The sequence below is a fragment of the Diabrotica virgifera genome, chromosome 1 (assembly GCF_917563875.1).
Source record: "Diabrotica virgifera virgifera chromosome 1, PGI_DIABVI_V3a".
Taxonomy (NCBI): Eukaryota; Metazoa; Arthropoda; class Insecta; order Coleoptera; family Chrysomelidae; genus Diabrotica; species Diabrotica virgifera.
Window position 1 is genome coordinate 225,922,712 of NC_065443.1, and position 60,948 is coordinate 225,983,659.

Below are 60,948 nucleotides of genomic sequence, written 5' to 3' on the forward strand. Positions count from 1 at the left end.
TAAAAATATGTGCCATAGTACATTCTAAGTATATAAATAGAAGGTTTATAGCACCTCCTTAGAACCTTCTAAAAAGTATGTTCTTGGTATATACTGAAAAGAAGTGCGGTAGTACATTCTAAGTATATACATAGAACGTTTAAGTACTGTAATTTAGTATATACTCAGTATCTGCTCTGCACATTCGCAATGGAAATTACGCATATTCTCAGTATAGGTATACTTTTTCTGAAAAGTATGTTGTATGAATCTGCTATTAACATGAAATTGTTATGTGGGCAGGTTTTTATGAGATATTTCAGTGCCCAAACTATTACTCTGAGCAGGGCTGCGTTTAGGTCAATTGACGCCCTAGGCAATTTCCTAGTAGCCGTCCTTCAAGCATGTACCATTTTTGGGAAAAAAATTGCAAGCAGATTTTTTATTTAAATAAGAATACACAAAATTGTCATTCCAGTTCGATCACATCAGATTTCTTTCTTTATTTTTCTTTGGAAAAATCAATCATCTATAATGTCGTCATAATTTATCGCCTTTGTTACGTCACTTTCTATGGACAAAATCGACAAATTTTTAAGACGATCTTGCGTCATACTTGATCGAAAATTATTTTTATGACTATTTTAAATTCTTGACATTTTCGAAAATGACCTTTCAGCTGACACGTTGGTTGGCAACTGGGAGGCACAAATAAATGTGTAAAGCAATATCAAAATTAGGAAAAATATCTTTCAATTCACTCTTCTTTAAATATTTAGATATGTGAATTATTGGTGATTGGTGATTTTATTGTTGTATCCAAATGAACCTTTAAGTGAATGCATTCATGTATGAATGATGTAGGTATCTATTAGTGCAGTCAGTGAGGGTATTTGGCTCCGAATTCCATCCGACTGGATGGAAAATTCAATACTTTTTGAGTTATTCGTGGTTAAAAATTTGTCATTTTCATTGAAAAATGACACTTTTCGGAGACAAACAAAATTTGGCGCCCTTTCATACGAAATATTATATACTGCAGATATAAAAAAATAGTAAAAAAATGCAAAAAATCTAAATTTCATTATAAAGAGCTATGTAACAATATATTTAATCAAAAAATTGAGCGCATTTGAAATTTAAGCAACGAAGGAGCGAGAAAAAAGATAAACATAAATGCACATTGCCAACAAACAGAAAAAAATGTATAACGTTGTACCATTGTATAACTAGACTGTGTAGATAAACAATGGTTGTACTTTTACAATACCAAAAAAATATGTTGATTGTGTGCACTGCAAGCGCACAATTTTCATTCCCAATGACTAAATTGAGGGAGTTTATTTAATTAGAATATTCTTTGCAAACACGAGCTTGTACACCTTTATTTCTTCCCTTAATGTTAGAACCGTTGTCATATACTTGGCCTCTACAATCATCTAATTTCAATTGAAAATCATTCATTGCTTTATTATATAATGAGTATGCCTATGCCTCGATACCTATATTCTTAGACTATGGAAAACAATGGAAGACCTCGAATCTCCACGAATATTAATAAAAGTAGTATAAGAACTATACAAGAAGAACAAAGTATATAGACAAGGCGAAAACGGCGGGTTCGTTGGGAAAAATATTCCCACGAGATTTTTTTTGCATAATCACATTCGTGAGACATCCCAGAATAAGGTTCAAGAAGTCGCCCACGTGAAAAGTGGTCCAAATTTTTTTTAACAATTTTTTATCAAATTGCAAAAATTAATATTTTTGATCGGGTTTTTTGGACCATTCTGGATAAAAAAGGTCTTTTATATTTTTTCTCTAAAGTTGATCGTTTTCGAGTTATAAGCAATTTAAAATTGAAAAAAACGAAAAATGGCGATTTTCAAGGCTTAATAACTCGGTTAAAAGTTATTATTATGAAAGTCAGAAAGTGACCAAATTAAAGTTTATTGCCCCCCCCCCCTACAAGATCCTGAAGAAATTTTTGTCATTATTTTATTACTAAGCTGTTATTTTTAAGTAATAATAATGAGCGCCATGCACGTGTAAATGCTGAGTGCGAGAGAGATGCCATTCCGGCAGTCCAGTTGTGCATCTTACTTGCACTCACATTTACAGCCGCGTCAATACTATCTAACCGCCCATTGTTATTCATTAAAAATAACAGCTTAGTAATAAATTTATAACACAGATCTCTTCAGGATCATGTAGTGGAGGATTTAAATTTTGATTTAGTCACTTTCTAACTTTCATAATAATAATTTTTAACCTAGTTATTAAGTCTTAAAAGGGTCATTTTCGCGTTTTTCAAATTTTACATTGCTTATAACTCGAAAAAGATCAACTTTAGGGAAAAATTATAGGAGACCTTTTTTGTCCAGAATGGTCAAAAAAACCTAAAAAAAGTATGTCTGATCCAAAAACATTGATTTTTGCAATTTGATTCAAATTTTTTTTTTAATTGAACCACTTTTGACGTGGGCGACTTCTTGAACGTTATTCTGGGATGTCTCACGAATGTTATTATGCAAAAAAAATCTCATGGGAATATTTTTCCCAACGGACCGGCCGTTTTTGCCTTGTCTACTATCAAAACAGTCAATAGAATATGCAGTCCATTTAAGATGAAACATGGACTGCTACAGGGCTGTTCCATATCCCCTATCCTATTTTAATTATTCCTGGAAAAAAACCCTGAAACCATGGAGAAGAAAGTGCGAAGGAATGGGTATACCAGTACCAAAAAATAGGCTGGAAATAGACGAAGGTAAACAAATCAAAGTAACAGACAAGTACAAGTATTTAGGTTTCATAATATCAAACAAAGGAACAACTAAAGAAGATAATATAAAACATAGACTAGGACAAACAAGAGACTGCATTATGAAAATTTTGAAAATGAATCCGGTATTGTTGGACAAGAACATCAGTATAAACACAAAAAGAAGAATATATCACACCATGACAAGAAGTATCCTGACTTATGGGTGTGAAAATTGTATAATAAATAAGAAAACCAAAAACAAAATAACAGCAACAGAGATGGAATTCCTAAGGTAAAGCTGTGAGTAACAGCTAAAGAGCAACAAAAAGAATTAGAGTAAACAACAAAGAGATTAAGAAAAGAATGGAAATGAACTCAGATAATAGACTACATAGAACAGAAGGAATTAACCTGGTACGAACAAGAAGAAAAGCAGACAAAAAACGTTGGATCAACAGAAGAACAGAGTGGAGCCCGATAGGAAGAAGAAAGAAAGGCAGACCCAAAGATCTTTCAGAGGCGAAGTGGACGAAGCAATGGAAAAAAAATCTGCAGGAAAGGGACTGGCAAAACAGAAAGAACTGGAGAGAACGGTTGAGTGAAGCAATACACTATAAAAACTGTGGAAATTATAAAGGATACAGGGTGTTTCTAAATAATTGCGAAAAAACTTTGTGGGATAATTCTACATGAAAAAATGATGACAGTTTGTTCTATAGACGTATGTCCGCAAATGTTTTCTTTCCGAGAAACGAGGTGTTATAACTCTTCTAACAAACTTACGATTTAATGATGTTTCAAATAAAAAATCATTTTGGAATTCCTCGGTCAATTTGTGACAAAAAATTTACCCTTTTTTCATACGAAGCGCCGGTTTTTATGCAAAAAGTAAAACCTCTTAACGCTTACAAAGTATTTGAAATAGGTTTCTATACATTCATATGAAGAAGAACTTGTCATTCCTAATTCATACATAACCAGATTGGTAGAAAAAAAATTTAAATGGAAAAGTAAATCACTTTACAACGAAAGAATAGGTAAATTTAATTATTAAGACAGATGAGAATAATAATTTTAAAAAATCCCTTCAAATATTCAAAATTCTCGTCGTTTACCTCATGACCTCATGTGCAATAAGTTAATATTATGATCTCCTACCATAAATTTAATTATTCATTTATTTTTTTTTATTACGTGGATAGCTACTTACCGAAATTTATGTAACGGAAAAATAATAAAAATTTATGAATACCACAACCAATAATTTACAAAACTTTTTTTATTCCACTTTAAAGCACACGCGCCAGTGTTAATGCAAATTTACAGAAAGACAAAATTATTTAATCAAAGAGATTTACGTCATAAGCGCCAGTAGGTATTTAGTATCACTGACTATTCATAATTTTGTTGATAATTTAAAATTTGATCTTCGTCCATTTTTAAAGTAGATTGTTAGCATACGTGATACCTACGTAACAAATGACCCAAAGAAATGAACAACCTTTTTAGGTCGTAAAAGAATTTGTCTGCATTAATTTTTTTTTGAGTAATAAAAACCATAACATTTCTTAGGTTGCATTATATTTATTATTAAGCTTTGGTTTTAGTCTTTTAATCTTTTTTGTTTGAGTTATGAATTCTGAGTATAGATAGAAATAGTTTTCTTATAAATAGTATTAGAATTATTCAAACAATGTCATAGGAAAAATGTTCAAAGTTAATATGTAAAATTAAAAAAATAATAATAAATGAAAAGAATGTATTTTTATATAGGCGTCCTTCAAAATTTTGCGCCCCTTAACTGGGAATACCATAAAAATTGTACATCTCACGAAAAAAAAAACTATATAAAACATTTTTGTAGTTTATGAAAAATCGGAGAGATTCATCTTTTCATAAATCTTCTAGATTTAATAAAAAGAGATGGTACCTACGCGAAAAAATATTTTTTTGGTGTATGCTCAAATCGGTGTATTCAACTTAGTTAAAATAACAGAGAAATTGTCGATTTTAGGGGTATTATGTACATCAGATTACAGTGGTCAAAAACATAATATGTAAAGTGGTATGATGTATCAAGAAAATTACATATTACGTTATTTAGGGTTCTGTCATGTCCTTTTGTTCTGTTCTACGAATACCTTTTGTAGTGCTTGAAAAGACCTTTAAAACGAAAACTGTTAAATATCGGTTACATTCAAACTAAGCGAGATATGGTGCAAAAAAACTTATGACTAATGTATTTTAAGGAAAAATGAGAAGTATATTTAACCCCTCATCCAACAGAATTTAAATGCAGCGTTTTTCTTCTGGAATATCTGCTACTATAGTGTTATTTCTATATTCAAAAAGGACGAGTTTAAAATGAATGGTTTTTGAAAAGAATAAAGTGAAATTATAGAGCTCATTTTTAAATTTTCTTAAAAATCGTAATTCGAAAGTGATAAGAGATACGTAAAAAATACCTTACACAAATGTAGGTTTTCTTTTAGATAACAATTTTATTTTTCTTTCATTACTGTATCTCATTATCATTTTCGAGTTACGTGGAGAAAAAGGAAGATTTAAAAAAAACAATTAAAAATGCTCTCTATAATTTGATCTTTTTTTTTTCAAAAACCATACCTTTTAAACCTGTCCAACTTGTTGAACATAGAAATAACACAGTAAAAGGTATTGTACAAGCAAAACGATGCATTTAAATCTGGTGGATGAGGGGTTAAAATATACATACTTCGCATTTTATCTTAAAATAAATTAGTCATTCTTTCTTGTTGCACCATATCTCGCTTAGTTTGAATGTAATCGAAATTTAACAGTGCGGTTGTTTTAAAGGTCTTTTCAGGCAGTAGGTACTTACAAAAGATATTGATAGCATTATACCCTTAAAATCGATCATTTCTTTGTTTTTAAGTTGAACACATCCATTTGAGCATGCACAAAAAAAATTTCTTTTCACCTACCATATCTCTTTTTATGTTATCACTAGAAGACTTATAAAGGAACGAATGTCTTTGATTTTTCATAACCTACAAAAATGTGTTACATCGTTTTTTTCGGTAGATGCATAATTTTTAAGGTATTCGCAAAAAACCGTCCGAAAAGGCGACATTTTTCAATGAAAATGGAAAATTTTCAACCACGTATAACCCAAAAGGATTCAGTTTAAAAAAAATATGGAACAGTACGCCCGCCGCCTTTGCGGTGCTGCCGACGGCTCAATAATCCCTAAATTTACGACTTCTGTCCTTTTTGAATGAATAGTGTTAAAAAAATGCAATTTATTTTCTAGAAATAAATGCCCACTTATATTCCATTGATGGATGTACTATGTACCTACGATGTACTTAAATGTTATTCGATTTTAATTTTTATATACAAATATTTTTTGTACAGTATTTTTGCCGTCCTCTCATAATTTGCCGGCCTAGGCAACTGCCTATATTGCCTAATGGATAAAGCAGCCCTGACTGAGATCAAATTAAATAAAACATTGTAATTATTACTAATAGATTAACAATCTTATAATTTTTATGTTTAGTGATAATGTTTAAAATTTAATGGTCTAACCTCATGTTGTAAGTTTTTAGGTATGTTTCTTTGATACAAAGCTTTTTCGTCTTAATTTCATTGTATTTACTGAGAAAATAATTATAAATTTATTTTAGACTTGACGAAACAAATAAATTTTGCGAAAGCTTGATATGTATTAACACATTCACCGACACAACTGCATATGAAGTCACTTACTCCATAACAAGATGTGGCTACATATGAAGCGTACCCTTGAATGTGTTAACAGAGTTTTTTTATCCTGCCAATTAACTTAATGACTGCAACCTCAAAATACAGATAACAGACTAAGAATTCAGCTACTTCATCCATTTATTGAAGACGTTTTGTTTACAAATCTATAAACATTATCAGTTTATCTACATTGCTGTATGCTATACCTACTAGGATGTTTAAAGATTTGTAAACGAAAACGTCTTCAGTAAATGATGAAGTAGCTGGATTATTTGCCTTTATTCTCCACCGTCTATTTATCAAATAAGGAACACTCGAAAGTTGTGGGATTTTCAATCAATAGGTAGAGAATAAAAGACGAATCCGGCTACTTCGGTCCTATCAGTAAACATCATCAGTTCATCTACAAGTGAGTTTGTTAAGAAACAAACATCCATAGAGATATAAAAATGCAACAGTTGTTACCTTAAAAAGATATCAACTAACAAGATAAGTAATGTAGCTAGTCAAATGAACCATTGAAAATGTAAGATATAAACGTTTATTAACGAAGAACAGGAACCAAGAGTCACACCTCAAAATATTTAGTAGCATTAAATTATAATTAGCATTAAATATTTGGAAGTGTGACTCTTGGTGAACACAGTTTTTTGCAATTGTTTTTTATGTACACTTGCTTTTTACCACTTGTTTTCTTACTGTTGAAATAATTTTTAAATGTCAACTGTACTTAGTTTTTGACAAACTTAGGGCCGGTTGTTCGAACGCTAATCAACAATGATCATTATCAAATAATTAATTACTGTCAATGTCAACTTTGTTTGGGTTGTTAAAAAGTCTGTGGAGTCTATAATCGATTAATATAACAATAATTATTAACATAATTAATAATAAATCTCATAATTGTAATTAATTATGTTTTCAGCAACCCAAACAAAGTTGACATTGACAGTTTTGGTGACAGTAATTAAATATTTGATAATGATCATTGTTGATTAGCGTTCGAACAACCGGCCCTTAATGTTTTATGTTTATATTTACATTTTCAATGGTTCATTTGACTAGCTATATTACTTAAATCTTGTTAGTTGATATCTTTTTAAGGTAACACCTGTTGCATTTTTATATCTCTATGGATGTTTGTTTCTTATCAAACTCATTTGTACAAGAACTGATGATATTTACTGATTAGTAAACATCATCAAATATATAAGAGAAGGTTAATGATGTGAGTTAATAGTAAAATCAAGGTAGGAAGTATATTTATATCGGCATGTCTCGCAATGACGATGAAAAAAAAACAAAGTATGTATAAGATGGAATGCAACCATAGACACATTTTTGTCGTTTGTCATGCAACGACTCATTAGTCGTCATCAGTACTGTATAGCCAAGTTTGAATAGGTGTATGTTTGCTTGGGAAAGGATCACTACAGGAGCAATGCAACCAATTTGAGGCAATAATGTTAGAAGACCCTGGCGATTCCAGAGCGACAACTAACACATCCAAGGGGGAAGCTACAGCTACCTGAGGAAAGGAATTACAAATGCTTAGAATATGTTTCAAACAATCAATGTTTAAAGTTTTCCCAACAAGGAAAGGTTAACGCAGACCTATTCTAACTTGGCATTACTGTACTGATGATAGTTAACGAGTCAGAGAGACGTGTCTCTCGTTGCATATCTTAAACATACTGTATTTTTTCCATCTTTGTTGCGAGACATGCTGATATGTACTTCCGACCTTGATTTTACTGTTAACTCGCATTAACCATGAGGAAGTGGTTCAAGCACTTCAAAAAATAAAGAAAAAAAAAAAAAGGAACCAGAGGATATTCCTGGGGAAGTGTGAAAGCCATTACGAGAGACAGGAATAAGTTGGCTAACACGTTTATTTAATAGAATTATGGAAGTTGGATAAATATAAATGCTAAACGAATGGAGAAGCAGTATATTCGTACCTGTTTAGAAAAATACAATAATGAACAAACTACAGGGTCATGAAACTACTTAGTCACATCATGAAAATAAGGGAAAGGCACAGTAAGAGTATATGTACTCAGTTCTTATTTATACTTATTAGTTTTGTATTGGATCAAGAAACTGCATAGACCTGGATCCCGCATACCAAAAAAAGTTGATTAATAGCAAGCTGAAAATTTTTTAATAGGTTAACAGTGTCTAGTCAGACTAACTTTGATGTATGGGAACACTGGAACAGGGGAAGTATTAATTGTGGAATAGGTTAAAAAATTGGAACGTCAGACTATGAAAACGTTCCATGTATTTTGTTAGACAGAACTTCCAATTGATTTGTTACCATTTCATTAAACTCTGATGCAAAAATAAGACTGGTGTTTATCACCAACTGGGAATTTTAATGAGTGGAACACGAAGAACATGGCAAATTACAGAAATCATGTTGGTTATTAATAGCAGTCTGATTTTTGCATGAGAGTTTAATGAAAGGGTAACAAATCAATTGGATGTTCTGTCCGACAAAATACATGGGACTTTGAGTAATCTACGTTCCAAATTGTGTTCCACAATTAAAAGTTCGCGTACATCAAAGTTTGTCCAACTAGACACCGTTAAGCTGTTAACAAATTTTCAGCTTGCTATTAATCAACTTTTTGGTACGCGGGATCCAGGCCTAGCAGGGTAACATTCCCTGGTACCATTGTTTATATATTCCCTATATAAACAATGCTGGTTGGTACTTACTGTATACTGATGATCTAGTGTTAGTAGGAAATAGTGAAAGCTACTTAGAACCAAAACAAGAATTCATTGTATGATATAATATTATATTGAAGTACTAAACAACTAAAAACTAAAATATCACTTAAAAATTAAACACTAAACTAATTAAACTAACAATCAAATAAAAGTCTAACACACAAACAACTTGGTTTCAAAAATAAAAACTAACATACTAATTATTAATATAATAACAATATTAAACATTTAAACATAACCTAACTAAACGGCAAGTAATTTTAGTTTAGAAAAGTTTAAAAATTACGTTTACGCGTGCGTTTACGTAAAAGATATTACATACGAAGGTAGGCAACCCGTTGGATATCGATGATACATCATACCGATTTTACGTACATGTGTTATTGGAGATTACAGCCTGTAATTCGAGTTTACCGTACGTAATCACCTTACGTAAAGATACATCATAGCCCCCATTATAAACGTTAATATAAAATACGTTTGATCGTTTTAATTCTTCTTCTTCTTCTTCTTCTTCTTATTCTTCTTTTTGTATAGACTTAACTCTGTCTGTTTTTTCAATGTGCCTCTAGTAAGTTGTCGTTCCATCGTTTTCGTGGTCTTCCCACTGATCGCCTTTCTATTGGGGAACCGTCTCTCGCTGTTCTGACTACTTTATTTGTTGTCATTCGGCTTATGTGGTTATTCCATTCTATTCTTCTGTTTCTGTTTCGTCATGCTCGTTGACTTCTTCGCAGTTGTGCTTTGTATAGGTACTTGTTGTGGATAGGGCATCTCCATAGCGTTTTTCTAGACGAGTGAACAAGGTCTGGTAACATTTTTCTTGGCCCTTAGGAATTGACCTTAATTTATGTGCAGCATCATCTCGTAAAGCAGCAGTCAAGGAAACAGCCTTTTCTTGTTCGGTCCAATGATTGGCGGCCGCAATAGCTTCAAATTGTCTAAGGTATACGAACCAAGAAGACTTCCCATCAAATGGTGGTAATTTATATCTCAAATGATGCGATGTTTCGTCTCTCGGTGTTTCATCTTTCACTACAGGATCTAAAGCTACTGGTTGCACTTTTGTATCGGTTATCATGCTCTCTAATTCTTTGGTCTTCTGTTCTACGGTTAAAACTACTGTATTAACTGATAGTAGAACTTTCGTATTGGCTACCATAGTCTCTAATTGTTTGATCTTCTCTTCTAGCATTTCTTTATTGTCGTCTACACTTTTCTGTATCTTATCAAATGTTCTAGAAACTTCTTCGAATTTCTCGTTGTTCTGTCTACAAACTTCTTCAAGTTTCTCGTTGTTCTGTCTACAAACTTCTTTAATTATTTGAGAAACAGTTTCAAATTTCTCGTCGCTTTTTCTAGAAGTTTCATCGATCTTTTGAGAAGTCTCGTCAAATTTTTGAGCAACATTTTTGAATTTCTCGTCGCTTTTTCCAGAAGTTTCATCAATCTTTTGAGAAACTATTTCAAATTTCTCATTATTTTTTGTAGGCGTTTCTTCAATTGTTCGAGAAACAATTTTTAATTTCGATAAGATTGCTTCAAGGAAACAGCCTTTTCTTGTTCGGTCCAATGATTGTGGCGGCCGCAATAGCTTCAAATTGTCTAAGGTATACGAACCAAGAAGACTTCCCATCAAATGGTGGTAATTTTTATATCTCAAATGATGCGATGTTTCGTCTCTCGGTGTTTCATCTTTCACTACAGGATCTAAAGCTACTGGTTGCACTTTTGTATCGGTTATCATGCTCTCTAATTCTTTGGTCTTCTGTTCTACGGCTAAAACTACTGTATTAACTGATGGTAAAACTTTCGTATGGGCTGCCATAGTCTCTAATTGTTTGATCTTCTCTTCTAGCATTTATTTATTGTCGTCTACATTTTTCTGTATCTTATCGAATGTTCTAGAAACTTCTTCGAATTTCTCGTTGTTCTGTCTACAAACTTCTTCAAGTTTCTCGTTGTTCTGTCTACAAACTTCTTTAATTATTTGAGAAACAGTTTCAAATTTCTCGTCGCTTTTTCTAGAAGTTTCATCGATTTTTTGAGAAGTCTCGTCAAATTTTTGAGCAACATTTTCGAATTTCTCGTCGCTTTTTCCAGAAGTTTCATCGATCTTTTGAGAAACTATTTCAAATTTCTCATTATTTTTTGTAGGCGTTTCTTCGATCGTTTGAGAAACAGTTTTTAATTTCAATAAGATTGCTTCTTTCGCTTACTGGAAGTGGAACGTCTCTGGGTCATCTGCGTTCTTCCTGAGGACACCCTCGAGTCGTGTTTGCAGGGTTTTCTTCGTCACATTGCTGTTTTCATCCCGTTCCTTTAACTGTTCCCGCAACTGTTTTACGGAAAGGTCGGCTAGCAGCATCTTTGATTGGCGCACACGTACTTTTCAACTGTCTTTTTAAAAGTATTTCCGAATACCGAACAATTAACGCACTCCGATTATTTGCCGACGAATAACGCACAAAAGTCCAAGAGTATTTTCAAAATAAAATTCAATAATTTATTTCAATTCCACACTGTAACACCAACTGTACCGAACTTACAGTTAAAAAAAAACGAACGGTTCCTATTTATACAGGTCCAGCGATATTTAAACGGATCATAGCCAATACATGTATTTCGGCTCTAGGCGGTTGGCCAACAAAATATTTTCAAATAATTATTATATTATACAAGTACAATACCTCAGTCGACTACTGGATTCTGAACTAAGCTACGTAAATGCAAAAGCCCGCCTACATTTACCATTTCAATCTGTTTTAAATCAACCGAACGAGTCTAGAGGTGGGCTAATTTACGATAGTGATATTTTATTCATTGTGATTTTTGTCTGTAACTGAATCAGTCATTGTGAAAACAATACATGTTACAATGTGTAAACTTTTAAGGAAACGTAAAAATATTTTCATTAATAGTTGGATATTCCGAGATAATACAATATTTTATACAGTGAGCACGTAAAGGTTGGAATAAATTAATTTTATCGAGAATGGACGATTTTGGTAAAATATCCCAAAACAGGTCAATTTTTATTTTCAAATTGCGACTTTTTGACATATGTATCATACTAGTGACGTCACCCATCTGTACGTGATGACGTCATCTATAATTTTTTTAAATGAGAATAGGGGTCGTGTGATAGCTTATTTGCAAGGTAATTCAATTCTCTATTCAGTAATATAAACATTAACTAATTATTTATACAGGGTGTCCAAAATTTTTTTTTGAATTAAATTTATTGACAAAAAGAAGAATTTGTGTAATATATTTAACTTAAAATATATTTTACTGCTGTCAGAAAAAACAGGAAATAATGTTTATTTGACAAATAAATATTGTTTTTTGCATAAACTCAATATTAAAGCCGCCACCCACCTTCCTCTTAACAGTTTGAACATTTGATTTAAGCGAAAAGGAATGATTATTTTCCAAATAAATATTTTTTCTGTTTTCTGAGAACAGTAAAATGTATTTTGAACTAAACAAATTACATTCATCCTTCTTTTTATGTCAATAAATTTAATTCAAATCAATTTCTTTTGGACACCCTATATAAATAATTATGTAAATGTTTATATTACTGCATAGAGAATTAAATTACCTTTCAAATGAGCTATCACACGACCCCTATTCCCATTTAAAAAAATAATCGATGACGTCATCACGCCTAGATGGGTGACGTCACTAATATGATATCTATGACAAAAAGTCGTAATTTAAAAATAAAAATTGACTTCTTTCGGGATTTTTTTCCAAAATTGTCCATCCTCGAGAAAATTAATTTATTCAAACCTTTACGTGTTATCTCTCTATAAGTACATACTCGTATTATGGGTTATAAATGAATCTTTCTGAAAGGCAAAACAAGTTTAAATGTTTATGTATATATTTATATGTAAATTTAATGGCGTTGAAAAGCGTCGTCATTTTACCCAAAATATGGTCTTATATTGTTTTCGCAATGATCGATTCAATTGTGATTTAACAGAGCAACGAAATATTCGTATATTAAACTCCTAATAAAAAGTGTTACCACTGTGGACTATCGTAAAATTCTACACGTGTTATTATTTTGTTTAGGTCACTATTACAAAATTCGGTTTGCTATTAGAACGCATACCATGCCATTAGTGCCAAACAAAAATAGAAAAATTTAGTAGTTTATGGAACGTTTTTATATAAGTGGATGATAATTATGCATCATGCAATATTTGTAAGATAAAGCTGTCTTATCAAACTTAGAGAACTTAGAAAACAAAATTTGAATACATTATTGTTTCCTATAATGCACAAAATGTTAAAGGTGGTACAAAATGATGTGAAAATGAAACATTTTGGATGCTTTGCACACACAATAAATAAACTTTATTGTGAACGATGGCTTAAAGGATGAGGAAATCAGCCAGAATTTAACTTAAAAAAAATGATTTTATTGACGTTTCAACTTCTACCTCAGATGTTGTTATCAAAAGTGATATAAGAAAATCATTAAAAATTTAACCAAAATAAAAAATACCATTAGCCACTTTAAAAAGAGTTCTACAAGCAACTGCTAAACTTTTAGATTTTGAAAAAATCCAGGAAACGGGAATCCTATCAAATTACTGCAAGATGTTTCCACATGTTGTAATTCGACATTTTATATGTTGGAAAGATTTATTCGGCTAGAAGAAATTGTTAAGGCTATTATAAGCATAACAAATATGTACGTAAACACTAGTTCAACAATGTACGAGTATTTTATTAAACTGTCGATAAACTGTCGATTTCAACTTTTCTTGGCAGAATAAGGTTTCGACTAATTCCTTTTAAGGATCCAACAAATGCGGAAATAGCACAGAAAATAGAATCGCTCTTATTGTAGAAAAACTTGGAATGGAACAAAAAGATAAAGGATTTACGACTCAAATTTTATTAGAACATGAGAAAACATCTGCAGATCCGGATGATATTATGGGATCGCAGGATCAGCCACGAGGCACTACGACAAGCAGGGCAATAATAGAAATGCAAAGATTTAGGGAATGCGATCGGTTGCCGCGAAATGAAGATTCGTTAAAATGGCGGAGAGAAAATAAATATATTTTTCCTTATCATGCACAAGTAGCTCAAGAACGAATTAGTGACATTGGAACATCAGTGCCTTGCGAACGGTTATTTCCAAACCTGGTCTAATTATTTCTGATTGAAGAACTCGAGTTAATTATAAAAAGGTTAAAAGGCTGCTATTCTGAAATTTTAATTTAAAAGTACCAAATAGTAACTAATAAGTATTTGTAGCAAATACTGGTATTTAAAGTTTACTTTGTATTTCGTTTTTAAGAGGGTAGGCGCAAAATTTCGGGACAATGCTATTTAAATGCATTTATTTCTTTCGAATCCTAAGAAAACTAGTAAGTATTTTTGAAAAGTTTAAAAGCAGAATAAAAAATTACATAATTACCGAGTGCTAAAAGTCCCTGAAAACTTCTATAATGTGTATTTTAATAAGTTACAGCGGTAAAAAGAAGAGAAAATTGAGTGTGATTTTTAATTTCAAATATCTCATTCAAATGACACTTTTTTTATTCTAATGGACTTTAGGCCCTCGATAATAATGTAATCTTTCATTCCGCGTTCATATTTTTCAAAAATACTAATTATTTTCTTAAGATTCGAAAAAAATCAATGCATTGAGAAAGCATTGGCCCGAAATTTGGCGCCTATGCTCTTGTTAGATTTTCTAATAACAATTAAGACAATGAAAAAAAGTTTAAAATACGACTATTTTGTTGCTCTGTTAAATCACAATCACAGATTAAAATTTACGATGGCTTACGGTTACATGATTGCAAATACTTCTAGCCCACCTCTAGGTCAGAATCAGGTATAAGAATTATTATACGACCGGTTTCTATTTAAGGGTCCGCCTCGCGATCGCGCCAAGGAAGGAATAAAACCGAACCGACCGGCGACCTGACTACATGCAGAAGGCGATTGCAGAATTTGCAGATCCTTCTAGCTTTTTGTGCATACGCGGTACGAATAGATTATTTTATTTTTATAAGTTTAAGTTTATGGATACGTACCTATTTAAAACCTATTTTTTCACCTAAAATATTGTCTGAAGCTATTTCTTTGTGGCGTTTATGTAATTTATTATTCTAAATACGAAATAAGCCACAATTTAACTTAAAAAATTATTTTGTTAACTTTTATTTCGAACGTCGTTGTCAAAATACAAAATATTAATAATTTAAACAAAAATGTTGTTGCTTAGTAAAAAAAATTTCTAATAATTGCCGATATGAATGAGTTAGAATAAATTATATTATTAGAAGACATTTTTTTTACTAAGCAACAACATTTTTGTTAAATTTATTAATACTGTGTATTTTGACCACGACGTCCGAAGTGGAGGTCGAAACGTTAACAAAATCATTTTTTAAGTTAAATTGTGGCTTATTTCCCATTTAGAAAAATAAATTACACAAACGCCACAAAAAATAGCTTTAGAACAATATACATAATATTATGTAGGTATAATGCCAATCATCATTATCCATAAATAGATACACATGAAATATTTAGTACTATAAATATTAAAATAAATATTTTAGGTTAAATTATGTTTTAAATACATATCCAAAAACTTATAAAAATAATAACCCATTCGTACCGCGTATCTGCAATCGCCTTGTCTGTGCATGTAGGTAGTGGGTTCGGTTCGGTTCTATTCCTTGGCGCGGTGCGGACTCGTTAAGTCCGATTATGTACTTTCGGCTCATTCGGCTGGGCTCGCTATTTTAGTAAACTCCCAAAAAGAGAGATAGAAGTACCAGAAGTAGGAGGTTCTACTTCAAAGATATTTTCTACATGCCAATGTTAATGTTGCTATGATTTCTGGTTTTAATGTCTGGAACTTTTATATTGATTGGTCCACTATCTCAAATGCAGTTCAAACACTGTGTCTTAAAAAGCTATGTTCCATATTTCTTTAATTTATACTGTATACGACTTTATTTATTTATTTATTTATACAAGTTTACTTTACAAACTCTAGCTTATAACTCTATTTACAATTGCACGTCTTCCCCACCGCTGCATCGCGTCTTATCTAGAAACATCGATGTCACTCTGTGTGTGTGGAGATGGAACCTGTTATACGAGGGTCGGTCAAAAGTAATCTTTTGTTACAATACGTTACAATTCCAAAAGTTCTGATTTTTGCTCCTATATGTTCCTAGCGTTACATATATGTAACACCAAAAATAAAAGGCATAATTTACAAAACCAGGATAACATTTCGAAAAATTTATATTTTCAATAAGAAAAGACATTGATTTAGGTTCAATTGAAAATACTACTAATAATAAGATAATAATAAAAGAATAGTAAAAATATACTTACTTAAACTTGAGATCCATTTTTACCATAAATAATAATCACCGTCACGTCAAACTCTCAACTAAATAAACAGGTTAGATCAAATCCTCAAACCAAGTCTTGCATTGTCATCTAGTTAAAATTAGAATCACTTCCCGAATTTGAACTTTCAAAAGTGATGCAACAGTGCGTCGGTAATTCGACACTGACAGTGACGTTTATACTATCAAAAACAATAATTTTTATACACATAGGCTCGAAATGTTACCAAGTCAGTGACGTTCGATTTCTTGTTATAAAAAAATCGATGTTTAGTAGTTCCAAGATTACACAAAATCTAGGCATGGGATAAAAAAGTTTATTTGAAGAAAGTGTATTTTTTTCTTTCTCAATGACGGTACAGGCTCCTTTTTTCAATATTTTATTTAGTTATAGAGCAATTTCCACATACTAACATATTTCTGAAATTGGGCTCTGTACCGCCATTCTTTATTATATTACGAATATGTGTGCCAAATATCTAGACAAAATATTCAAAATTACAGCCGCAATCTTGGAACGCGTTTATTGCTACCTGTTGATCGCTATTGTTTCCTCTTAAGATTTTAGCAGTTTATGTGTTACATAATTTTAGTCTAGGCGCTAGAAGGGTCACCGTCTTCTTTTCAATTCTGATGGACAAACTCAACGGTTTCTTATGGATTTTTGGCTGCTGATTACGAATTTCGAGGGTGTATTTCGATTCGAGTGGTCAAAAAAATTATTATAAACCCTATAATTGTTTATAAATTGTTTATAAGGCTCTGGCTCAAAAACAGAAGGGGTTAACCTGGTACGGGAATGTCAAAAAGACAAAAAACGTTCGATAAACAGAGTAACAGAGTGGAGCCCAATATGAAGAAAGAGGAGAGGTAGACCCCGAAGATCTTTCAGAGATGAAGTGTTCACAAGAAGTAATCTGACTTGTAAATATGAAAATTGGATAGTAAATAAGAAATCCAAAAACAAAATAAGAGTAACAGAGATGGAGTTCCTAAGGAAAAGATGTAGAGTAACAAGATGACATAGAATAAATAACATAGAGTTTAAGAGAAGAATGAGAACAAACCAGATATAATAGGCTACATAAAACAGAAGAGGTTAACCTGGTACGGATATGTCAGAAGAGCAGACAAAAAACGTTCGATAAACAGAGTAACAGAGTGGAGCCCAATAGGAAGAAAGAAGAGGGGCAGACGGCAGACTCCGAAAATATTTCAGAGATTAAGTAGATGAAGCAATGGAAAGAAGAAATCTACAGGAAGGGGACTTGCGAAACAGGAAGAACTGTTGAATGAAGGAATAAAGAGAATACTATGGATCTCATTTGTCCACCTGTGCTTTGGTTGCCAAGGCCTTAAACCGCTTCTGCTATTTTTAAATTGTCTTGTTTAATTATTTTCAGTAAAACATTATCTAGGTATTGTCACGAAATAATAATCAAAATTTATAGTTTTAAAACCTTGAATATATAACTATATACCTATATTTATATATAAAGATAAACAATAGACTACTACAGTTACTTTTTAATTGTATCGCTATTGTAATATAGGCAAAACTTGAGCCTCTAAAAATTTTGAGTTTAAAATGCTGCGCCAGAAATGCAAAACTGTAGTATTGTTTTATATTTTGTTGTTAAACAATAACCTCATTTATGCGGGTAAGAAAATATTAATCTTTAACTATTTTGTTCTTCTTCTTCATAACATATACCATAGCTACACCAAAGTGCGTAGGCGACTATCTCATTACTAAATTTCTGTTCTTGACGGCGTAATACAGCTCGCCTGTGTTGAGTATTCCTGTCCATTCCTTAATATTCCTTAACCAGGATATTTGTTTGAGGCCGACTTCACTCATACTTTCGATCTTACCTTGTAGGATTAACTATGGTATTTCATATTTTGCTCCTCTTAAAATGTGCCCAAGGTAACTAATCTTGCGTTTCAATTAATCTAAAGATTTATCTTTCCACGCCGGCTCTCTTAAGGACGTCATCGTTTCTAAGTGCCGGCGCAAATTGATCCTAAGCGAACACAACCTGGCACCGGCGAGGTGCGTAGAGAGTTCTGCGCATCCTAATATCAGTGAATACAGTGCCAGGTCTACACATGCGAACGTTTGTCATCGGCGGACAGTTTTCTGGTGTCGTGGGACGCGTGACTCAATTCTCAGTTGCGGTTTTGTTTTCGAGATGGACGTAGAAAAGCTAATAGAACTCGTTCGGAATTATTATTATTATAAACAACACTGATTGTGATTCGATTGTCGTTGCAAAAACTGCTTACCTATTACATATATTTATATCTTGTCTACATATTTTATTTTTAAGCATGAACGCCCGGTATGATGACACATTTTATTTGAGGGTTGTGCGATATTCACAGATATGCCTAACGGTTTTTAATGATAATGTTGTGTAGATTTAAGAAATGAATGATATTTACAAAATTTTTATACCTATAGAAAAGGAATTACGCCATCATTTGTGACATTGTATTACTAGGCCTGGATCCCGCGTACCAACAAAAAGTTGATTAATAGCAAGCTGAAAATTTGTTAATAGCTTAACGGTGTCTCGTCAGACAAACTTTGATGTACGGGAACACTGAAACAGGGGAAGTTTTAATTGTGGAACAGGTTAAAAATTTGGAACGTCAGACTACAAAAACGTTCCATATATTTTGCCGGACATACCTTCCAATTGATTTGTTACCATTTCATTAAACTCTCATGGAAAAATTAGACTGGTGTTTATCAATAACAGGGCATTTTAATGAGTGAAACAGGAAGAACATGTCAAATAACAGGAATCATGTTGGTTAGTAATAGCAGTCTGATTTTTGAATGAGAGTTTAATGATAGGGTAACAAATCGATTGGTTGTTCTGTCCGACAAAATACATGGGACGTTTTCGTAATGTGACGTTCCAGATTTTTAAACTGTTCCACTATTAAACCTTCCCCTGTTCCAGTGTTCCTGTACATCAAAGTTTGTCCGAATAGACACCGTTAAGCTACTAACAAATTTTCAGTTTGCCGGATCCAGGTCTATAAAGTATGTTTTGCTTTTAAAATAAAAGGTGTCCTTCATTTTGTGTAAGTTCGTTTAATAAAAATAAAAGTTAAGTTTCTGTAATACTTAAGAGGCGGCATTTCGAAGACTTGCATCATATTGAAAAGATGTACCGCACGGCTCTGTAGTTAGTGTGGCTTCTGCCAATAAATCAAAGTTATGCGTTTACAAGAGCATATTATTTGAAAAATAAGGAGTACCATAATGTGTCATAATTATAATCTCCTTTATACAGATCAAAAAATTGTTTAGTATGTATTTCTAAATCCACACAATCATTGGAAAATGATTCATGGTAAAAAATATCTATTAATGACACTGTTATCGACAAAGTCGATCAATTTTAAACTTGTCATCATATATTTATTAGACTTTTGTTTATCGTTAAAAATTAAATGATGGTTGTGAATTGTATTTTTTGTGTTATTTAATATTTTAGCAAAAACATAATCAGCAAAAATCTTATTTAAAACATGCGAACCGTTTTTGCAATCACAATCAATGCAGTGTTTAACTTATGCTTGTTATTATAAAGGTATGTAGAAATAGAATACTCAGTGTAAGATATCTTTTTATGCACCCCGCTTATGATCAAATTCGATGTTTTCGAAAGTCATACCGCTACGACTACTAGGGACCTGTAAGATATTTTTAAAACGTTACTAGTTACATGTACGGAACTACCGTTTTTTAGTTGCCTACTCAATTCAGTACAAGGATCAGATACATCAGTATTTTGTAATCAGTATTTGTACTCAGTACCACTGAGAACCGGTATCAATAGTAACCGTTACACGTTTGCACTTATTTTGCCCGTCTCTATTCGTTACGGCGACAGCCGACGGTCGGGTTAGCTTGTGTTTAATATGCGGCACGCTAGAAAAATAACTGCACAGGTCACCCGTCCCACCGGCGTAGGTTGTGACTCGCTTAGGTTCAATATGCGCCGGGACTAACTCTATCCACCCACGGTATGCGCATCATTCTTCTCAATGACCACATTTCAAATACTTCCAGTTTGTTGAACGATGTTCTTTTCAAAGTCCACGTTTCCATGCCATAAAGCAAGATGAACTATATTTGACCATTTCAATGGACAAGCACGCTGACCATTCTGTAGCGTATTTCGAAATTTAGGTTTTGATTACATAGGAGCGGTCTGAATTTCATAAAAGCTTGTCTTGCCATTTGTAGTCGGGTTTTTATTTCATCTTGTGGATCCCATTGGTCATTGATTGTGGTGCCAAGGTATTTAAAAGTTTTCACGCATTTTATACGATTGTCACCTATGCATATTATCGGGTCTTCTGGAGGGTTTCTGCTAATGACCCTATATTTCGTTTTCAAAATGTTTATCTTGAGGCCATAGTTTTTACCTATGCTATTCACCCTATCTAATACGAGCTGCTCATCTTCCAAACTGTCGGTTATAAACACTGAGTCGTCCGCATAGCGTAGGTTGCTTATTGGTAAGCCGTTCACCTAATGATCAATTCCGTGCTTTCTAATGCTTGCGCGAATATATTTTTCACATATAAATTAAAAAGCATCGGAGAGAGTATGCAGCCTTGGCGGACACCCTTCCGGATTTTAAATTCATTCGTAGATTGGTCTTGATCAATACTCACCTTTGCCACTTGGTTCCAGTATAGATTTTGAATAATTCTGATCTCCTTCTGGTCAATGTTGGCCTTATGTAGTAGTTTCATCATGATAATGATATAATGCTTAACATTGTCAAATGCCTTTTCGTAGTCTTTGAAGGTGAGATAGAAATCTTTTCGTTGATCTAAGCAATTTCGTATTAAGGTGTTCAAACATAAAATTGCCTCTCTTGTTCCTAGTCCCCCTTTAAAACGAAACTACGTTGTCCTGCTAAGTTTTTCTAGTATCGTGTGCATTCTTGAGTGTAATATCCTAAGGAAGAGTTTCAGCAAGTGGCTCATTAAACTGATTAAGCGGTGTTCGGTGTTGTTCCACCTGGAATAAATATAATTGTTCATTCTAATTCTACTTTTATATCTACAGTAGAGTTTCTGCTTAGTTCTTGCTCATTACTTGGATGAGCTGTGTTTTCGTGTATCTTGTACAGAGGTTCAACGTTAACGTTAACTAATATTATGGTATTTCTATTTTGTCACCATCTGTATACATTAAAAATATAAACACACCCACCGGTCACATATCGCCGGTCAGGAAAAAAAATGACGTAACTGCAAAAACCAACTTTCTCAGGAGAGCAAAAAAAAAACAATTTTTAAATGCTTGCCCATTTTCAACCCTTATTACAGTTGCGTCATTCCTGATCTTAAAATTTTTATGTACAAAAAAACTATTTTTAAATATTTAGTATACCGTTTATTCTTACAGCGATGGCTTTTATTTACATCCCTATTGGTCAGAATTTTATTATCTTAATTTAGTCCCCCCCACTTTCAACCCTATTTACAGTTGCGTCATTATTCATCTGAAACAAGGTTTAAAATGATGCGTATTTCAATAACGACGCAACTACCCTGTAGTGGCTCAGCACATAGTTACAGAGTCTGTCGCTTTTTTATCATCTGTCATAGCCACCTTTACTTTACAAGCCATGAAGAGAAAAAGGCAACGTCGCAATTGATGACGTCCGTAGTCTGACTTTCGGACTACCGCTTTCGAAACTACGATTTTAAAGTACAAATTCTGGTAAAATTTATAGTATTTTTAGAGTCGAACAAGAAAATATTATTAATTAGAAGTTTTTACAAAATAATATTAAAAGTAATTCCTTGTAAGTAACGTTTATTATAGAAGAAAAAACAAATAACAACAATATAAACGGGATTAATTTTTTTCGAATCCTAAGAAAACTAATAAGTATTTTTCAAATATTTAAACGCAGAGTGAAAGATTAAGTTAGGACCGAGGGCCCAAAGAGTCCCTGAAAACTTCTATGTTTATTTTAATAAGTTACAGGGGTGAAAAACTAAGAAAATGTAGTGTGATTTTTAGTTTCAAATATGTCATTAAAAAAACTTTTTATTCATTCTAAGGGACTTTTGGCCCTTGGTAATAAAGTAATATTTTATTCTGCGTTTAAATTTTTCAAAAATACGTATTAGTTTTCTCAGAATTCGAAAAAAAAAATATTTAAAATACAGGTGTCAAAATTTTGCATTTTGTCCCTTTCCCCTTAAAGTTTGTCGCATTTATCTAGAAACACCCTGAATTGATAAAGAACAAATCTAGTTGTTAAACATAAGCGAATTAATCAAAAAACAGAATGTTAAGAAAACCGGAGTCTATAGTTGGGTTTTAATTTCAGTATTTTATAAATGCCCGGTGCACCATAAAAATTTAACTGGTTAGCAACAATATTATTACAACGGTATTGTTAAAGAATTAGGCTATAACATATTAAAAAATCACTTAAATCTGCCAACAGGTTTAGAAAATATAAGACATTAAAAATGACAAAATTTTTAAGTGGACGGATTTCTATAGGCACGCAAGTTTATATAAAAATATATTATATTGAACTAAAATCATCTTAATAACATACCTTTTAATGTTCTTTATAATTTGGAGCACGAAATATTGTAAAATATTTTAGTTTCTCTGTAAATACAGTGAAAATTATTTAAAAACAAATGAGAACTGTCAAAATTAATCGGTCTACCAATAGATGTTGCCAAGTTTCAACTTCATGGCTTCTTAAGTAAAGGTGGCTATGTATCTGTACACAGTATTTTAAAAGTGAATTACGCAATAGACAGAAATTCACAAAATTTGAAGTTACGTCATTCTTATTTCGGACCGGCGATACAGTAACAAGTGTCTATTATCAGCCTCTTGACATTATACGAAGCACTGGTTATATTAGATCACCCCCTCCAGAGGCGCCGCACAAGTGATTCGTTTGTTACGGTCTCCCCCTTGGCATTGAAATCGCAAGAGACCCATGGCCACCAAAAGATGCAGTTTTATTCCTGGGGCGTTCTAATCTTTGTCTTGTAACAACAGGTGTTGAACCTTCAATGTCATTGAGGTTAGCATGTGTAAGCGAGGATACGTGGAACACACCAAGGGCAGTAGGGGTATACACTCCACAATACTCGTAACTCATAGGTAATACCAATACCACTCGCGTGATTCTATTAGGGTCCATCTCTCTTCGCGTAGAATTTAGCTGCCTGACTTTTCGGCCTATTACTGGGAGTGGTTGTTTTGGCCCATTCTAAATATTTCTTTGCCCTGATTAGGCGTTGTCATGCTTCGTCTTCGATGTATACCATGTTTCAGCCATGCGGTTTAGGTATGGGGTTATCTGAGGTATAAAATTTTTACAAATTCTACAACTTGGCGAATATCTCGATCAACTTGATCTAGATTTCGCAGCTCACGTCTAAAAGTAAAGTAGGCAGCGGTTTGCCCTATGGACTCATTTCATACTGACTTCATGGCACATCTAACTATTGGTAGCTTTTTAGGCCAAGTATTATGCTCAGTTCCTACGTATAGCTAGCAAGTCTCGGCTTCAAAGATCTATTCTTGCGCTCTACCATATTAGCAGAAGGGTGATAGAGTGGAGTAAAAGACTCTATTTGTAACACATAGTAACCTTGTTGCACTACATCACGCACGAACTCAAACTGCACACCATTATCGCCAATAATTCTTCTCGGTAGGCCAAATCCTAAGAATAGCCAATAAGTTTCATAGCGCATTCTTGTTCGGATACTTGAGTTAAGGCAAATAACTCCACCCGCTTAGTACAGATGTATTCGACTATTACAAACCAACGTTCACCTTTTGATCCTTCGTGCAACGGTCCCAACAAGTCGATGGCCAGTGACAGGAAGCATTGCGCATACATAGGTAGGGGTTTGTAACATTCTACCTTATCTCTGGTTAGAGGCATTATATGTTTGACAATCTCGGCATTTATTTATCAATGTAATCAGCGAGAAAACGGTGCGTGTCTGGAAAGAAGAATTTTTGAGCTATTTTTCTCAACGTACTGTAATTGTAATAATGATCAGCAGTTGGAGCATCATGATATTCTTTCATAATGGTTTCACGCTCATGTCTGGGTACTACTAACTCAGTCTCTTCTTCGTATTCTATCGACGAGTAACGGTAGAGTGATCATTGTGTGAGCAAGTATCTACGATCTGTCCATTTTACATATTCATTCGACTGTAGGGTTATTTTTGTATCTTCGATGTAACCTCTAAACTTTTCTAACCCCAAACAACAGCTAAAACTTTTCTTTCTGAGTGGAGTAGTTGCTCTCGGCAGCGGTTAGAAGTCTCCTAGCTTATTCCACGGGATGATTGTCCTCCATTATTTCCTTGTAGCAATACTGCTTCTAAGGCTACGGCTAGACAAGCGACAATTTACGGCGCCGTAAGAGCAGTAAATTAAACCGCGAAAATGGGTCCCTCGGTGAGTGTAGTGGATGGCCAGACTTAACTGTAAAATATTACGCAGCCACATCGAGCGGACCCATCTTCGGCCTGCTGGGAGTTTAATCATGAGCTTTATCAGATGTTCATAGATTTTAAACAAGCATTTGATAGACTCTGCAGGGCTAGACTGTGGATAACGATGCAGGAACTTGGCTTTCCAAAAAATCAAGTCAGGTTGATACGGATGTGTATGGAACGGTTACGATGTAAGGTGAGAGTTGGACAACAATGCTCGGAGACATTTGAAATAAACAATGGTCTAAAACAGGGAGATGCACTTTCACCACAACTCTTCAACTTAGCTTTGGAGCACATAATCAGAAGTGCAAGAATCGAAAAACCGAATACAGTATTTCATTGAGAAGAACCAAACTTACTACTGGCATTTGCAGACAATATCGATCTAATAGGAAACACACGATAAAGGATTAAGGAGACTTTCGTGAGGTTCGAGAAGGAAGCAGAGAAGATGGGGCTCCAAATCAACGAAAACAAGACGAAATATATGTATATGAGCCGCAATAATCAAAGCAGAGACAAAATCGGTCAGAACATCACCATCGATGACTTTAACTTTGAGCGCGTTAGAGAGTTCAAGTATTTTGGAACAGCAATAACTGAAGACAATAACGGATCACAAGAAATAAACAACAGGATACAGGCCGGCAACAGATGTCTTTTTGCCCTCCAAAACCTTATAAAATCGAAGCAACTAACAAGCCGTACAATAGACGTAAGATACAAGTCTATAAAACAATCATACGACCCGTTGTGATGTAAAGAAGCGAAACGTGGACGATAACAAAGGCAAACGAAGAGAGACTACGGGTTTGGGAAAGAAAAATCCTAAGAAAGACCTTTGGTCATGTGCTGGATGAAGCATCAGGACAATATAGGATAAGATCTAACAAAGAGCTCGAAGAACTTTACCCAGACGCCAACATCATAAAAGAAATAAAGTCCAGAAGACTCCAATGGGCAGGACACCTCAGAAGATATTCTGACCAAAGAACAGTAAGACTGGTGTGGGAGGAAGTCCCAACTGGAAGGAGACCACGCGGACGCCCTCGACTCCAGTGACGAGATAATATAGCAGGAGACCTAAGCACTATGGGCGTGGAGAATTGGATGGAGGTTGCTCAAGACAGAAAACAGTGGAGGCATGTTGTCGAGTCCTCTAAAACCCACGAAGGGTTGTAACGCCACGGGGTAAGTAAGGAGTATTTAGCCACAACAACGACCAAAACACTGTATTTATATCTCGCGACACGCCGTAATTTACATTCCCGTCTGACCATGCTTTTTACTGTAGCTACTGCCGCTTCATTTTACTACGATTACTGCTTTTACAGCGCCGTAAATTATCGCTTGTCTTGTCGTAGCCTTACGCTTAACCACTGGCGTCTACGAATTATGTACAGCACTTGCGTTCATTTCCGTGGCTTATTTTTACTGGTTAAATCACTCAAGGGTTTGCATTGGGGATAGCACTTCCTTAACGTTTCTCGGAGGTAATCGTTCCGATATAGCGGTAGTTTTATCCAGATCAACGGAAATTCCTTATGGAGTTTTTAATTTGTCATTGATACTATTAAAAATAATAGTTTATGCTATTTTATGCTATTTTTAGCTATAATAATTTATGCTATTTTTTTTAAAGGAATTGAGTTTTTGGTTAACTTTCTTCTAATTGGCTATTATTTTCAGAAAAACGTTTTCGAATTTTTGGTGGAAAAGAGGCCTCCATAGAGAATCATCCATGGATAGTTTCACTTCAGGTTTCTTCTAAGGGTCACGATTGCGGTGGATCTCTTATAGCTGATGATTGGGTAATAACAGCTGCACATTGTTTTGCACATTTAAGGTGAGTTGACCCTGTATGAATTTTATAATATTAGACCAGGGCTCATCTGTAAAAATATTAGCACATTTGGACGTTGAGAGGTGACTCAAATTTTTTTGCAGACATTGCTTGAAAATAAATCAAATAATAATATTTGAGTTATCCTCCCTCTCAAAAAGGTCCGGAACATTGTTTAAATAATCAAAATGTCAAAAAATTAAGGAAAAATTCGATTTTTTTCTTGGTTTTTTGATTATAACTTATAAAGTATTCATTTCCGAGAAAAGTTGTACTAACATAAATGTTGCGTAATTAAATTTCCTATAATATAGAATTGGTCAAGAATTTAAAAAATAGTCACCCTTGTTGCAAAATAGCAATAATTGCGAAAAAAACATACAAAAACAAGTATTCGCATTTTACGTTTTTAAACCATTTATGCTACACTTAGGACCTTCATATTGCACCCAGAAAAACTTTAGGATATAGTAAAATAACATTGTAAATTTTATTAAGATCGCTTCAATAGATTTTGCAAAATAAATTTTGCAATCCAGCTTTCGCATAAAAAATTCATTTTTTCAAAATGTTACAGGACTGAAAATAAAGCAGATAGCAAGTTGAAATTTTTTTTGCTTATAGAAGTGTACTGTACCTTTCATTTTCAATTTTGCAAAATTAAAATCGATTAACTCCCACGGCGTCAGGAATTTTTTTTAAATAAACATTCATTATTGGTGCTACGCGCAGGACAGCGGATAGTTTGCTCTTATTGGGCATTCCAATGACCTTTGATAATTATTGATATAGTTTAATTTTTATTACATTTCGGTATAAATAAATAAATTTGTTTATTGGAAAATAAAAACACATACTCTATCCTTTGAAATAACACTGGTATTAGCAAAAACTTTATTGTATATATATTTTAACTTAGAGAATAAAAGTTTATTATTTTTAAACATATGCAATTATTGTTTAAACAACATTTCACAAAAAATAATAAAATTAGTTTGATTTTTGTGGAATTAAAATATTAAAATACAACAAAATATAGAGTAAGAAAATAATATATTAGATAAAGATTAGAAGAAATTTTAGTGGAAATCAACTTGTGTGAATAGAACACCGCTGTCCTGCGCGTAGCACCAAAAATTAATGTTTATTTAAAAAATTTCCTGACGCCGTGGTAATTAATCGATTTTAATTTTAAAAATTGCAAATGAAAGGTACAGTACACTTCTGTAAGCAAAAAAAATTTCAACTTGCTATCTGCTTTATTTTCAGTCCTGTAACATTTTGAAAAAATGAATTTTTTTGCGAAAGCTGGATTGCAAAATTTATTTCGCAAAATCTATTAAACCGATCTTAATAAAATTTACAGCATTGTTTTACTGCATCACAAAGTTTTTCTGGGTGAAATATGAAGGTCCTAAGTATAACATGAATGGTTGAAAAACGTAAAATGCGAATTCTTGTTTTTGTATTGTGTTTTCGCAATTATTGCTATTTTGCAACAAGGGTGAGTCATTTTTAAAACTTATTACCAACTACATATTGTAGGAAATTTAATTACACAACTTTTATGTCAGTAAATTTTTTCTCGGAAATGAATACTTTTACAGTTATAATCAAAAAACGAAGAAAAAAATCGAATTTTTCCTTAATTTTTTGACATTTTGATTATTTAAACAATGTTCCGGACCTTTTTGAGAGGGAGAATAACTCAAATATTATTATTTGATTTATTTTTAAGCAATTTCTGCAAAAAAATTTGAGTCACCTCTCAACGTCCATCTCAAAACAGATGCGCCCTGGACTATATAGCAACATTGTACCAGGGCATCCATACGTTATTTATTTTCTCACAAATAAAATGTATAAAATAACATTGTGTTCGTATATTATATCCTTTGAGTGTATGCACCACTCAAAGGATATACTAACACAGCGTTATTTTATGTCGGCCCAAGCCAACTTGGGCCGACGACCAACTTATAGCTACCAGATGCTAAAGGTAGATAAAAAACAGTCCTTACTTTTATAAAGGTATCAGTGGTCATAATTACGTTTTTATATACTTTGCCTGTTTTTTCTGTCTCTTGGTTATTTTGTCCCTTTGTCCGGGAAACATGTTTAATCGATTTTAAACATACTTCCCAACTAACTAGAAATCTGAAATGTTCAGAATAGCTTAAAACTCGGCGACAATGCAATATTTAACAGCTTTTACATGGATGCATTGAGTTTTATTTAGAATTTTAAACCGTTTTAAATTTTATAAAATTAGTTATCACTTTCTCAAAAGATGACAAGAAATTAGTTCTCACTTTTCTCAATAGACGGCGTTACTTTCTATGTCATGTAAAATTTTCTATTTATTTGTAATAGCTAATGGAAGGCGAGCCAAAGGATTTTTGCAGTTACTCGAGCGCGTCAGATTATCACATGGGAAGGAACCTTGTATCGTGTAAATGTACCACTACCATATATCCTTAGAAAAGCTCGAAATCGTCAGATTAAGATAAGTTAAGTTAATTAGGTATGTACATGAAAAAAAGGGTAGAAAAGTGTCACAAGAATAAAGCGAATATTTCGAGAAGTAAACGTCAGATCGACAAACTAAAATATACGAGTTCAATATTTTTCAAAAATCTATCCAATGATACCAAACACCAATGATACCCCCATGAAGATGGATGTGGGTAAATTTAAAATTTGAAATAGGAACCCCGCGATATTTCGCAAAATACACATATTAAATATTTTTGACAAATCTATCGAATGACACCAAACACGACCCCCACGGAGATGTCACTTTAAAATCTTAAATAAGAGCCCCTTCTTTTATTGTAGATTTGGATTCCTTACGTAAAAAATAGTAACTTTTATTCGAGACATTTTTCGAATTATGCAAAGATGGCGCTATAATCGGAAAAAAACGATTGTTGGAAAAGGAAAATTAATTTAAAAAATGGAAAGCCCCACTTAAATGGAAAACTTTACTTAACTTTTTTTGTTTTAGGACCTAATGTTCACAACCCAATAGGTTCCCATAACGCTCGAGTAACTGCAAATTTAGCATACTTTCCTCCCCTACTATAATGAATATTTAAAATTGCCTCGCTAGTTTGTTTACATAAAAAATTCTCAAAAATAAATATTTTATTAAAATTAAAAATTAAAGTTCTTGTGTCAAAAGGCGCTGCTTAAATATATAAAAGTGATTAGTGAAAGTGTTAGTGTTCCGGAGCAGAAAAAGAAGGTAAGCAATAAAAATATAGCTGACATCCATGACGTAGGAATTGAAACAACAAAATAGTTTATAATTTTATACTGTGTCCTATAATAAAAACGTGGTATTATAAAAAGTTATTTTTTGAAGTTATACTTCTTTAGGCGCGATTGGGAGTGAATTTTTATTTTACTGGGCGCATGCGCACACCGACAGTATGGTATTAGTCGTTATACGGGCTCTGATTGGGTGTTGAAATGATCTGTCAATAATTGTTCAATATGGAGGTTATCGGTAAACAAAAATGTTGTATATATTAGTTTTTATTGTTGTGAGGACAGAAATAAAATCAAATTTATAATTGTAGTGACTTACTAAATAGTTTTGAAAAGCCACAGGTACGTAATTCTAAATGTTTCAGTTGTATTGCAATAAAAAATTATCTTCATACCTATTTGGAAAATGCAAAAAATAATGTACTTACCTATTAGTAGGCAATGCTTTAATTTACATAATCTGATTACGAACAAACTTTCTACAAATTTTCATCTAATATATCGTTTTCTTACTCTATATTTTGTTGTATTTTAATATTTTAATTCGACAAAAATCAAACTAATAATTTGATCAAATTCATATAAATAAACAAAATGTCAAAAAGTTTATGGTATAAACGTCCAGTTGGTGTATATTCTCACATGACATATACGCGAAGGTGGCGCAGTGGGAAATCGCTTTGACTTTCGATCGGCGGGATCGACTGGAAGCGGGTTCGAGCCCCAATGCAAGTTATTATTTTTTTATTTTTTTTATACATTTTATGATTGTAAGTATATTATTATATAATTTTTTTCAGAAAATACGTATTTAATTAAAATTTTTGGCAACAATTATTGTTCAGAAATCATTTCTTTGTGGCATTTTTCAATGTGTTTGTGTGTGTTTTATTCTTTTATTTTCTTAATTTTTGGTATTGTTTTAATAAAAATTTTTGGAAAGTAGTAAGTATTAAAATTAGTTTAATATTTAAATTAAATATAAATAAACTGTTACCTAGTACTTGCTATGCTATACCCCTAGTAGGCAATGCTTTAATTTACATAATCTGATTACGAACAAACTTTCTACAAATTTTCATCTAATGTATCGTTTTCTTACTCTATATTGTTGTATTTTAATTCGACAAAAATCAAACTAATAAAAATTCATATAAACAAAATGTCAAAAAATTGTTCAGTTTGTGTATATTCCCACATGACGTATACGCGAAGCTGGTGCAGTTTGAAATCGGTTCGACTCTCGTACGGCGGGATACACGGGAAGTAGGTTCAAGCCCAATGCAAGTTATATCATTTTTTTTATTTTTTTTATAGATTTTATGATTGTAAGTATATTATTATATAATTTTTTTCAGAAAATACGTATGTAATTAAAATTTTTGGCAACAATTATTGTTCAGAAATCAGTTGTGGCAATTTTCAATGTGTTTGTGTGTGTTTTATTCTTTTATTTTTTTAATTTTTGGTATTGTTTTAATAAAAATTTTTGGAATGTAGTAGAGAAACTGTTTAAAGTATATTGATTTCGTTGAAATCATATAATAGAAGTATAACTTCTTACGTGCGTACAAAGTACACATATTCTTTTTTATAGAAGTGTAATAATTATTTTTACGTATGTTTTAGAGAATATTAATCAAAGTTAATAATTAACAAGTATTTGGACTTCGTAAGTACTAGGTTTTCACCCAAAGTGATCGAAATCAGAACCGGAAGTCTAGGTATATTTAAACCCTTCGTGTAACTTTGGGTCGATTCATTTACGATTTCACTAATTTTGAGTAATTTTTGCTAAACTTCATACGTCCTAATTGTTTAAACGGAATTGACTTTAAAACGGAAACTAGCTTCAAGCTCGACTTTTCAATACGATTCGATTGATATGTCACGTGTACTATTTCTGCGACTCTAATATGGCACTTCCACAACAAACTGAAAAGTCTCAGATGCAGAATTCACCATTATAATAAAAATTAAAATGGTAAATAATTATTTAAATCTGAAACTTTTCTTGTTGGAAGTTCTTTCTGGTACATCCTCAATCTGCGACTTTTACAATTTATAAGACAGCAGACGACGAATATAGAAAACAAAACGGACTCTACTTCTTCTTTACGTGCCATCTTTGCGACGAAGGTTGGCAATTATCATTGCTATTCTCACTTTTGACACTACAGCCCGAAAGAGTTTAGTTGAGCTGCATCCAAACCATTCTCTGAGATTTCTCAGCCAGGACATTTTTCTCCTCCCTATGCTGCGCCTTCCTTGAATCTTTCCCTGTATAATTAATTTTAGGAGTTCATATCTGTCACCACGTGTTATATGACCCAAGTATTGAAGTTTTCTTATTTTGACGGAATCCAGTATCTCCCTGCTGTTCTGTATTCTCCTTAGTACTTCCGCATTGGTTATTCTGTCTGTCCAGGAGATTCTCAGCATTCTTCGATACTGAGGACTCTACTGTATGCAGTCAAATTCCGTTTTGATTCTTTTGCCAGTCCTCTTCCTAGACGAATGAAAACGGAATGTGACTGCATATAGTAGAGTCCTTTTTGTTTCCTATATTCGTCGTCTGCTGTCTTATAAATTGTACAAGTCGCAGATTAAGGATGTACCAGAAAGACTTTCCAACAAGAAACGTTTCAGATTTAAATAAATATTTACCATTATAATTTTTTTTAATTCTCCAAGAAAATTCCAACCAGGTGGGAAGAGTCATGTGTTGCCCTGGGTAACACCAGGCATCTCTGGAACGTCATTTAACTATTATATAAATATGCAACATAACATAACTGATCACATTTTAAGGGTTTTTACCCAACATATTTTGGTGGCTCAGGCATGCTATTTTCTGGCTTTTAGGACACTGATGATGGATTTCTTAATCTGAAAACGTTTTGTCTTAATGTGACCCTTATTTAGAGTATTTTAAAATATACCTTTTATAACAAATCTAGTATTTTAATTTTTATTATAATGGTGAATTCTGCATCTGAGACTTTTCAGTTTGTTTAAGAGATGTCGCTGAATTGCGTCCCAATAGGGATTTCAATGATCTTTGAAATTTCTCTTAAATATATGGGCTAGCTGGTTTTCTCTTTAGAGGTGTGCACGCTGCTCTGCTGAGGAAACCCATAAGGCAGAAATAGCTGTCCAGGGATTGTGTATCCCTCTGAATCGAAAACAAGCAAAAACCATCTTTTAGGTTACATGGCACTTCCAGTTAAAAATTTGTAACCGAAAATGATATAAAAAACCAAAATTATACATTTGTTCTCATCTTGCTAAGGCACGTTGAATAATCCATCACTTATAGGTATTATTTCGGTGACTTTAAAAGGGTACTTCCGGTTGCAACTTTAACACTTTAAGTCCTTAGTCCACTTAGGACATAACCTTTCATTCGACACCTCATTTGTCATTGGACTGATTTTCACAAGGTGGGGTCACCGGCGACCCCAAAATAATTTTCAAAATAAACGACATTTCAATATTTTTCAAACTTCTTTAACAAAAAATTTACTAATTAATTTGATTTCTAATCAGATATATTGTTGCAAAACAATTAGCAAAACTAATATACAGAGTGAGTCAAAATGTTAAAGGATGACAAAGGATATTAAAACCAAGTTATGAGTTGAATAGTTTATTTTTCTATTATTAACAATCTTTACGAATACTGAATTGATGTTCTACACACATATTTTTTGCACAGCAAACACAAATAATATGTGATACTATGTATACAGAAATGTGCTGTAAATACGACTAAATGTGAACTCTCATAAAAACACGCATCAGCAGCTACGAGTCATATGAAATACTGAAGGTAGAGGGGCGGACAACATACAGGTTCATCAGAATCACGTACATGTCAAAAAATTTGTGTGGTGGGGTCGCCGGTGACCCCACCTTGTGGTTCTAGGGTTAATAACGTAGGAGTTATATTCGCGGACGGACGGACAGACCGACAGACGGACAGATAGTCATGAAACCGGAAGTATATATTTGCTCTTGTCTTGCTAAGGCGCGTCGAATAATATATCACTTGTTCTATTCCGGCGACTTTAAAACAGTACTTCCGGTTGTATTTTTAAAACCGGAAGTCCTAGGTAAAATTTCTCAACTTTCTCATAAGTTTTCATTCGACACCTCATTTGTCATTTACCTGGTATAATGAAGAAGGAGTTGTGTTTACGGACGGACGGACAGACAGAAGGACGTAGATAATTCAACGTTTTCACATTTTTTCAAAATTGGGTAAAAACAGTGCTGCCAGATTCATTTACGCTTTCCTAAGTAATTAGTCCTAAGTCATTAAGTTTCCAAACACAAAAACAAAACAAAAATAATGTAACTTTATAGATAATCTCATACTTTCTTTTTATATAGATACAGTGTATAAAAGCCAAATGGAATAAAATCATTATTTTATGATTGAGCGATTTTGGAAAGAAAACCTGAAACAGGTCAAAACAGACAGAAACTGGTTCTAGTCTGCGCTGATTATTCGGAGAATAGGCCATTTTTGGGAAAAGTTATTTATAGTATTTTTACTACAAAAACGTTATTACGTAGGTCAAAATTTTTGACGTAAGAGAACTGTCAAAACATTAGAATGTGACTTTTCACTATTGCTATGTTTATTATAAATACGGCAATAATGAAAAGTCACATTCTAATGTTTTGACAGTTCTCTTACGTCAAAAATTTTAACCTACGTAATAACGTTTTTGTAGTAAAAATACTATACCAGCAATTTTATTGAATTTTTAATGGTGGAATGTACGATAGAAAATCAGATTATGATGTTGTGTCAAATGTTTGTTGATATGCTAATATGTAACAATAAATGTTACTTAATTTGTCTATATCTGACTTTCTATTTATACATTTTCTATTTTTCTGGATGTGTGTCATTTCTACAAATAACCTTTTATGTTCATTTTTCACCCTCTCTAAGATTGACGCTTGTGAAAAATTAAATGTATGATTTAGATTAATTGAGTGTTCTGCTAATGCACAAGCTTGCGAATTTTTTTGTATTAATATCACTTCTGTGGGAAATTATTCTGCTGTGTAATGTCCGAGATGTTTCTCCTATATAAACCTTATCGCAGTCTGAGCAAGGTATTTGATACACAACTTTTGAACTTTCCTTAGTCGTAAGTGGATCTTTAGTTTTGGTGTATAAATGTGCTATAGTTTTAACGTTTCTGGTAGCAATTTTTATGTTTTCGAGTCCTTTCCCTATATATATATATATATATATATATATATATATTGTTATATTTCTATTTGATATGAAAATTAAATTTTGATAATTATAAACAGAATTCAATTTAATATAAAATATTTTCAATTTTCTCAACCACGGGCATATAAATTTAGAACAACCTGTATACAACAAATTGTTATATTTAATTTTAAGAAGTGATTAGAAAAAGCTTACGGAACTCGGGACAATGCGCCGAGAATAAACAAAGTGAATGGCGCGTACCATTATCGTTGTTCGCGGAAGGTTCGATCATTAGCCTATGCTAAATAAGACTCAGTTGAAAGAGATAATAGGTCATTATCGTTGTTCGCGGAAGGTTCGATCATTAGCCTATGCTAAATAAGACTCAGTTGAAGTAGATAATAGGTCATTAAATTTTGTAAATAGTAGAAAGTAATTTTAGAATGGGAACTAACTATTTTTTTTTTGAAATCCATTAAGCATATTTAGAAAGATTAAAAATTGGTTTTGAGGAAGACTGCGAATGAGAGTTGGTGGTGGAAGGTTGATTTGTGAATTTGGAAGGGATATTTAGAAAGTAGGGGAATGGATGAAAAAGATAGATCAGAATGTTTAGAGCTGTCGATAGGTGAAGTCCAGTAGTAGACGGTAGTGTACGGAGAGTGAGAAAGCCGGTGTACTTCCGTGAGTGTGGAGTATCTATCGTGGAACGAGAGGTAGGCCAGGTCGAGAGTAAAGAACCTCCTTGAGCCAAGAGTGTCCCGGTAGCTGATTGAAGTTTCGAAAAAGGTAGAAACACGGCATCACGACAGAAGCAGGAACGGGAGCTATACGAGCTAGTTTTCAAAGGAGAACATTACTGGAAGCCAGGACGAGGTTTTGATCGCAGCCAAGGATAGCAGGAAACGGGTCTTGTGTGAAGACATTCTCAGTTCACCAGAAAAAGGTCAGTCTCATTTGTTTGGACATGAATGTATGGGTTTTTCGTATTAAATACCACATTTAAAATTGAAGAAACATAATAAATAATATCAGAAAAGCTTCATCAAACTTAAATAGAATTGTTGCTAATAAATCCTAATAGTTAAATGTTAATAAAAACTTTCAATTGGAAACCAAAAGGAAATAAGATTCCCATTTGTAAATGTTATGTTTAAGAATAATAAGATCTAGCAAATATTAAGCAGTGATTGCCATTTAAATAAAATAAACAATATTTTGATTATAATTGTAACCCATATGTGTGTATTATTCTACTCTTTTCTTTCCTATCCCGATTAGGAACCATTGAGAAATACTTAGAAGCAACGTAAGTAAGTAATTAATTTTATAAAAAGCCCTGAGATTGAAAACATATTGATATGTGATCTGGTAAATTAATTAGATTATTATTAATGCATTGATTAAATTAAATGACATATAAGAATATTATCTCATATCAATAATCAAGATCACATCAACTGTCGTCCAACGTGGAAAGCATTGAAAAGTATTTCTAGTGGCAAATTTGAAGGATAGAAAGAGTAAAGCCGGTATTTGAAAATTTATATGCCTGTGGTAAAAAGTGAGATACTTACATTTGATAACATAAAATTTTAGATCTCTTTAGGTACAAATTTTACATAACTGATTTAATATTTTATTTTTACGATATTTAAATTTGATATATTTATTGACAATTTATAATATTTGGGTGAGAAAAAGTCGTCTTGGTAACATACTAGTAAAATTTCATATTTGGCGGGGACAGTACTTCTTGAAAACAAATGTCTGTGACAAGAAGCCAAAGCAAAGACAATAAAAAACAAAAAGAACATTCAAATCAAGAGGATAATTCAGACCAAGAAGATATTTTAGACACAACAATCATGGAAACAGGAAAAAAAGAATTGTCAGAATTAGAAAAGATATTACAACTTATGCAACTCCAGTCACAAAAAATGGATGAAGCAAAACGAACAATGGATAAAAAATCAAAGAAAATGGATGAATCAAATCAAAAAATGGATGAAACATCAAAGAAAATGGATAAAGTGGATCAAAAAATGGATGAAACACAGCAAAAAATGGATGACAATCAAAAGGAAACAAAACAAGCAATAGAAGAGAACAATAAGAAAATAGAGGAACGCATAGAAAAGTATGAAAAGGAAATAAAAGGATGTTTGACAACAATGAAAAACGAGATAGAACAGCAAGAAATGAAAATTAAAGATCACATGCAAGAACAAGAAATTAGAATGAAGGACCACATGAAAGAACAAGAAATGAAAATTCAAAACAAAATGGAGGAGTTAACGAATGGCCAGAAAAAGGAACTAGAAAATTTGGAAAATAAGTTGGAAAATGCTATTCAAGTAGACAGAGAAGAAGTGGAAAAAAGAATCACAGAAATAGAAAAACAAGTCACCGAAAACAGGACGCAACAGAATGTCGGAGAAAGAAGAGAAATGGTTATACATAGCACACTTGACGTGAAGATAAGGTTTGGCGGGGATGTAAGAAGATTACACCCAGTGCCGTTCATAAATAGCCTGAAAAAGAAAATACAGCACATCGGAAATTTCGAAACAGCAAAAGAAACTATCAGAAACCATCTCAAATATGAAGCAAGCCTATGGTTCGATAGCAAAGAAGAAGAATTCGGCAATTGGCAACAATTTGAACAAAAATTTTTGAATTATTTCTGGGGAAAAGTCCAACAATTGGAAATTAACAAGGAATTGCAAAATGGGAAATACAATGATAGGATGGGTGTATCAGAAAGGACATATGCTTTGCAAATTTACAATAATGCAAAACATTTACAATATAATTACTCATCGAAACAATTAGTCGAACTGATTGCAAGACATTTCGAGGAAACGCTGGAAGACCATATCACATTGCAAAACTACAAAGACATAGATAGTTTATGCCAATTCCTACAAATAAGAGAATCACGTCTAAGAGAAAGAAAATCAAGAAGGTCGCGAGAAGATTACAGGCCCCGAGAAACACAAGATTACAGAGATAGAAATCAAAATAGGAGGGACTATACAAGACGAGATTTTAATCCCAGAAGGGAAAACGAAAATAGAGACAACGGAAGAGGAACTTATGAACAAAGAAATAGGCAATGGAATGAGGACAGAAATCGAGAATACCAGAATAAGAACACCACACGCTCAAATCAAGAAAACAGAAATAATGGTAGACAAAATGAACAGGGATATCGAGAAAACCGAAACAGATCCGACAGACCAAGAGAAAATAGAAAAGAAGTAAATAATACCCAGACAGATGAATATGACGGAGAGAGACATTATGACGAAAATATAAACAACGATGAGCAACCGGCGTTTTTTCACGACGGCGCTCACTAAAAACCAAAAATCAAACAGGAATCTTTTGTCACCCCAAGGAGTTTATTAAATTGGCAGGAAACAACGAAAAGAAAAATGGAGTTAATTTAAAATTTGTGGATGGATTTATCAACGAGAAACCAATTAAAATTATGATAGACACTGGATCTGAAATAACATTGGTCAACAGAAAACTAATAGAAGAAGTTAACTTAACAAATTTAATTTACAAAATACCTAGGGTAAATTTAGTGGGCGCAAACAAACGGACATTGGCAACTATAAATGAAGGCATACGAGTAATGGTACGACTGGGTAAGAATATGTATGCACTACAATGTGTAATAATGCCAAACATGTCACATGACATGATAGTAGGAGTTGACGAATTGGCAGAAAAACATGTAGTGATAGATTTTAAAAATAATACGATGAAACTAACAGAAGAAAAAGAAAAAGAACAGGACAAGGAACATGAGAAACAAAATACGGACGAATCAGGTAAAGAACAAACAGTGGAAATGAATTTGGCAGCGAAGCAAGGACAAAGAAAAAAAGGAGAAAAGGTCAGAAAAAGATAAAAGAAAATGAAACCTGTGGCTCCTCAAAAGAAGAGTTGAGCCCAGAAGAAGAAAATTTGAGAGTATCAGAAACAAAGGAAACCTGGGATTCCTCAAAAGAAGAGACGAGCTCAGGAGAAGAAGAAATAAAGCTAAAAAATGAAAGTGAAAAGAATATGATTGAAACAGTAGTATTTGAAGAGGAGGTATATGCAAACGAGGATGCAGAATGCACGGTAAACATGTGTGAAGAATCTGAGAAAAAAGACAGAAAATTGATATGTGGAGAAGGGAAAGAAAAAGAATTGCGGTTGATGTTAAGAAACTACGAAAATTTGATCAATGAGGAAAACAGAGTGGCTAAAAAGTACGAACATTCATTTGAGGTGAAAAACTTGGGAAATTTTCGATCAAAGACTTACCCGATTCCATACAAGTATCGACAAGAGGTGAAAGAAGAAATAAATAAAATGTTGGAAGATCAAATCATCGAAAGATGTGATTCACCGTATGTTAACCCGATTGTGATAGTAAAGAAAAGCAATGGAGAATTGAGATTATGTTTAGATGCCAGGAATATCAACCAGCACACTGTATCACAATATGAATCACCTCTAAACATCGAGGCCATTTTTGGAAGAATCACCGGGTCACACATATTTTCAAAAATTGACTTAAAACACAGTTTTTGGTTGATACCGTTAGCTGAAAAGTGTAGAAACTACACCGCTTTTTCTATTGATGGTATTGTCTACCGGTTTAAGGTAGTGCCATTTGGATTGCAGAGTGCTTGTGCTGCACTCGTCCGAGCTCTACATACCATTTTGAATCGCCATGAAGATTTCATAGTTCATTATATCGATGATTTATTAATTTTTTCACAAGATACTCAGAGTCATCTGGAACACATAGAAATAATTCTGAAAGAATTGGACACAGCGGGATTGAAATTAAACATTGAAAAATGTCAATTTTTTCAAAAAGAAGTCATTTATTTGGGTTTTCAATTGGACACCAAAACAGTAAGATTAGCCGAAGACAGAGTCAAGCTCATAGATGAATACCCAAGACCAACGAATTTGAAAACATTGAGAGGTTTTCTTGGCACGATTAATTATTTTACAAAGCTGATTCCCGATTTGAGCCAAAAGGAAATCCCTCTGATAAAATTGCTTAAAAAAGGAATAAAATGGAATTGGAAAGAAGAACAGGAGGAAGCTTTCGAAACATTAAAACGAGAATTCGCAAAAGGAACGAAAATATACCACCCCATTTACAATTTACCTTTTATACTCCGAACTGATGCGTCCATACAAAAATTTGCAGGAGTTCTGTCTCAAATACAAAACGACCAAGAAGTGCCGATATGTTTTATATCTCGAGTGACTAAAACACATGAGAGAAAATATAGTGTTACAGAATTGGAGTTTGCCAGTGTACTATATTGCGTAAACAAATTGAGGTTTTACTTATTGGGAGCAAAATTCACAATCGAAACAGACCATGCAGCTTTAGTACATATCATGAAGAATAGATTAGTAAATAATAGAATACATAGAGGCATTCTATTATTACAGGAGTATGATTTTGAGTTCCGATATATAAAAGGAAAAGACAACATAATAGCCGACGCTCTAACACGGGATGAGGACACCGGAAAAAAGGAAACAATTACTCTACAGGTGGGACTAAATAGATTAATACAAGAAGAAGGGATATATTCGTTAAATGAGATAAGGACAAGCCAGGAAGACCTAGAGGAAAGAGAGAAAAGAAGAGCGGAAGTAGAAAATAACATATATTTTAAGAGAATAGACGGAAAGGAACTATATTTAGTGACACAGACATTGGCCGAAAAGATAATAAAGAAATTACATGAGGACAATGGGCATATCGGTAGCAGAAAAGTTTGGCTCGTTTTTAGGGAAAATTACATCAGCCGACAGGATTACCGCATTGCAAAGGAAATTACCCAGAAGTGCGATGTATGTCAAAAATATAAGAGTCGGAATTTCAAAAACGAAAATGTTGCCAAAAATATTGAAGCCCGAAACAAACTAGACATTGTAGCAATAGATATGTTAAGCGATCTAATTATGACCACTAAAAGGAACAAACATATTCTGGTAATGGTGGATGTGTTTTCAAAATACGTAAAATTATATAGTTGCCGCACCACAAAGGGGGAAGAAATATTAAGAAAAATCGACAATTTTATAGCCATAGTAGGAACACCAAAAAAGATTCTACTGGACAATGCAACGTATTTTCGAAATGATCGTTTCAAGGGACAACTTCGAGAACGAGGAATAGAGACAAATTTTGTCAGCATCAGGCATCCACAGAGTAATCCTTCGGAGCAATTCATACAGGAAGTGACGAAATTTCTTCGCATTGCAACAGATGGTCAACATCGCCACTGGGACAGGAAAATGGCGGAAATAGAAAGGTATCTAAATACAATTCCGAGCACAGTAACAAAAGAGACCCCAGAATACATCATGAAGGGTGTAATGCCGATAAGGCCATGGGAAGACCAAGAGCCAAAAGAATATCAACAGGTGATTGAAACCGTACAGAGAAGATTACGGCGAAGCAACGAAAAATATATCCAAAGACAGGAACAAAATAGAAAAAGAAGACCAGTGACTTTCCAAAAGGGTGAAAAAGTACTCGTGAGGGCATTATGAGTATCAAATCTTCCTGGGGGCATTTGCGCAAAGTTGATGCCTGTTTTCGAAGGCCCGTACATCGTGAATAATGAAAATGGGATAAATAGTTATGAGTTGAGGCACAGGAACTCGGAAAAGATCCGAGGAATTTATAATATTCACGATGTATACAAATATCACGAATAAAAGACAGATACATGAAGTAGATAGTAAGTTAGGATATAAGACGTAGATTAAAGTAAGGAAATATACAGGGAGTTGGTTTTGCCTCGAGAAAATTTATTTAAAAATGCAGATAAATTTTATCGAATACAAGGCGGGGATTTGTTATATTTCTATTTGATATGAAAATTAAATTTTGATAATTATAAACAGAATTCAATTTAATATAAAATATTTTCAATTTTCTCAACCACGGGCATATAAATTTAGAACAACCTGTATACAACAAATTGTTATATTTAATTTTAAGAAGTGATTAGAAAAAGCTTACGGAACTCGGGACAATGCTCCGAGAATAAACAAAGTGAATGGCGCGTACCATTATCGTTGTTCGCGGAAGGTTCGATCATTAGCCTATGCTAAATAAGACTCAGTTGAAAGAGATAATAGGTCATTATCGTTGTTCGCGGAAGGTTCGATCATTAGCCTATGCTAAATAAGACTCAGTTGAAGTAGATAATAGGTCATTAAATTTTGTAAATAGTAGAAAGTAATTTTAGAATGGGAATTAACTATTTTTTTTTGAAATCCATTAAGCATATTTAGAAAGATTAAAAATTGGTTTTGAGGAAGACTGCGAATGAGAGTTGGTGGTGGAAGGTTGATTTGTGAATTTGGAAGGGATATTTAGAAAGTAGGGGAATGGATGAAAAAGATAGATCAGAATGTTTAGAGCTGTCGATAGGTGAAGTCCAGTAGTAGACGGTAGTGTACGGAGAGTGAGAAAGCCGGTGTACTTCCGTGAGTGTGGAGTATCTATCGTGGAACGAGAGGTAGGCCAGGTCGAGAGTAAAGAACCTCCTTGAGCCAAGAGTGTCCCGGTAGCTGATTGAAGTTTCGAAAAAGGTAGAAACACGGCATCACGACAGAAGCAGGAACGGGAGCTATACGAGCTAGTTTTCAAAGGAGAACATTACTGGAAGCCAGGACGAGGTTTTGATCGCAGCCAAGGATAGCAGGAAACGTATCTTGTGTGAAGACATTCTCAGTTCACCAGAAAAAGGTCAGTCTCATTTGTTTGGACATGAATGTATGGGTTTTTCGTATTAAATACCACATTTAAAATTGAAGAAACATAATAAATAATATCAGAAAAGCTTCATCAAACTTAAATAGAATTGTTGCTAATAAATCCTAATAGTTAAATATTAATAAAAACTTTCAATTGGAAACCAAAAAGAAATAAGATTCCCATTTGTAAATGTTATGTTTAAGAATAATAAGATCTAGCAAATATTAAGCAGTGATTGCCATTTAAATAAAATAAACAATATTTTGATTATAATTGTAACCCATATGTGTGTATTATTCTACTCTTTTCTTTCCTATCCCGATTAGGAACCATTGAGAAATACTTAGAAGCCACGTAAGTAAGTAATTAATTTTATAAAAAGCCCTGAGATTGAAAACATATTGATATGTGATCTGGTAAATTAATTAGATTATTATTAATGCATTGATTAAATTAAATGACATATAAGAATATTATCTCATATCAATAATCAAGATCACATCAATATATATTATCCCTAAATATAATTCGAAAGCTTGACAGTAAGTCAAAGAGTTTTCTTTGTCTTGTGGTAAAATAAACTGACTGCATCCTCAAGAGTCACTACTTGATATACAGTGCTAGTCAAAAGTCCGTACCCCCCCTCGTATCTTTTGAACGGTTATACATATAATAGTGAAATTTGGAGGGAGGAAATAAACGGACGTACGCTTCTTAACTAGTCATGACAGGTGACGTAATAGTGACAGATGACTTTACAGCGCCACTGTGACAGATCATTTTAAATGGGACCTTATGGCAAGTGACACCTCATTTGAAAGGTATTGATAATACCTATTCAGTCATACTAATTTTTTGGGTTTAATTTGATTTTGATTTTGGTGAATAAATGAAATAAATATAACTTTGTAGTTTCGCATTTAATTATTAAAAATTCAAATGTCCGCCCATGGTTATTTTGTCAAAAAAGTTGACATTTTTCAGCTCTCTAGTAGTTTTTACGTCAACGTCAACCTTTTTGACAAGTAACCATAGGCGGAGGTTTGAATTTTTATTAATTAAATGCGAAACTATGTCTATCTATGTATTATAACGCATAAGTCATATTCTCAGACAAACAGACTGATAAACATGCATAAAATCGGAAGTATATATTTGTTCTGGTCTTCGTAAGGCGCTTCGAACGTTTCTACTATTTCGGCGAATTTAAAACAGTGCTTCCGGTTGAAACTCTAAACTGGAAGTTTTTTCTTCTCACCGAACGCGGAGGTTAAATTTCTCACCTTTAAATACTATCCTTACCTATAAGGCTTCATTAGAGACCTAATTTGTCATTTATCTTGTCTAGTAACGGAGGGGTTGTGATTACAGGCGGACAGATAGACATGGATATTTCAACGTTTTCATTTTTTTTTTTAAAATGGGTGAAAACAACAGAAACAATAATAATATAGGCTGATAGTAATAACATATTTTTTAGGTTATCTCCAGACTCAATTATTGCTGGAACATCTAATTTAACCGGTCCAGGTACTACCATAAAAATAGAACATGTAATAAAACATGAGCTATTCACAATGAAAAAGTTTTATAACTATGATATAGCACTTGTTAAGGTTAGTAATACAAACTTAATCCATATTGGAAAGTTCACTCATCCATATCTGTATAATATTTTTATTGCTATTTTACCTTCTAATAAATTTTAGTTAGCAGAAAAAGTTACTTTCTCTAAAACAATTCAGCCTATAAATCTACCAGAACAAGATGCACAACTACGAGTAGGGACATCCGTTGGAGTTGCAGGATGGGGAAGGACTAAGGTAAATGGTAATACTATATAAACTAAACTAAAAATTCAAGACAAAACGATACAATTTTTTTTCGGAAATATAAAAGAAGTTTTTAATTCACTTTATTAAATTTGGCAAAAAAGATCACCTCTTTAATATCTTTTAGTAGGTATTGGGTCTTTCTAATTCATTCTAAATAGGTAAGGTATAAAGGTGTACCCACATTTTAGTTGGAGTTAATTAAATAATTACTTTTTATCTACTATCCCATATCATGTATAAGCTTTTAGTTTGTGAAAGTTGTCATTATAGATAGCAGTACGTGAAGGGTTTAAAGTGTGCGTGAACTAACAATGTATTTTAAATGGGATTTACTTTTCGCACTGTTTTTTGGCACACTTTCATATCGCACACCTAGTTCAATAGTGCCACAAGTGCAAAACACAATATTCTTGAGAAATGAGCAAAACGTTATGTAGTAAATGCGTTATGCCCTGTAGATAATTTATTTTGAGAGTGACTGGCTTCAAAATTACAATTTAGGTAGTAAATTATACACTTATTGGCTGGATCTTATTACAATTTATTAAAAATAAAACGTTATTATTGTTTTGATAGTTATGGCGATATTGCATTGTGAAGAAAGTCATTTATAAAACGATACCTAGGAGATACGGCGGCAATATAATGAAAAAATCAATTGATTTTTGCAGTTGTGGCCGTATTGAATTATACCGGTTGTATTGTGGCAGTGTATATTATCGCCACATCTCTCTTGATTTTTGCAGTTGTGGCCGTATTGAACGTATTGAATTACATCGGTTGTATTGTGGCAGTGTATATTATCGCCACATCTCCCAGTTATGGCCGTATTGCATTTTCAAAACCTCCAAAAACCCTACAGTGAAATACCGAAGTAACTTACTTTATACTTATCCAAAACAATATTTTAGTTCAGGCTGTATTGCATTAGATGGGCCATTATATAGGCAATATTTTACAGCCTTAACCCAAAATTCGAATTTTTTGCAGTTGTGGCACAATTGAACTAGGTGTGCGATATAATCCAATATCCTTAACTTTAGCGTTGTCATGGTTATGACATGTGAGCAATAAATTACAACAAACGTTTTGACAGTTTTGTGGTTTGAAAGAAGTTTGAATTTTTAAATGTCAAAGTTCTAAAAATTGTAGAAGATAAATGTATTCCAGTGACGAAGAGTTGCAGTTTTTTATTTGTTTATCGTAGATAAAACATTATATGTCACTGTGCGTGAAGTACTTTTTGAGCACTTACGCGGACTGTTTCATAAAAATTATTTTTACTTTAAACTCAATAAGTGACAGATTGATAACCAAATGTATATGATCCTTTAAAAAATATATAAAAACGAATAATTATTCATAAAAAATAAAAATTAAATTCTACATTACCTACTAGACATTGTGCCCTAAAAGTTGTATATCGACCATTGGTATCGATTATTGCTTGATTGTTATGTGGCATCCTATCATTGTATAATATGTGGTACATAACCGTGGTAACGAAGTTACTAAAGGATCTGCGGAGAGGGCACGTGAACTCTAAGCTTTCTTCGTAGAATGTCCCAAGTTGCAGCAGCATTTTCAATCCAGCTGGATTTTTGTAAGATTGGCCTGAATCCAGCTGGATCCAGCGCGGATCCAGGAAAATGTGGAATCACAATAAAAACACGGTTTTAATGTTTTTTTTTGTCTGTATTCTAAATTTTTTAATTTTTAAATTTCTAAATTTTTAAACATGAATTATTTAGTTTCTTGAAAGTGAGACCTTAAAAAACTTACTTCGAACAGAACTGCACATATAGCCGGTTGCGGAGAAAGCTATTCCGGCCTCTGTGCTGGTCGGTTTTAAGGTAATCAAATAGTCATAGACCATTGACAAATGATCGCCTTCCACTCCGTTGGCCTCATAAACTGCCATTTCCTTTTCCAAAATGATTTCGTAATCTTTTTGAGAACCAATTTTTTTTTGGTTATAAAAGTTTTCTTTTTTTTTCGTTTCAATTCAATCTCAATGCAAATTATGTTGCGATTATGTTGCGCAGTGCTTCCGATAGATTGGCATTAAGGCTAGAGTCCTGGCTATTTAGTTTGTCTAAGGCAAATGTCATGATTGTGTCGGCCGTTATCAAAGTGGACTCTCTTCTGCAAAGAGCTTCTACAGCCAGTTTTACCGGTTAGAGGGTGGCCATCAACTCATTGATTATTGACCACTCGCCAGCAGAACATTTTATCACAGAATCAATGTCTATCAACGCTTTATCGATGCAAACTTTTAGGCTGTAGATACTTTCCAGCATACTGAGCTACTCCTAGCGCGATATAATGGCTAGTTGCCGACTCACGGCTTTGAATAAAGAGGCTAATGAAGACATTCAGTAACTTATTTTAAATTTGACACGTTTGCGGATCCGCGCTGCTGGATCCAGCCCGGTTTGCTGGATGCAGCATGTAAAAAAGCGCTGGATCCAGCTGGATTGCTGGATGCTAATTCCAGCAATTGCGATCTCTAGTCCCAAGCATGTTTAATGGGATTGAGGTCTTTAGAGATGAGGCATGGGAAACGATGAATTCCATGCAAATGTCTATTATCTTCGACAACTGCAGATCTATGTCGTCCAGAATTATCGCCGAGAAAAAACTGGTCCCCAATGACTGCATAAAAAAGGAACGATGTTCACTAATGTCCTGCCTATACATATCACCATTCATAGTGTCCTGTCGAAGGTAGAGATCTATTCTTCGACCGAAACAGATACCAGCCTAAACTGTAACACCACCACCTCCAAAAGGATGAATCCTCTGACACGGTCTTTGATTTCTTGGTATCCTTGGTCTTTTCCATACGTACTCAACGGCTATCTAAATATCGGCAAAATCTGGACAAGTATGTGAACAATACTGAATGCTATATTCATTTCTCCAATTTAAATGTGCTATAGCCCAATCTAATCTTTGACGCCTATATCGTAAGTCAATGGTACACGTCTCAAAGGACGCTTAGATACAAAAACAGATAGTTTTAGTGAAAACAAGGGCACGAGTGGCATCTTGAAAGCGCTGTAACGGTGTTCGTGTAGAAAAAAAGGCTCATTTCGCGTAGTTAGTGTAACATATCGGTTATCTCTAGCCGAGGTAACTCTAAGGGCCAATTTCTCATATCGAGTTCAACTCTAGTTTAACCTGAACTTCTAGTAAACGTCAGTTTAAAGTCAAAATCGTCTTTCTCAATTCACGTTCAACCGATGGCAGTTTAAACTTGAACGATGCTTGAACGGTGGAATTCGGCCGCTCAAAGATTTCAGAACTTAGTTCAGATGATTTCATGGACTACGCATGCGTTGCATTAACACGAAACGCTGTCATAATATAAATATATCCTATTTTATTATATTAAGCCTAACGATAAACGATAGCATTATTTTTGTTTTTATAATATTTATTTATAATTATTAAAATGACTATTTGACTATAAATACTTAAATTTAACATTATTCAAAAACAGCATAAAAAAGGTACTTCAAAATGGCGACAGTTTTTTACCTTTTGCCATCTACTGGCATTTCTCGAAAGCTGTAGAACGAGCACTGACATGAACGTGCAATGAGAAATGCATTCCAAACAAAACCTAAGATCACCAGGGTCAATTTCTCATATCTGCGGTAATCTATGGTTCAGTTGAACCAGGTTCACCGGTGATCTACGGTTTTGTTGGGAATGTATTTCTCATTGCACGTTCATGTCAGCGCTCGTTCTACAGCTTTCGAGAAATGCCAATAGATGGCAAAAGGTAAAAATCTGTCGCCATTTTGAACTACCTTTTTTATGCTGTTTTTGAATAAAGCTAAATTTAAGTATTTATAGTCAAATAGTCATTTTAATAATTATAAATAAATATTATATAAACAAAAATAATGTTATCGTTTATCGTTAGGCTTAATAAAATATATAATAAAATAGGATATATTTATACATATACATCCCAGGCAACCAAGTGACGTCATATAACGTCGAGGAAACGTCAGCTTTGGTTGAATATATACACGTGTTTGAACATTACGTCATATAGGCGTCTTTTGTAGGTGATTTTAAATACGTAAGATTAATGACGAAAAAACGTTTTCATTTCAGACAGCTAAGTCTGATGTCACAAAATTGGGAGGAGCTTAAAAAGCTTGTTTGTATTGACTCAAAACAATTTCGTTTATAACGTTGTTCATAAGAAATTTCTCATTTATTGTTTACGTGGTTTGTGTCCTGTGTGATAAAATAATACTTTTAATTTAGATACCTTAGTTGAAGAAACGTGTTAATTGAGAGATTTTTATTCGTTTTTGCTCAGTGAGTTAGTTTAATGCAGTAATTCTTCTTGTCAACTATTTGAGGTTATGTTTATTTGTGTTTGATGTTTATTTTCTGTTAATGAACTAATTATGTGTTATCGAGTATAATTAAATTAATTTTTAGCCTACATTTTCATGTTACCTATTTTTTATACTATTTTGAAACATCTGAAAGAGGTCACTTTTTGAAAGTATTAAAGACTTCATTTTACCGACGGCGACGTGTTAAAGTCGTCATCTTTTTTACATTTGAAAATAGTCACAATCTCGACGTGAAAAAAACGTAGGTACAATGACGTTTTAAAATCGTCACAATTATTACGTCAAATCGATGAGACAAATACACGTGATTTTTAACGTCAGTGCTACGTCATAGAAACACGTCAATTGGTCATTTCTATTACGTGTTATCTACGTTATAAAAACGTCGTTTGGTTGCCTGGGATATGACAGCGTTTCGTGTTAATACAACGCATGCGTAGTCCATGAAATCATCTGAACTGAGTTCTGAAATCTTTGAACGGCCGAATTCCACCGTTCAAGCATCGTTCAAGTTTAAACTGCCATCGGTTGAACGTGCGAATTGAGAAAGACGATTTTGACTTTAAACTGACGTTTACTAGAAGTTCAGGTTAAACTGGAGTTGAACTCGATATGAGAAATTGACCCTAAGCCGACCTGTTCTTTGCCTTTCAGCAACATTTCCGCTGTTCCGAAATCTAGACCAAATCCAGAAATAACACTAAGTGCAAAAGTCTTTGCAAACGATTGAAAATATTGACAACTTCGACTTGTAAGGTACCATTTGGAAGCATCTCCTCGGCTCTGTATTCTTGGTGCTTCTTAGTCCTTCTTGGTACTACCCTTTGGTCACTACTGGACTTGGTGCTTCCTTTATTCCAATAAAATGAAAACATGGACTAAACAATTTATTGCTATTTTATTTAAATTATTTATTTCTTTGAATAAAAAAATCTTAACACAAAAAACTAGTGTTAATTGCTGATGTAGATAAGTGACATGATTTATATCGTGGAGCACAATTTTATTATATTAATATTAATTTAATTTTTAGCTATATCTCAAAGTTTATTGTCATAGTATCAATAATAGGATTAAAATTCAAATTATTTGGCCAAGTTTCCAAATTTATCTAATAAGGTTACAAATGATGGCCAACTGTACCTACAGTTTACAAATACGGTGTACAAATAATTTATTTTGATTCATTTGAAAACACTATGAACAATAAAAAATGTTATCGCCAACCGTCACTAAAGTCATTCATTATTGTACTTCTTTGCCCTCATTTGCGGCAGTAAAGTAACACTTTGTTGTATTGAAAGAAGAATTTTACTTTACCTGCCGCGATTATTAATAAAATTAACCGAGATTGACTGTAAGTGCTCGATGGCAGTAATCGATTATTTATTTGAGAGAACTTAAAATTTATTTACCTTAATTATTAAAAATATTATACAAAATTTATGTTATTATTTTAAATTTATGTCAAAAGTTAAATTATGTAATATTTTGTAATTATTCATAAAAAATAATTTAAAACTTCACAAATTTAGTAATCAGGTATTCAATATTGATAACTATCGATTAAACATCGAGACCGGCCGCGAACCCTAACAACACAAAACATTCCAGGAATGTACTATCAAAGTTCTATTAATGTTTGAATGTCCTGGACATTCAAGGAACATTCGGTGAACATCTGATTAAGTTATTCGTGGAATGTTACCACAAGACATTCTATGAACATACTACCAATGTCCTATTTGTTAAGAGAGGCCATTTACTATTCAATTTGCATTCATGGTCAAATTTGCCGCGCGTGTATATTATGTATTTAGGCAATCCAAACCACGTGCCTTCTGATTCTGGTTGGCATAAGTTACAGGTACAGGTTACAGAGGTTATGTTTGCAATATCATTTCATTTCATTGTTTATCCTCGTATTTTGTCTATTTTGGATTCATTTGGATTTTGTTTGCTGTATTTTGTGAACTTTATAAACTTTACCACACTGCAAAGTGATTATTTAAGGAAATTATTGCAAACTCCAGATGTTTGGAGAAAGGTAGGGGAAACAATTTTTATTTACTGTTTATTTTTCTCTGATATTTATCAATATTGAAGAATTTTGCAAACAATAACATTATTTCTTTTATTATTTTAGATATTTATTGAAGCTGAAAATAATTGGGGATTTAGATCCATATACAATTCAGTCAGAATTGGATTTTACCATAAAGTGCATTCCACCAAATTACTATTATAGATATTTATACATATCTGGTGGAGCCTTGCAGTTACTACTCTAAGCAGCAGATGAAAGCATACAAAAGCCTTCAGGCACATAAATATTTTACAGCTGGATTTGTTTTTAAAGTTGGAGCAAAGTTGCAAGTCACAAGCAACAACTTCGTAAGTACCTACAAGAATATTGAGGAAATCCAGCTCCTCGATACTACAGGGCCAACTAGAAGATTGCAGAGGACAAAGCCTTTTGAACTAGTTTGAGTGATAAGTGATAGTGAAAAGCAGAGCATAATGCTTGTGTGCCTGTGTATGTTAGACTAGTGCGGTTAGAAAAGCAGAGCATAGTGCTTGTGTGCCCATTAGATTAGATAAGAAATGCTATGGGGCAAGCTCTTCATTTTAAGGAATAGTAGTAATTTAGGTTAAATTAAAATTGCTCATTGGTCAGAGTTATGACCAGATTGTAATTATAATGTACAATTCAATACAATCAATCGTCATCGAAGTGATGATTATGGAAAAAATATATGACAAGATTTTGTACAATAAAAATGTTTATATTTATAAAGGATGTATTATTTGGTATGGCCACATATACTTCTGGTATATGGTCGGTGATGTGACAATACCTCCTATCTGCTTTTTCATGAATTTTGTAGGAGATGAAAGTTTGGACCACTTCCTGTTTTCATATATTTTTTGACTTGTTTCGTAGCAAATTCAACTATCTATTTACTACAAAACATGTCAAAACTTATGTATGAAAACAGGAGATGACCTTAAAAAATGTTTTTCGTCTCCTGCAAAACTCATGAAAAAACATATAGGAGGTATTGTCACATCACTGACGATATATTTCAGAGAATGTCTAAAAAATATACTTTGAATGTCCTAAGAATATTCGTAGACATTCATGGAATGTTTCAACAAGACATTCAGTCTAAAAAATGTACTGTGAATGTTCAAAGAACATTCGTAGACATTCATGGAATGTTCCAACAAGACATTCAAGGAATGTTTAAAATGCTGACACAGCACTTTCCTGGGACTTTCCAGGGACGTTAATGTGCTTTTAGGGACATTCCAGGAATGTTTTCAATGTCCTGTGTGTACCTTCTAGGAACATTCCTGGAATGTTTTGTGTTATTAGGGAAAGTCATCTGTCATTACTGTCATAAGAAATGTTTATTTTGTCTAAAATTAAAAAATGTTGTATGCACCACGTTAGTAAAGACTCTTTATCGAAATGGTCAGTTACTCGTCTCGCTCGCTTCGCTCACTCTGCTCATAACATCATACTCGTTTGATAAAGAGTCACTTTACTGCCTTGGTACATAAATAACTATTAAATAGTTTTTATTAAAATAAATATTAAAATTTTTATAACCACTTTTTGCAAATAAAATTAAAGTATGAAATAATTTAATGTTAAGTAAATATTATTTAGTTCTTAAGTATACATTCTTAAAAAAAGAAATTACTTTCAGCTAAATGGACCACCGTCGAAAGTTTTGATGGAAACCAACGTTACCGTTACAGACCACCATTTTGGGAAAACTATAATTTTTGCTTATAATAAGCAATCAGGAACTTGCGAGGTAAATTTTCTACTACAAAAAATAAATTTTATTTTACTTTTTATGTCATACCGGTTTAATATTTTGTATTTATTACTTAGTTACGAACCACATAATGGTATACAAAATTAGTGCAATAGGAAACAACAAAAATTAAACACTTACGCATTCAGTATTATTTTCTGCCATCTACTGTTGAAATTAAGTGTATTCCTTGTATGTTTCTTTGGATTTTTTCGATAACAGATTCTGAGTCGCTTTTTTGGCTTTTTTTTTAACTATTTATTCAGAAATATTGAATTTCTCTTTTATTCCGACTTTTTTTTGACAATGTCACATAGAAAAACTTTGTTTACGTTAATAACAAATTGCTAATCAACATCACTTTCCTAGCAACGGTACTAAATACCTGCTGCGACACAATACTACTTCTAATTAATATAAAATAAAATTAGAACGTTAATTGATGCAATGAACCGGTATGACTTAAAGTTTTTAATCGCCACGTGCATTACTAGACGTTTAAACCCTCCGGCGATATATAAACTCTCGAGCCAGAGGCCCTCGGTTTATAAGCTTGTCATCCTTGGGATACAAAGATCTATTTAATGCCCTTGATACATAAATAACTATTAAAAACAGCACCACCAAGATAAAAGTCGAAAGCTTACAGGGCGACTCCACAAGATACCTATTTAAAAAAATTAGAACGGAAAGAAGCAGAAACACGTATATCACGGAAAGTGACAGAGTCAAACAAAGCTGGTCAAAAATTAAGTCTTATATCTTAGCCTCAACCAAGGAAGTTCTTGGTGAAAGAAACATTAATAAAAAAAAAATCGCTCCCAAGGCGAAGAACTCAATGGTTTTGTACACAAGTGAAGGAAAAATGCAAATAAAAGAATAAAGCTTACCAACGTACATGTCAACTAAGATACAAGAGGCATACGATAATTATAAGGCAATAACAAATAGGGCTTTACATCGATTGTCATTTGTTTCGAGCTTCTGTCATGTGTCACCTAATATTAATATATCTATGTCATACGTATTTGGTTTGTATAATTGGTATATACCAATAACGTATGACGTAGATATATTAATAATATGTGACACATGACAGAATCTCGAAACAAATGACTGTGAACGAAAAGCCCTATGAAACACATTCACTCGCAAGAAGAATAAAAAGTGATCACTGGGAACGTTTTTTGAAAAAACTGGAACATGAATTTTAAAGTCTGCAAAAGAAAATATGGCGCTTTATAAGAGGTCAAAGAACGGAGGTAAAGGAACTAATAGAACGAAAACACATAGAAAAAGATACATGGATTGACTACCTAAAAAACTCTATGCAGAGGAAGAACAAATGACGCTAGAACCGGAAACAATAGAAATTAACACAAATAAAGATGTTGATATTACACAGTAAGTTCGAAAAACACTTGAAAAGCTGAAGAAAAGAAAAGCAGGTAAGGACGGAATACCAAACAAATTACTGAAATACTGTGGAGCAGTGATGACGGAACAATTAACAACATTAATTAACAAAATCATAAAACACAATAAAATACCGGAAGGATGGAGAACTCGCGAACTAATTTTACTATTAAACAAGGAGATAAAAAGCAGCCAGAAAACTACACTGAACCAAAAAAGTACGTAAATTTAATGAAAAAAACATTGATTCAAAAACGGGGAGCATTAATTTTTGTCCAAAGATCAGTATCGTTGGTCCAATGTAAGTAGATGCATTAACTAATGCTCAAAAACATTAACTTCTATGAATTTGTACGTTCATTCAATGTACTTTCTAGTTAAGAATTAATGTCCCGATACATTGATTCAATGTACCGATCCATTGATTCAATGTACCGATACATTGATTCAGTGTACCGATACATTTATTCTTAACTAGAAAGTACATTGAATGAACGTACTAATTCATAAAAATTAATGTTTTTGAGCATTAGTTAATGTATCTACTTACATTGGACCAATGATACTGATTTTTGGACGAAAATTAATGCTCCCCGTTTTGGAATCAATGTTTTTTTCATTATATTTACGTACCTTTTTGGTTCAGTGCACCTATAGTAGATTATACTACGAGTCAATAATGATGGCTATTATTCCCGAGGAATATTTACGAACCGAGCCGCGTTAGCGGCGAGGGAGTAACATTCCGAGGGAATGAGAGCCATTATTGCGAGTAGTATACTCTACTTTATCTACGACAAATTAATTAATTTAAGATTTTTAATGAACAACTTTATTTGTTAAAAACATTAAAATTAGTAATAGTACAATTAATAAACTGAATTGGTTGAGAATCATCATTAACTTTAGTAGAGTTTTTAATACAAATATTTGGGATCTCGATTGCTGTAGAACAAGAAGATGGTACATTACTGTTTATCTCTTTAGCGATAGTATCTGCTGTAGTTGCCTTGTTTCTCATAGACTGATCAATGTATCCTTCAGCTACCTGTGTTGACTTCCAGCCCCCATGACGCTTTAATCCAGTTAAATTGCCTCCTCCATCAATATACATAGATTTAATCATTGAATAGAATGACCATAATGAAGACGGTTTATATTTTGCACTTAATTCAGCGAAATAGGCCAGCAGAACATTTTCGGAAAATGATTTCGCGTTGTTTCGAACACGCCATTCGTTGAAGGTTGCGTACGTTTTATTATAAATGGATTTCGATGTTTCAGGTATTAAGGTAGATGCTGTTGCTGTAGCTAGTTCTACAATTTCTGGTGGTGTACAATTAAAAGATCCTTCATTTTCGTCCATCTCAACACAAACTGTCAAATATACTATTCGTTTGACAGTGACACTTTTTGAGGTTGATTATTTTGTTTCCGTGGTGAATTTTGTGATTGTTGTGCCAGAGGGATTAATAGCTATTAATCCCGCATTATTAATCCCTAAGGGATTATTATATGGCATTATATTGCAAACACCACAAGTATAATACATATATTATGTATCAGTCGTAGATAAAAGATTTAATTTACTAATCTTTTATAAGATTATACCATTTAGAAATATTTTCAAATGGTTCCTATTTTCTTTTACCTGGGTATTTGAATCGCTTATTTATGAATGGCCTCATGTCACTTTTTTTCAAATTTTAGTTTAACTTAGAAAATGATAACCCATATGTTCGCACATCGTTTGCTTACGAAAAGCCTCAGGTCTTGTTATTTCTTTATCAGATATATTAGTTTTAAATTATTGTTTATTTATGAAAAACCTCATGTCGATGACAAGGGGCTTTTCATAAATAAAAGCACTGTTGGCAACATACTGTTTCAGATGAAAATAAAATTGAGAAAAACAAAAAAAAAAAAGGAAATGTTTACTATTTCTTCCTACCATGAATTTACTTGCGAAAGATTTAAAAAGGAGTGGTTATTGTACCTGATTTTACAGGTGGATTTCTTAGCAAAATCTTCAAATTATTATCTAATCCACTATCTATTGCTGAGCCATTTTTCCCTTCCTCACTAGCAAGGAAAACTCATGAATCAAAAGTTCCAATTCATCAAGAAAAAATTAATGACCTGAAGAAACTTTTGCAGTACGTCCCTCAAGAACACAAGTGGTTTGTTTTACAATGGCCTACAGTTGCAGCCAAAAAATGAGCAAAAATGTATAAAATGGCAATTAATTTTAGCTAATTGTATTGTCTTCGAACTGTTTTAATAAAGTAATAATAATTATAAATAAACACGGTGTAAATTCATCCACAAATCAAAACTTTCCCCGTAAAACAACACTTTTGTTTATGAAAGGCCTTTTGTCAGATATTTTTAATAATAAAAAAAAATACAGTATTGATTTTAAAAAGGGTAACTAACATGATTTATTTTGAGTTTTAAGGTCCTTAAAATGTTTCGAAAAATCAGAAAAGTATAAAATTGTTTTTTATAAAACTAAACAATTTTTTCTTGTTTCCCAAAATTTACATTTTGTGACAAGAGGCCTTTCATAAATAAGCGATTCATTTGTCTTATTTACGATTAGATTTTCAAAAATTTACAAAGAACAAAAATTAATTAATATTAGATTACTACATACATATGTAGGATGTAGGATACATATTGAATAATGAAAGAGGTGCTTACATTCAGTAATGTCTTCATGGGTAATCTTTTCAAATAAAAATTTATTTGTTTTATCCTTGATATGAATTTCACACTGAAGAAAGGAGATAATTTTTTCGAAATTGCTGTCCCATCCATCAATAAGTCCATTTCCATTTCCAAATGCCACTCCAAAGGCCATATCAATCTGCAAAAGTGGAAATAGAGGTACAACTTTTTTTTTTGTAGAAATCCAAGAAAATAATTTATAAAAAAATATAAAAAAAATTTTTAGGAAACGCTTTTCTTTAGTTCCGAGTGACTAAAATTAAAAGTATTAAAAAATCAACTAAAAAGCAAAAAAATTGAAAAAATCCAACACATTCGTCAAAGAAAAGCGTGGCGCATCTTCATCGAATAAACTGTTTTCGCCCCACGCTTTTCTTTAACGAATGTGTTGGATTTTTTCAATTTTTTTTATTTTTTGCTTTTTAGTTGATTTTTTAATATTTTTAAGTTTAGTCACTCGGAACTAAAGAAAAGCGTTTCCTAAAAATTTTTTTTTATATTTTTTTATTTTTTACTTTTTAGTCTTACACTTTTCAAACATTAAAATATATCGTCATGTTTATTAAAATATGTATATAAAACATATGATGTACAAACATAAAAAGTAAGTAGTCGGAATCGGCAAAAAAATTGAAACTGCATTGTTTATTGTGAAGCAAAACGTAAACAATTAACGTAAAAAGTGAAATTATGTAGAGTTCATATCATTATCTACAATCCGTAAAAATTTCAAATTTCTACATTGTAAAAAACAAGAGAATTTAAGCATTTTCCATTAAAATCGTTTTTTTTTTATTTAAACAATTATTAAACATAAACAAATCTTTTTTATTGACTATTCGTGTATTGTTCCTGCGAATGCATATGTCTGCAAATTTTCATTCATTTGCATTGAAGAAAAGGCAGGCAAATTAACCTCTAAAGATTTGACGCAAGCTATTGAACTAATATTGAACTAAAGAAAAGCGTTTAAAAAGAGAAGAATGTGTGTAACTTATTAAATTTAAATTAAAATACATGTTACTGCTGTCAGAAACCAGACAAAAATGTTTATATCACAAATAAGAATATTTAATTTATTCGAAAAGCAATGTTTAATTCTGAAATACACATTTTTTTCTGTTTAGGGACAACTGTAAAATGTATTCTGAGTTAAATAAATTACATACATTCTTCTTTTTTGTCAAATAATCTAATTAAAAAATTATTTTTGGACACCCTGTACAAATAATTATATAAATTTTTATATTACTGAATAAAGAATTGAATGACCTTGTAAATGAGCTATCGCATATCCCCTATTCTCATTTAAAAAAATCATCGATTACGTCATCGCGCCCAGATGGATGACGTCACTAGTATGACATATATGCCAAAATATCGTAATTTAAAAATAAAAATCGACCTCTTTCGGGATTTTTCCTTAAAGTCGCCTTTTTACGAAATAACCAATTTATTCCTTTCATTTGCATCGTACTGTATAAACAAATATATGAATGTTCAAAATTTAAAACTTTATTGTTTATTTATGACGCATAACGTAAACAATTAACGTAAAAAGTGAAATTATGTATAGGTTATATCATTACCTACAATCCGTAAAAGTTTCAAATTTCTACATTGTAAAAAACAAGAGAATTTAGGCCTTTTTCCATTAAAATCGTTTTTTTTATTTAAACAATTAATAAACATAAACAAAAATTTTTCGTTGTCTATTCGTGTATTGTTCCCGCGAATGCATATGTCTGCAAATTTTCATTCATTTGCATGGAAGAAAAGGTAGTCAAATTAACATCCAAAGATTTGACGCAATCTATTGAACTAAATAAAACCGTTTAATAAATAGTTAAAAATATATGTAAATACATACCTTGGAAAAATCAACCAAATCACTAGTGCCAAACACCGCTCTTCAGAGTCTGCAGGGTGACTGTCTGCTAGGAGGCTGCAACTGTTGTCACGTGATTTTTTTACACCAATAAAAACACTTATAGAGTTTTAAGAAATGTATCGGTTTATGTACAAGATTATTGCTACAATGTATTGATCATTGATTCAGGTATATTACATTAAAACAATGATTGCGTTACATCAAAACAACGTATTGAGTTATTAATCAAAGTCGAAAACATTGATTTGATGTTACGAAAACATTGATTCAATAAACGAGTGCGTAATTTAAAGAACACTGTACATTAGCGCAACGTTTTATATTCATTAATTTAACCGCATAATCCTGATGTATAGTTTCATATATACAATGAACAAATTATTAGTATTATGAAAAAAGTCATTGGATCGAGAAAACGATTCATTGAATTAATGATTATATTCATTATTTTTTAATGAATAGAATTACATTGTAATAATGAATATGGTCATTACTTAATGACTACGTGTTTATTGTATTAACGAAATTTTCATTGAATCAATGTAAAAAAAGTCAATGATTGGCGTTCATTGGTACTATGTACAATATTTTTTTCAATGTACAGAGGTATCAACTTGTTAAATACTACCCTAAAATTTACAGCTAAAATTCTACAAGAACTAATGAATTAGATTAGAGGATAAGTTTAGCAGATAAACAACAGGGTTTTCGTACTGGAAGATCGTGTACAGATACAAAATTCGTCATAAACCAAATTACTGAGAAATCACTAGAGTATAATAGACCAGCATATCTAGTATGTCTGATTGACTTGAAGAAAGCATTCAAAATTCCATACGAAAATTTCTTGAGGCTTTTATTTTCAAACAGTATGTACGATTGACATGAATAGGTACTTAATCTTGACAAAATTTTTTAGGGCGATTCAGGAGGTCCTTTAGAGCTAGATGGTACGTTGGTGGGTATTATGTCAGGCAGTATGGCTGCTTGTGAAAGTCAGTTTCCTGCTATTTACACACACGTTGCCTTGTTCCGTACATGGATAAAAGAAAAAATTGGTATCTAATTAAATAGCGATAACAGTCATTTGTTAAAATGTTTATTAATTGATGTTAACTTTAATAAATACTGGAAGTATGTAGATTGTTTACTTTCTTGTAAAACCTGCGTACCGTAAAACACATAAAAACACATGAATGGACATTAATGAGTAAATACTAGGAATTTTGTACAGCAAGATGAATCGTCCTGCAACCTTTTGCATTCGATTCGAGACAGTGTCAGACGATTTTGTGAACCAAATTGATCTCCGGGAAACATTTTTGTGCACGAGAAAATGCATCTTTAAAGTGCATCTCGAAGAGATGGAGAATAAAACATTTAGAACTCAGGAAATATTGACGGAAATGAGTTCAATTTTGATATTTGGGGGTTTTGGAGGTCACTGAACCCAAATTTCATGACAGCGATGGTCTCCGAGGTACCTGGTGCCCAGGATGCAG

General features: G+C 32.8%; 1 protein-coding gene across 1 annotated transcript; it reads left to right on the forward strand.

The window, feature by feature from the left end:
- Positions 1-18,161: 18,161 nt before the first annotated feature.
- LOC126879030 (trypsin-1-like) lies at positions 18,162-60,587 on the forward strand. The gene is made up of 6 exons (XM_050641911.1): positions 18,162-18,305; positions 26,881-27,037; positions 44,840-44,975; positions 45,069-45,182; positions 53,296-53,406; positions 60,366-60,587. Exons 1-6 carry the CDS (start codon positions 18,233-18,235, stop codon positions 60,510-60,512), a joined length of 738 nt encoding a protein of 245 aa, XP_050497868.1. The 5' UTR covers positions 18,162-18,232; the 3' UTR covers positions 60,513-60,587.
- The last annotated feature ends 361 nt before the right edge of the window (positions 60,588-60,948 follow it).

What these genes read in the sequence shown, in the direction of transcription:
- LOC126879030 (XM_050641911.1), top strand. Translation starts at nt 18,233, where the DNA reads ATGCTGCGCCAGAAATGCAAAACTGTAGTATTGTTTTATATTTTGTTG. An exon ending in CATTGTTTTGCACATTTAAG is followed by an intron (nt 27,038 to 44,839) that starts GTGAGTTGACCC and finishes CATATTTTTTAG; the next exon opens with GTTATCTCCAGACTCAATTA. An exon ending in ATGATATAGCACTTGTTAAG is followed by an intron (nt 44,976 to 45,068) that starts GTTAGTAATACA and finishes AATAAATTTTAG; the next exon opens with TTAGCAGAAAAAGTTACTTT.